Below are 69,377 nucleotides of genomic sequence, written 5' to 3' on the forward strand. Positions count from 1 at the left end.
GTGTTATGGTTAGGGTTAGGGCTAAGGTTAGAGTTAGCAAACAGGTATGGTTTACGGTACATGGCAGGGTACGGAAAAGTGTTAGTGTCAAAGTACATGTGAGGGCATGGGTTAATTTTTTTGTAAGGGTTAAGTTTAGTGTAGGGGTTAGGGTATGCTGTAGGGTTGATGTTAGCGTTATGTTCAGGGCTAGGGTTAGGGTTAGCGAACAGTAAGATTTAGGGTACAGGAGAGGATTCGGAAAAGTGTTAGGGTCAGGGTACGTGTTAGGGCATGGGTTAGTGTTAGTGTATGGGTTGGGATTAGCATAGTGTTTAGCGTAAGGTGTACGGTTGGGGTTAGTTCTAGGTTTAGGTCTAGGGTTAGGGTTAGCGAACGGTAAGATTTAGGGTACAGGAGAGGATTCGGAAAAGTGTTAGGGTCATGGTACGTGTTAGGGCATGGGTTAGTGTTAGTGTATGGGTTGGGATTAGCATAGTGTTTAGCGTAAGGTGTACGGTTGGGGTTAGTTCTAGGTTTAGGTCTAGGGTTAGGGTTAGCGAACGGTAAGGTTTAGGGTACATGTGAGGTTACGGAAAAGTGTTAGGGTCAGGGTACGTGTTAGGGCATGGGTTAGTGTTAGTGTATGGGTTGGGATTAGGGAACGGGTTAGGGTAAGGGGTAGGGTTGTGGTTAGGGTTAGCTTTAGGGCTAGGGTTAGGGTTAGCGAAATGTCAGGTTTAGGGTACAGGTGATGATTAAGAAAAGTGTTAGTGTTAGTGTATGTGCTAGGACATGTGTCAGTGTTAGTGCATGGCTTAGGATTAGCATAGTGTTTAGCGTAATGTGTACGGTTGGGGTTAGGTCTAGGTTTAGGGCTAGGGTTAGGGTTAGTGAACGGTAAGATTTAGGGTACATGTGAGGTTACGGAAAAGTGTTAGGGTCAGGGTACGTGTTAGGGCAGGGGTTAGTGTGGGTTTACAGGTTATGACTAGGGTACGGTTTAGGGTAATTGGTAGGGTTGGCGTTATGGTTAGTGTTAGGGGTAGGGTAAGGTTTAGCGAATGGGTAAGGTTTAGGTTACAGCTGAGCGTGCGGAAATGATTTATTGTCAGAGTACGTGTGTGGTATTGGGTTAGTGTTAGTGTACAGGTTAAGATTAGGGTACGTGTTAGGGTAAGGAGTAGAGATGTTGTTAGGTTTAGGTTCGGTGTTAGGGTTATGGTTAACAAATGGTAAAGTTTAGGGTTAGTGTAAGTGTTAGGGTTAGGGTTAGGGGTAGGGTTAGGGTAGGTGTTAGGGCACGAGTTTGTGTTAGTGTATTGGTTATGATTAGGTTATGTGTTAGGGTAAGGTGTAGGGTTGGGGTTAGGTTTAGGTTTAGGGCTAGTGTTAGGGTAAGCGAATAGGTAACATTAGAGTACAGGTGAGCGTATGGAAACGAGTTAGGGTCAGGGTTCTTGTTAGGGCACAGGTTAGTGTTAGTTTAAGGATTAGGATTAGGGTACATGTTAGGGTTAGGTGTAGGGTTGGGGTTGGGTTTAGGGTTAGGTTTAGACCTAGGGTTAGGGTAAGTGAATGATAAGCTTTAGGGTTTAGGTGTGGGTATGGAAAAGCGTTAGGGTCAGGGTAAGTGTTAACGCACGGATTAGTGTTAGTGTACGGGTTAGGATTAGGGTACGAGGTAGCCCAATGTGTAGGGTTGGCATTATGTGCAGTGTTATGGCTAGGTTTAGGGTTAGCGAATGAATAAGGCTTAGGTTACAGGTGAGTGTACGGAAATGTTTTAGTGTCAAAGTAAGTGTGCGGGAATGGGTTAGTGTTAGTGTACGCATTAAGATTAGTTTCCATGTTAGGGTAAGGTGTAGGGTTGTAGTTAGATTTAGCTTTAAGGGTAGGGTTAGGGTTAGCGAAAGGTAAGATTTTGGGTACAGGAGAGAGTAGGGTAAAGAGTTAGGGACAGGGTACGTGTCATGGCATGGATTAGTGTTTGTGTATGGGTAAGGATTAGGGTACGGGTTAGGGAAATGGGTAGGGTTGGTGTTATGGTTAGGGTTAGGGCTAGGGTTAGAGTTAGCCAACGGGTATGGTTTACGGTACACGGCAGGGTACGGAAACGTGTTAGTGTCAAAGTATATGTGAGGGCATGGGTTAATTTTTTTGTACGGGTTAAGTTTAGTGTAGGGGTTAGGGTATGCTGTAGGGATGGTGTTAGCGTTATGTTCAGGGCTAGGGTTAGGGTTAGCGAACGGTAAGATTTAGGGTACAGGAGGGGATTCGGAAAAGTGTCAGGGCCAGGGTACGTGTTAGGGCATGGGTTAGTGTTAGTGTATGGGTTGGGATTAGCATATTGTTTAGCGTAAGGTGTACGGTTGGGGTTAGGTCTAGGTTTAGGGCTAGGGTTAGGGTTAGCAAACGGTAAGATTTAGGGTAGAGGAGAGGATACGGAAAAGTGTTAGGGTCAGGGTACATGTTAGAGCATGGGTTAGTGTTAGTGTATGGGTTGAGAGTAGGGTAGGGGTTAGGGTAAGGGGTAGGGTTGGGGTTAGGGTTAGCTTTCTGGCTAGGGTTAGGGTTAGCGAAATGTCAGGTTTAGGGTACAGGTGATGATACAGAAAACTGTTAGTGTTAGTGTATGTGCTAGGACACGTGTCAGTCTTCGTGTATGTCTTAGGATTAGCATACTGGTTAGGGTAAGGTGTACGTTTGGGGTTTGGTCTAGGTTTAGGGCTAGGGTTAGGGTTAGCGAACGGTAAGGTTTAGGGTACATGTGAGGTTACGGAAAAGTGTTAGGGTCAGGGTCGTGTTAGGGCAGGGCTTAGTGTGGGTTTACAGGTTAGGATTAGGGTACGGGTTAGGGTAATTGGTAGGGTTGGCGTTATGTTTAGTGTTAGGGCTAGGGTTAAGTTTAGTGAACGGGTAAGGTTTAGGTTACAACTGAGCGTACGGAAATGTTTTATTGTCAACGTACGTGTGCGGTATTGGGTTAGTGTTACTGTACGGGTTAAGATTAGTGTACGTGTTAGGGTAAGGAGTAGGGTTGTAGTTAGGTTTAGGTTTGGGGCTAGGGTTATAGTTAACAACAGGTAAAGTTAGTGATAGTGTTAGTGTTAGGGTTCGGGTTAGACGGAGGGTTAGGGTAGGTGTTAGGGCACGAGTTAGTGTTAGTGTTTGGGTTATGATTAGGGAATGCTTTAGGGTAAGGTGTAGGTTTGTGGTTAGGTTTAGGTTTAGGGCTAGTGTTAGGGTAAGCGAATAGGTAACATTAGAGTTCAGGTGAGCGTATGGAAACGAGTTAGGTCAGGGTTGGTTTTAGGGCACAGGTTAGTGTTAGTTTAAGGATTAGGATTAGGGTACATGTTAGGGTTAGGTGTAGGGTTGGTGTTGGGTTTAGGGTTAGGTTTAGACCTAGGGTTAGCGTTAGTGAATGATAAGTTTTAGGGTTTAGGTGTGGGTATGGAAAAGTGTTACGCTGAGGGTAAGTGTTAAGGCATGGATTACTGTTAGTGTATGGGTTAGGATTAGGGTACGGTGTAGGCCAATGGGTAGGGTTGGCATTATGTGTAGTGTTAGGGTTAGGTTTAGGGTTAGCGAATGAGTAAGGTTTAGGTTACAGGTGAGTGTATGGAAATATTTTAGTGTCAAAGTAAGTGTGGGGGAATGGGTTAGTGTTAGTGTACGCATTAAGAATAGTGTACATGTTAGAGTAAGGTGTAGGGTTGTAGTCAGATTCAGCTTCAGGGCTAGGGTTAGGGTTAGCGAATGGTAACATTTAGCATAGAGGAGAGTGTATGGTAGAGAGTTAGGAGTAGGGTACGTGTCAGGGCATGGATTAGTGTTTGTGTATGTGTTAGGATTAGGGTACGGGTTAGGGAAATGGGTAAGGTTGGTGTTATGGTTAGGGTTAGGGCTAAGGTTAGAGTTAGCAAACAGGTATGGTTTACGGTACACGGCAGGGTACGGAAACGTGTTAGTGTCAAAGTACATGTGAGGGCATGGGTTAATTTTTTTGTATGGGTTAAGTTTAGTGTAGGGGTTAGGGTATGCTGTAGGGTTGAAGTTAGCGATATGTTCAGGGCTAGGGTTAGGGTTAGCGAATGGTAAGATTTAGGGTACAGGAGAGGATTCGGAAAAGTGTTAGGGTCAGGGTACGTGTTAGGGTATGGGTTAGTGTTAGTGTATGGGTTGGGATTAGCATATTGTTTAGCGTAAGGTGTACGGTTGGGGTTAGGTCTAGGTTTAGGGCTAGGGTTAGGGTTAGCAAACGGTAAGGTTTAGGGTACATGTGAGGTTACGGAAAAGTGTTAGGGTCAGGGTACGTGTTAGGGCATGGGTTAGTGTTAGTGTATGGGTTGGGATTAGGGTACGGGTTAGGGTAAGGGGTAGGGTTGTGGTTAGGGTTAGCTTTATGGCTAGGGTTAGCGTTAGGGAAATGTCAGGTTTAGGGTACAGGTGATGATTAAGAAAAGTGTTAGTGTTAGTGTATGTGCTAGGACACGTGTCAGTGTTAGTGTATGGTTTAGGATTAGCATAGTGTTTAGCGTAAGGTGTACGGTTGGGGTTAGGTCTAGGTTTAAGGCTAGGGTTAGGGTTAGCGAATGGTAAGGTTTAGGGTACATGTGAGGTTACGGAAAGGTGTTAGGGTCAGTTTACGTGTTAGGGCAGGGGTTAGTGTGGGTTTACAGGTTAGGATTAGGGTACGGGTTAGGATAATTGGTAGGGTTGGCGTTATGGTTAGTGTTAGGGGTAGGGTAAGGTTTAGTGAATGGGTAAGGTTTAGTCTACAGCTGAGCGTGCGGAAATGTTTTATTGTCAGAGTACGTGTGTGGTATTGGGTTAGTGTTAGTGTACAGGTTAAGATTAGGGTACGTGTTAGGGTAAGGAGTAGAGATGTAGTTAGGTTTAGGTTCAGTGTTAGGGTTATGGTTAACAAATGGTAAAGTTTAGGGTAAGTGTAAGTGTTAGGGTTAGGGTTATGGGTAGGGTTAGGGTAGGTGTTAGGGCACGAGTTTGTGTTAGTGTATGGGTTATGATTAGGTTATGTGTTAGGGTAAGGTGTAGGGTTGGGGTTAGGTTTAGGTTTTGGGCTAGTGTTAGGGTAAGCGAATAGGTAACATTAGAGTACAGGTGAGCGTATGGAAAGGAGTTAGGGTCAGGGTTCGTGTTAGGGCACAGGTTAGTGTTTGTTTAAGGATTAGGATTAGGGTACATGTTAGGGTTAGGTGTAGGGTTGGGGTTGGGTTTAGGGTTAGGTTTGACCTAGGGTTAGGGTTAGTGAATGGTAAGGTTTAGGGTTCAGGTGTGGGTATAGAAAAGTGTTAGGGTCAGGGTTAGTGTTAAGGCATGGATTAGTGTTAGTGTATGGGTTAGGATTAGGGTACGGGGTAGGCCAATGAGTAGGGTTGGCATTATGTGTAGTGTTAGGGTTAGGTTAAGGGTTAGCGAATGAGTAAGGTTTAGGTTACAGGTGAGTGTATGGAAATATTTTAGTGTGAAAGTAAGTGTGGGGGAATGGGTTAGTGTTAGTGTACGCATTAAGAATAGTGTACATGTTAGAGTAAGGTGTAGGGTTGTAGTCAGATTTAGCTTCAGGGCTAGGGTTAGGGTTAGCGAATGGTAACATTTAGCATACAGGAGAGAGTATGGTAGAGAGTTAGGAGTAGGGTACGTGTCAGGGCATGCACTAGTGTTTGTGTATGTGTTAGGATTAGGGTACGGGTTAGGGAAATGGGTAGGGTTGGTGTTATGGTTAGGGTTAGGGCTAAGGTTAGAGTTAGCAAACAGGTATGGTTTACGGTACATGGCAGGGTACGGAAAAGTGTTAGTGTCAAAGTACATGTGAGGGCATGGGTTAATTTTTTTGTAAGGGTTAAGTTTAGTGTAGGGGTTAGGGTATGCTGTAGGGTTGATGTTAGCGTTATGTTCAGGGCTAGGGTTAGGGTTAGCGAACAGTAAGATTTAGGGTACAGGAGAGGATTCGGAAAAGTGTTAGGGTCAGGGTACGTGTTAGGGCATGGGTTAGTGTTAGTGTATGGGTTGGGATTAGCATAGTGTTTAGCGTAAGGTGTACGGTTGGGGTTAGTTCTAGGTTTAGGTCTAGGGTTACGGTTAGCGAACGGTAAGATTTAGGGTACAGGAGAGGATTCGGAAAAGTGTTAGGGTCAGGGTACGTGTTAGGGCATGGGTTAGTGTTAGTGTATGGGTTGGGATTAGCATAGTGTTTAGCGTAAGGTGTACGGTTGGGGTTAGTTCTAGGTTTAGGTCTAGGGTTAGGGTTAGCGAACGGTAAGGTTTAGGGTACATGTGAGGTTACGGAAAAGTGTTAGGGTCAGGGTACGTGTTAGGGCATGGGTTAGTGTTAGTGTATGGGTTGGGATTAGGGAACGGGTTAGGGTAAGGGGTAGGGTTGTGGTTAGGGTTAGCTTTAGGGCTAGGGTTAGGGTTAGCGAAATGTCAGGTTTAGGGTACAGGTGATGATTAAGAAAAGTGTTAGTGTTAGTGTATGTGCTAGGACACATGTCAGTGTTAGTGCATGGCTTAGGATTAGCATAGTGTTTAGCGTAATGTGTACGGTTGGGGTTAGGTCTAGGTTTAGGGCTAGGGTTAGGGTTAGTGAACGGTAAGATTTAGGGTACATGTGAGGTTACGGAAAAGTGTTAGGGTCAGGGTCGTGTTAGGGCAGGGCTTAGTGTGGGTTTACAGGTTAGGATTAGGGTACGGGTTAGGGTAATTGGTAGGGTTGGCGTTATGTTTAGTGTTAGGGCTAGGGTTAAGTTTAGTGAACGGGTAAGGTTTAGGTTACAACTGAGCGTACGGAAATGTTTTATTGTCAACGTACATGTGCGGTATTGGGTTAGTGTTACTGTACGGGTTAAGATTAGTGTACGTGTTAGGGTAAGGAGTAGGGTTGTAGTTAGGTTTAGGTTTGGGGCTAGGGTTATAGTTAACAACAGGTAAAGTTTAGTGATAGTGTTAGTGTTAGGGTTCGGGTTAGACGGAGGGTTAGGGTAGGTGTTAGGGCACGAGTTAGTGTTAGTGTTTGGGTTATGATTAGGGAATGCTTTAGGGTAAGGTGTAGGTTTGTGGTTAGGTTTAGGTTTAGGGCTAGTGTTAGGGTAAGCGAATAGGTAACATTAGAGTTCAGGTGAGCGTATGGAAACGAGTTAGGTCAGGGTTGGTTTTAGGGCACAGGTTAGTGTTAGTTTAAGGATTAGGATTAGGGTACATGTTAGGGTTAGGTGTAGGGTTGGTGTTGGGTTTAGGGTTAGGTTTAGACCTAGGGTTAGCGTTAGTGAATGATAAGTTTTAGGGTTTAGGTGTGGGTATGGAAAAGTGTTACGCTGAGGGTAAGTGTTAAGGCATGGATTACTGTTAGTGTATGGGTTAGGATTAGGGTACGGTGTAGGCCAATGGGTAGGGTTGGCATTATGTGTAGTGTTAGGGTTAGGTTTAGGGTTAGCGAATGAGTAAGGTTTAGGTTACAGGTGAGTGTATGGAAATATTTTAGTGTCAAAGTAAGTGTGGGGGAATGGGTTAGTGTTAGTGTACGCATTAAGAATAGTGTACATGTTAGAGTAAGGTGTAGGGTTGTAGTCAGATTCAGCTTCAGGGCTAGGGTTAGGGTTAGCGAATGGTAACATTTAGCATAGAGGAGAGTGTATGGCAGAGAGTTAGGAGTAGGGTACGTGTCAGGGCATGGATTAGTGTTTGTGTATGTGTTAGGATTAGGGTACGGGTTAGGGAAATGGGTAAGGTTGGTGTTATGGTTAGGGTTAGGGCTAAGGTTAGAGTTAGCAAACAGGTATGGTTTACGGTACACGGCAGGGTACGGAAACGTGTTAGTGTCAAAGTACATGTGAGGGCATGGGTTAATTTTTTTGTATGGGTTAAGTTTAGTGTAGGGGTTAGGGTATGCTGTAGGGTTGAAGTTAGCGATATGTTCAGGGCTAGGGTTAGGGTTAGCGAATGGTAAGATTTAGGGTACAGGAGAGGATTCGGAAAAGTGTTAGGGTCAGGGTACGTGTTAGGGTATGGGTTAGTGTTAGTGTATGGGTTGGGATTAGCATATTGTTTAGCGTAAGGTGTACGGTTGGGGTTAGGTCTAGGTTTAGGGCTAGGGTTAGGGTTAGCAAACGGTAAGGTTTAGGGTACATGTGAGGTTACGGAAAAGTGTTAGGGTCAGGGTACGTGTTAGGGCATGGGTTAGTGTTAGTGTATGGGTTGGGATTAGGGTACGGGTTAGGGTAAGGGGTAGGGTTGTGGTTAGGGTTAGCTTTATGGCTAGGGTTAGCGTTAGGGAAATGTCAGGTTTAGGGTACAGGTGATGATTAAGAAAAGTGTTAGTGTTAGTGTATGTGCTAGGACACGTGTCAGTGTTAGTGTATGGTTTAGGATTAGCATAGTGTTTAGCGTAAGGTGTACGGTTGGGGTTAGGTCTAGGTTTAAGGCTAGGGTTAGGGTTAGCGAATGGTAAGGTTTAGGGTACATGTGAGGTTACGGAAAGGTGTTAGGGTCAGTTTACGTGTTAGGGCAGGGGTTAGTGTGGGTTTACAGGTTAGGATTAGGGTACGGGTTAGGATAATTGGTAGGGTTGGCGTTATGGTTAGTGTTAGGGGTAGGGTAAGGTTTAGTGAATGGGTAAGGTTTAGTCTACAGCTGAGCGTGCGGAAATGTTTTATTGTCAGAGTACGTGTGTGGTATTGGGTTAGTGTTAGTGTACAGGTTAAGATTAGGGTACGTGTTAGGGTAAGGAGTAGAGATGTAGTTAGGTTTAGGTTCAGTGTTAGGGTTATGGTTAACAAATGGTAAAGTTTAGGGTAAGTGTAAGTGTTAGGGTTAGGGTTATGGGTAGGGTTAGGGTAGGTGTTAGGGCACGAGTTTGTGTTAGTGTATGGGTTATGATTAGGTTATGTGTTAGGGTAAGGTGTAGGGTTGGGGTTAGGTTTAGGTTTTGGGCTAGTGTTAGGGTAAGCGAATAGGTAACATTAGAGTACAGGTGAGCGTATGGAAAGGAGTTAGGGTCAGGGTTCGTGTTAGGGCACAGGTTAGTGTTTGTTTAAGGATTAGGATTAGGGTACATGTTAGGGTTAGGTGTAGGGTTGGGGTTGGGTTTAGGGTTAGGTTTGACCTAGGGTTAGGGTTAGTGAATGGTAAGGTTTAGGGTTCAGGTGTGGGTATAGAAAAGTGTTAGGGTCAGGGTTAGTGTTAAGGCATGGATTAGTGTTAGTGTATGGGTTAGGATTAGGGTACGGGGTAGGCCAATGAGTAGGGTTGGCATTATGTGTAGTGTTAGGGTTAGGTTAAGGGTTAGCGAATGAGTAAGGTTTAGGTTACAGGTGAGTGTATGGAAATATTTTAGTGTGAAAGTAAGTGTGGGGGAATGGGTTAGTGTTAGTGTACGCATTAAGAATAGTGTACATGTTAGAGTAAGGTGTAGGGTTGTAGTCAGATTTAGCTTCAGGGCTAGGGTTAGGGTTAGCGAATGGTAACATTTAGCATACAGGAGAGAGTATGGTAGAGAGTTAGGAGTAGGGTACGTGTCAGGGCATGCACTAGTGTTTGTGTATGTGTTAGGATTAGGGTACGGGTTAGGGAAATGGGTAGGGTTGGTGTTATGGTTAGGGTTAGGGCTAAGGTTAGAGTTAGCAAACAGGTATGGTTTACGGTACATGGCAGGGTACGGAAAAGTGTTAGTGTCAAAGTACATGTGAGGGCATGGGTTAATTTTTTTGTAAGGGTTAAGTTTAGTGTAGGGGTTAGGGTATGCTGTAGGGTTGATGTTAGCGTTATGTTCAGGGCTAGGGTTAGGGTTAGCGAACAGTAAGATTTAGGGTACAGGAGAGGATTCGGAAAAGTGTTAGGGTCAGGGTACGTGTTAGGGCATGGGTTAGTGTTAGTGTATGGGTTGGGATTAGCATAGTGTTTAGCGTAAGGTGTACGGTTGGGGTTAGTTCTAGGTTTAGGTCTAGGGTTACGGTTAGCGAACGGTAAGATTTAGGGTACAGGAGAGGATTCGGAAAAGTGTTAGGGTCAGGGTACGTGTTAGGGCATGGGTTAGTGTTAGTGTATGGGTTGGGATTAGCATAGTGTTTAGCGTAAGGTGTACGGTTGGGGTTAGTTCTAGGTTTAGGTCTAGGGTTAGGGTTAGCGAACGGTAAGGTTTAGGGTACATGTGAGGTTACGGAAAAGTGTTAGGGTCAGGGTACGTGTTAGGGCATGGGTTAGTGTTAGTGTATGGGTTGGGATTAGGGAACGGGTTAGGGTAAGGGGTAGGGTTGTGGTTAGGGTTAGCTTTAGGGCTAGGGTTAGGGTTAGCGAAATGTCAGGTTTAGGGTACAGGTGATGATTAAGAAAAGTGTTAGTGTTAGTGTATGTGCTAGGACACATGTCAGTGTTAGTGCATGGCTTAGGATTAGCATAGTGTTTAGCGTAATGTGTACGGTTGGGGTTAGGTCTAGGTTTAGGGCTAGGGTTAGGGTTAGTGAACGCTAAGATTTAGGGTACATGTGAGGTTACGGAAAAGTGTTTGGGTCAGGGTACGTGTTAGGGCAGGGGTTAGTGTGGGTTTACAGGTTATGACTAGGGTACGGTTTAGGGTAATTGGTAGGGTTGGCGTTATGGTTAGTGTTAGGGGTAGGGTAAGGTTTAGCGAATGGGTAAGGTTTAGGTTACAGCTGAGCGTGCGGAAATGATTTATTGTCAGAGTACGTGTGTGGTATTGGGTTAGTGTTAGTGTACAGGTTAAGATTAGGGTACGTGTTAGGGTAAGGAGTAGAGATGTTGTTAGGTTTAGGTTCGGTGTTAGGGTTATGGTTAACAAATGGTAAAGTTTAGGGTTAGTGTAAGTGTTAGGGTTAGGGTTAGGGGTAGGGTTAGGGTAGGTGTTAGGGCACGAGTTTGTGTTAGTGTATTGGTTATGATTAGGTTATGTGTTAGGGTAAGGTGTAGGGTTGGGGTTAGGTTTAGGTTTAGGGCTAGTGTTAGGGTAAGCGAATAGGTAACATTAGAGTACAGGTGAGCGTATGGAAACGAGTTAGGGTCAGGGTTCTTGTTAGGGCACAGGTTAGTGTTAGTTTAAGGATTAGGATTAGGGTACATGTTAGGGTTAGGTGTAGGGTTGGGGTTGGGTTTAGGGTTAGGTTTAGACCTAGGGTTAGGGTAAGTGAATGATAAGCTTTAGGGTTTAGGTGTGGGTATGGAAAAGCGTTAGGGTCAGGGTAAGTGTTAACGCACGGATTAGTGTTAGTGTACGGGTTAGGATTAGGGTACGAGGTAGCCCAATGTGTAGGGTTGGCATTATGTGCAGTGTTATGGCTAGGTTTAGGGTTAGCGAATGAATAAGGCTTAGGTTACAGGTGAGTGTACGGAAATGTTTTAGTGTCAAAGTAAGTGTGCGGGAATGGGTTAGTGTTAGTGTACGCATTAAGATTAGTTTCCATGTTAGGGTAAGGTGTAGGGTTGTAGTTAGATTTAGCTTTAAGGGTAGGGTTAGGGTTAGCGAAAGGTAAGATTTTGGGTACAGGAGAGAGTAGGGTAAAGAGTTAGGGACAGGGTACGTGTCATGGCATGGATTAGTGTTTGTGTATGGGTAAGGATTAGGGTACGGGTTAGGGAAATGGGTAGGGTTGGTGTTATGGTTAGGGTTAGGGCTAGGGTTAGAGTTAGCGAACGGGTATGGTTTACGGTACACGGCAGGGTACGGAAACATGTTAGTGTCAAAGTACATGTGAGGGCATGGGTTAATTTTTTTGTACGGGTTAAGTTTAGTGTAGGGGTTAGGGTATGCTGTAGGGATGGTGTTAGCGTTATGTTCAGGGCTAGGGTTAGGGTTAGCGAACGGTAAGATTTAGGGTACAGGAGGGGATTCGGAAAAGTGTTAGGGCCAGGGTACGTGTTAGGGCATGGGTTAGTGTTAGTGTATGGGTTGGGATTAGCATATTGTTTAGCGTAAGGTGTACGGTTGGGGTTAGGTCTAGGTTTAGGGCTAGGGTTAGGGTTAGCAAACGGTAAGGTTTAGGGTACATGTGAGGTTACGGAAAAGTGTTAGGGTCAGGGTACGTGTTAGGGCATGGGTTAGTGTTAGTGTATGGGTTGGGATTAGGGTACGGGTTAGGGTAAGGGGTAGGGTTGTGGTTAGGGTTAGCTTTATGGCTAGGGTTAGGGTTAGCGAAATGTCAGGTTTAGGGTACAGGTGATGATTAAGAAAAGTGTTAGGGTTAGTGTATGTGCTAGGACACGTGTCAGTGTTAGTGTATGGCTTAGGATTAGCATAGTGTTTAGCGTAAGGTGTACGGTTGGGGTTAGGTCTAGGTTTAGGGCTAGGGTTAGGGTTAGCGAATGGTAAGGTTTAGGGTACATGTGAGGTTACGGAAAAGTGTTAGGGTCAGTTTACGTGTTAGGGCAGGGGTTAGTGTGGGTTTATAGGTTAGGATTAGGGTACGGGTTAGGATAATTGGTAGGGTTGGCGTTATGGTTAGTGTTAGGGGTAGGGTAAGGTTTAGTGAATGGGTAAGGTTTAGACTACAACTGAGCGTGCGGAAATGTTTTATTGTCAGAGTACGTGTGTGTTATTGGGTTAGTGTTAGTGTACAGGTTAAGATTAGGGAACGTGTTAGGGTAAGGAGTAGAGATGTTGTTAGGTTTAGGTTCGGTGTTAGGTTTATAGTTAACAAATTGTAAAGTTTAGGGTTAGTGTAAGTGTTAGGGTTAGGGTTAGGGGTAGGGTTAGGGTAGGTGTTAGGGCACGAGTTTGTGTTAGTGTATGGGTTATGATTCGGTTATGTGTTAGGGTAAGGTGTAGGGTTGGGGTTAGGTTTAGGTTTAGGGCTAGTGTTAGGGTAAGCGAATAGGTAACATTAGAGTACATGTGAGCGTATGGAAACGAGTTAGGGTCAGGGTTCGTGTTAGGGCACAGGTTAGTGTTAGTTTAAGGATTAGGATTAGGGTACATGTTAGGGTTAGGTGTAGGGTTGGGGTTGGGTTTAGGGTTAAGTTTAGACCTAGGGTTAGGGTTAGTGAATGGTAAGGTTTAGGGTTCAGGTGTGGGTATAGAAAAGTGTTAGGGTCAGGGTTAGTGTTAAGGCATGGATTAGTGTTAGTGTATGGGTTAGGATTAGGGTACGGGGTAGGCCAATGGGTAGGGTTGGCATTATGTGTTGTGTAAGGGTTAGGTTTAGGGTTAGCGAATGAGTAAGGTTTAGGTTACAGGTGAGTGTATGGAAATATTTTAGTGTGAAAGTAAATGTCGGGGAATGGGTTAGTGTTAGTGTACGCATTAAGAATAGTGTACATGTTAGAGTAAGGTGTAGGGTTGTAGTTAGATTTAGCTTCAGGGCTAGGGTTAGGGTTAGTGAATGGTAATATGTAGCGTACAGGAGAGAGTATGGTAGAGAGTTAGGAGTAGGGTACGTGTCAGGGCATGGATTAGTGTTTGTGTAAGTGTTAGGATTAGGGTACGGGTTAGGGAAATGGGTAGGGTTGGTGTTATGGTTAGGGTTAGGGCTAAGGTTAGAATTAGCAAACAGGTATGGTTTACGGTACACGGCAGGGTATGGAAACGTGTTAGTGTCAAAGTACATGTGAGGGCATGGGTTAATTTTTTTGTAAGGGTTAAGTTTAGTGTAGGGATTAGGGTATGCTGTAGGGTTGGTGTTAGCGTTATGTTCAGGGCTAGGGTTAGGGTTAGCAAACGGTAAGATTTAGGGTACAGGACAGGATTCGGAAAAGTGTTAGGGTCAGGGTACGTGTTAGGGCATGGGTTAGTGTTAGTGTATGGGTTGGGATTAGCATAGGGTTTAGCGTAAGGTGTACGGTTGGGGTTAGTTCTAGGTTTAAGTCTAGGGTTAGGGTTAGCGAACGGTAAGTTTTAGGGTACATGTGAGGTTACGGAAAAGTGTTAGGGACAGGGTACGTGTCATGGCATGGATTAGTGTTTGTGTATGGGTAAGGATTAGGGTACGGATTAGGGAAATGGGTAGGGTTGGCGTTATGGTTAGTGTTAGGGGTAGGGTAAGGTTTAGTGAATGGGTAAGGTTAGGTTACAGCTGAGCGTGCCGAAATGTTTTATTGTCAGAGTACGTGTGTGGTATTGGGTTAGTGTTAGTGTACAGGTTAAGATTAGGGTACGTGTTAGGGTAAGGAGTAGAGATGTAGTTAGGTTTAGGTTCGGTGTTAGGGTTATGGTTAATAAATGGTAAAGTTTAGGGTTAGTGTAAGTGTTAGGGTTAGGGTTATGGGTAGGGTTAGGGTAGGTGTTACGGCACGAGTTTGTTTTAGTGTATGGGTTATGATTAGGTTATGTGTTAGGGTAAGGTGTAGGGTTGGGGTTAGGTTTAGGTTTAGGGCTAGTGTTAGGGTAAGCAAATAGGTAACATTAGAGTACAGGTGAGCGTATGGAAACGAGTTAGAGTCAGGGTTCGTGTTAGGGCACAGGTTAGTGTTAGTTTAAGGATTAGGATTAGGGTACATGTTAGGGCTAGGTGTAGGGTTGGGGTTGGGTTTAGGGTTAGGTTTAGACCTAGGGTTAGGGTTAGTGAATGATAAGGTATAGGGTTTAGGAGTGGGTATGGAAAAGCGTTAGGGTCCGGGTAAGTGTTAACGCACGGATTAGTGTTAGAGTACGGGTTAGGATTAGGGTACGAGGTTGCCCAATGTGTAGGGTTGGCATTATGTGCAGTGTTATGGCTAGGTTTAGGGTTAGCGAATGAATAAGGTTTAGGTTACAGGTGAGTGTACGGAAATGTTTTAGTGTCAAAGTAAGTGTGCGGGAATGGGTTAGTGTTAGTGTACGCATTAAGATTAGTTTACATGTTAGGGTAAGGTGTAGGGTTGTACTTAGATTTAGCTTTAAGGGTAGGGTTAGGGTTAGCGAAAGGTAAGATTTTGGGTACAGGAGAGAGTAGGGTAAAGAGTTAGGGACAGGGTACGTGTCATGGCATGGATTAGTGTTTGTGTACGGGTAAGGATTAGGGTACGGGTTAGGGAAATGGGTAGGGTTGGTGTTATGGTTAGGGTTAGGGCTAGGGTTAGAGTTAGCCAACGGGTATGGTTTACGGTACACGGCAGGGTACGGAAACGTGTTAGTGTCAAAGTACATGTGAGGGCATGGGTTAATTTTTTTGTACGGGTTAAGTTTAGTGTAGGGGTTAGGGTATGCTGTAGGGTTGGTGTTAGCGTTATGTTCAGGGCTAGGGTTAGGGTTAGCGAACGGTAAGATTTAGGGTACAGGAGGGGATACGGAAAAATGATAGGGTCAGGGTACATGTTAGGGCATGGGTTAGTGTTAGTGTATGGGTTGGGATTAGGGTACGGGTTAGGGTAAGGGGTAGGGTTGGGGTTAGGGTTAGCTTTATGGCTAGGGTTAGGGTTAGCGAAATGTCAGGTTTAGGGTACAGGTGATGATACAGAAAAGTGTTAGTGTTAGTGTATGTGCTAGGACACGTGTCAGTCTTCGTGTATGTCTTAGGATTAGCATACTGGTTAGGGTAAGGTGTACGGTTGGGATTTGGTCTAGGTTTAGGGCTAGGGTTAGGGTTAGCGAACGTTAAGGTTTAGGGTACATGTGAGGTTACGGAAAAGTGTTAGGGTCAGGGTCGTGTTAGGGCAGGGCTTAGTGTGGGTTTACAGGTTAGGATTAGGGTACGGGTTAGGGTAATTGGTAGGGTTGGCGTTATGTTTAGTGTTAGGGGTAGGGTTAAGTTTAGTGAACGGGTAAGGTTTAGGTTACAGCTGAGCGTACGGAAATGTTTTATTGTCAAAGTACGTGTGCGGTATTGGGTTAGTGTTACTGTACAAGTTAAGATTAGTGTACGTGTTAGGGTAAGGAGTAGGGTTGTAATTAGGTTTAGGTTTGGGGCTAGAGTTATTGTTAACAAAAGGTAAAGTTTAGTGATAGTGTTAGTGTTAGGGTTCGGGTTAGACGGAGGGTTAGGGTAGGTGTTAGGGCACGAGTTAGTGTTAGTGTTTGGGTTATGATTAGGGTATGGGTAAGGGTAAGGTGTAGGTTTGGGGTTAGGTTTAGGTTTAGGGCTAGTGTTAGGGTAAGCGAATAGGTAACATTAGAGTTCAGGTGAGCATATGGAAACGAGTTAGGTCAGGGTTGGTTTTAGGGCACAGGTTAGTGTTAGTTTAAGGATTAGGTTTAGGGTACATGTTAGGGTTAGGTGTAGGGTTGGGGTTGGGTTTAGGGTTAGGTTTAGACCTAGGGTTAGGTTTAGTGAATGATAAGTTTTAGGGTTTAGGTGTGTGTATGGAAAAGTGTTACGGTGAGGGTAAGTGTTAAGGCATGGATTAGTGTTAGTGTATGGGTTAGGATTAGGGTACGGGGTAGGCCAATGGGTAGGGTTGGCATTATGTGTAGTGTTAGGGTTAGGTTTAGGGTTAGCGAATGATTAAGGTTTAGGTTACAGGTGAGTGTATGGAAATATTTTAGTGTCAAAGTAAGTGTGGGGGAATGGGTTAGTGTTAGTGTACGCATTAAGAATAGTGTACATGTTAGAGTAAGGTGTAGGGTTGTAGTCAGATTTAGCTTCAGGGCTAGGGTTAGGGTTAGCGAATGGTAACATTTAGCGTACAGGAGAGAGTATGGTAGAGAGTTAGCAGTAGGGTACGTGTCAGGGCATGGATTAGTGTTTGTGTATGTGTTAGGATTAGGGTACGGGTTAGGGAAATGGGTAGGGTTGGTGTTATGGTTAGGGTTAGGGCTAAGGTTAGAGTTAGCAAACAGGTATGGTTTACGGTACACGGCAGGGTACGGAAACGTGTTAGTGTCAAAGTACATGTGAGGGCATGGGTTAATTTTTATGTAAGGGTTAAGTTTAGTGTAGGGGTTAGGGTATGCTGTAGGGTTGATGTTAGCTTTATGTTCAGGGCTAGGGTTAGGGTTAGCGAACGGTAAGATTTAGGGTACAGGAGAGGATTCGGAAAAGTGTTAGGGTCAGGGTACGTGTTAGGGCATGGGTTAGTGTTAGTGTAAGGGTTGGGATTAGCATAGTGTTTAGCGTAAAGTGTACGGTTGGGGTTAGGTCTAGGTTTAGGGCTAGGGTTAGGGTTAGCGAACGGTAAGGTTTAGGGTACATGTGAGGTTACGGAAAAGTGTTAGGGTCAGGGTACGTGTTAGGGCATGGGTTAGTGTTACTGTATGCGTTGGGATTAGGGTACGGGTTAGGGTAAGAGGTAAGGTTGTGGTTAGGGCTAGCTTTATGGCCAGGATTAGTGTTAGCGAAATGTCATGTTTAGGGTACAGGTGATGATGAAGAAAAGTGTTAGTGTTAGTGTATGTGCTAGGACACGTGTCAGTGTTAGTGTATGGCTTAGGATTAGCATAGTGTTTAGCGTAAGGTGTACGGTTTGGGTTAGGTCTTGGTTTAGGGCTAGGGTTATGGTTAGCGAATGGTAAGGTTTAGGGTACATCTGAGGTTACGGAAAAGTGTTAGGGTCAGGGTACGTGTTAGGGCAGGGGTTAGTGTGGGTTTACAGGTTAGGATTAGGGTACGGGTTAGGGTAATTGGTAGGGTTGGCGTTATGTTTAGTGTTAGGTGTAGGGTAAGGTTTAGTGAATGGGTAAGGTTTAGGTTACAGCTGAGCGTGCGGAAATGTTTTATTGTCAGAGTACGTGTGTGGTATTGGGTTAGTGTTAGTGTACAGGTTAAGATTAGGGTACGTGTTAGGGTAAGGAGTAGAGATGTAGTTAGGTTTAGGTTCGGTGTTAGGGTTATGGTTAATAAATGGTAAAGTTTAGGGTTAGTGTAAGTGTTAGGGTTAGGGTTAGGGGTAGGGTTAGGGTAGGTGTTACGGCACGAGTTTGTGTTAGTGTATGGGTTATGATTAGGTTATGTGTTAGGGTAAGGTGTAGGGTTGGGGTTAGGTTTAGGTATAGGGCTAGTGTTAGGGTAAGCAAATAGGTAACATTAGAGTACAGGTGAGCGTATGGAAACGAGTTAGAGTCAGGGTTCGTGTTAGGGCACAGGTTAGTGTTAGTTTAAGGATTAGGATTAGGGTACATGTTAGGGCTAGGTGTAGGGTTGGGGTTGGGTTTAGGGTTAGGTTTAGACCTAGGGTTAGGTTTAGTTAATCATAAGGTTTAGGGTTTAGGTGTGGGTATGGAAAAGCGTTAGGGTCAGGGTAAGTTTTAACGCACGGATTAGTGTTAGTGTACGGGTTAGGATTAGGGTACGAGGTAGCCAAATGGGTAGGGTTGGCATTATGTGCAGTGTTATGGCTAGGTTTAGGGTTAGCGAATGAATAAGGTTTAGGTTACAGGTGAGTGTACGGAAATGTTTTAGTGTCAATGTAAGTGTGCGGGAATGGGTTAGTGTTAGTGTACGCATTAAGATTAGTTTACATGTTAGGGTAAGGTGTAGGGTTGTAGTTAGATTTAGCTTTAAGGGTAGGGTGAGGGTTAGCGAAAGGTAAGATTTTGGGTACAGGAGAGAGTAGGGTAAAGAGTTAGGGACAGGGTACGTGTCATGGCATGGATTAGTGTTTGTGTATGGGTAAGGATTAGGGTACGGGTTAGGGAAATGGGTAGGGTTGGTGTTATGGTTAGGGTTACGGCTAGGGTTAGAGTTAGCCAACGGGTATGGTTTACGGTACACGGCAGGGTACGGAAACGTGTTAGTGTCAAAGTACATGTGAGGGCATGGGTTAATTTTTTTGTACGGGTTAAGTTTAGTGTAGGGGTTAGGGTATGCTGTAGGGTTGGTGTTAGCGTTATGTTCAGGGCTAGGGTTAGGGTTAGCGAACGGTAAGATTTAGGGTACAGGAGGGGATACGGAAAAGTGATAGGGTCAGGGTACATGTTAGGGCATGGGTTAGTGTTAGTGTATGGGTTGGGATTAGGGTACGGGTTAGGGTAAGGGGTAGGGTTGGGGTTAGGGTTAGCTTTATGGCTAGGGTTAGGGTTAGCGAAATGTCAGGTTTAGGGTACAGGTGATGATACAGAAAAGTGTTAGTGTTAGTGTATGTGCTAGGTCACGTGTCAGTCTTCGTGTATGTCTTAGGATTAGCATACTGGTTAGGGTAAGGTGTATGGTTGGGATTTGGTCTAGGTTTAGGGCTAGGGTTAGGCTTAGCGAACGGTAAGGTTTAGGGTACATGTGAGGTTACGGAAAAGTGTTAGGGTCAGAGTCGTGTTAGGGCAGGGCTTAGTGTGGGTTTACAGGTTAGGATTAGGGTACGGGATAGGGTAATTGGTAGGGTTGGTGTTATGTTTAGTGTTAGGGGTAGGATTAAGTTTAGTGAACGGGTGAGGTTTAGGTTACAGCTGAGCGTACGGAAATGTTTTATTGTCAAAGTACGTGTGCGGTATTGGGTTAGTGTTACTGTACGGGTTAAGATTAGTGTACGTGTTAGGGTAAGGAGTAGGGTTGTAATTAGGTTTAGGTTTGGGGCTAGAGTTATTGTTAACAAAAGGTAAAGTTTAGTGATAGTGTTAGTGTTAGGGTTCGGGTTAGACGGAGGGTTAGGGTAGGTGTTAGGGCACGAGTTAGTGTTAGTGTTTGGGTTATGATTAGGGTATGGGTTAGGGTAAGGTGTAGGTTTGGGGTTAGGTTTAGGTTTAGGGCTAGTGTTAGTGTAAGCGAATAGGTAACATTAGAGATCAGGTGAGCGTATGGAAACGAGTTAGGTCAGGGTTGGTTTTAGGGCACAGGTTAGTGTTAGTTTAAGGATTAGGTTTAGGGTACATGTTAGGGTTAGGTGTAGGGTTGGGGTTGGGTTTAGGGTTACGTTTAGACCTAGGGTTAGGTTTAGTGAATGATAAGTTTTAGGGTTTAGGTGTGGGTATGGAAAAGTGTTACGGTGAGGGTAAGTGTTAAGGCATGGATTAGTGTTAGTGTATGGGTTAGGATTAGGGTACGGGGTAGGCCAATGGGTAGGGTTGGCATTATGTGTAGTGTTAGGGTTAGGTTTAGGGTTAGCGAATGATTAAGGTTTAGGTTACAGGTGAGTGTATGGAAATATTTTAGTGTCAAAGTAAGTGTGGGGGAATGGGTTAGTGTTAGTGTACGCATTAAGAATAGTGTACATGTTAGAGTAAGGTGTAGGGTTGTAGTCAGATTTAGCTTCAGGCCTAGGGTTAGGGTTAGCGAATGGTAACATTTAGCGTACAAGAGAGAGTATGGTAGAGAGTTAGGAGTAGGGTACGTGTCAGGGCATGGATTAGTGTTTGTGTATGTGTTAGGATTAGGGTACGGGTTAGGGAATTGGGTAGGGTTGGTGTTATGGTTAGGGTTAGGGCTAAGGTTAGAGTTAGCTAACAGGTATGGTTTACGGTACACGGCAGGGTACGGAAACGTGTTAGTGTCAAAGTACATGTGAGGGCATGGGTTAATTTTTTTGTAAGGGTTAAGTTTAGTGTAGGGGTTAGGGTATGCTGTAGGGTTGATGTTAGCGTTATGTTCAGGGCTAGGGTTAGGGTTAGCAAACGGTAAGATTTAGGGTATAGGAGAGGATTCGGAAAAGTGTTAGCGTCAGGGTACGTGTTAGGGCATGGGTTAGTGTTAGTGTATGGGTTGGGATTAGCATAGTGTTTAGCGTAAGGTGTACGGTTGGGGTTAGGTCTAGGTTTAGGGCTAGGGTTAGGGTTAGCGAACGGTAAGGTTTAGGGTACATGTGAGGTTACGGAAAAGTGTTAGGGTCAGGGTACGTGTTAGGGCATGGGTTAGTGTTAGTGTATGGGTTGGGATTAGGGTACGGGTTAGGGTAAGAGGTAGGGTTATGGTTAGTGCTAGCTTTATGGCTAGGATTAGGGTTAGCGAAATGTCATGTTTAGGGTACAGGTGATGATGAAGAAAAGTGTTAGTGTTAGTGTATGTGCTAGGACACGTGTCAGTGTTAGTGTATGGCTTAGGATTAGCATAGTGTTTAGCGTAAGGTGTACGGTTTGGGTTAGGTCTAGCTTTAGGGCTAGGGTTATGGTTAGCGAATGGTAAGGTTTAGGGTACATGTGAGGTTATGGAAAAGTGTTAGGGTCAGGGTACGTGTTAGTGCAGGGGTTAGTGTGGGTTTACAGGTTAGGATTAGGGTACGGGTTAGGGTAATTGGTAGGGTTGGCGTTATGGTTAGTGTTATGGGTAGGGTAAGGTTTAGTGAATGGGTAAGGTTTAGGTTACAGCTGAGCGTGCGGAAATGTTTTATTGTCAGAGTACGTGTGTGGTATTGGGTTAGTGTTAGTGTACAGGTTAAGATTAGGGTACGTGTTAGGGTAAGGAGTAGAGATGTAGTTAGGTTTAGGTTCGGTGTTAGGGTTATGGTTAATAAATGGTAAAGTTTAGGGTTAGTGTAAGTGTTAGGGTTAGGGTTAGGGGTAGGGTTAGGGTAGGTGTTACGGCACGAGTTTGTGTTAGTGTATGGGTTATGATTAGGTTATGTGTTAGGGTAAGGTGTAGGGTTGGGGTTAGGTTTAGGTTTAGGGCTAGTGTTAGGGTAAGCGAATAGGTAACATTAGAGTACAGGTGAGCGTATGGAAACGAGTTATGATCAGGGTTCGTGTTAGGGCACAGGTTAGTGTTAGTTTAAGGATTAGGATTAGGGTACATGTTAGGGTTAGGTGTAGGGTTGGGGTTGGGTTTAGGGTTAGGTTTAGACCTAGGGTTAGGGTTAGTGAATGATAAGCTTTAGGGTTTAGGTGTGGGTATGGAAAAGCGTTAGGGTCAGGGTAAGTGTTAACGCACGGATTAGTGTTAGTGTACGGGTTAGGATTAGGGTACGAGGTAGCCCAATGGGTAGGGTTGGCATTATGTGCAGTGTTATGGCTAGGTTTAGGGTTAGCGAATGAATAAGGTTTAGGTTACAGGTGAGTGTACGGAAATGTTTTAGTGTCAAAGTAAGTGTGCGGGAATGGGTTAGTGTTAGTGTACGCATTAAGATTAGTTTACATGTTAGGGTAAGGTGTAGGGTTGTAGTTAGATTTAGCTTTAAGGGTAGGGTTAGGTTTAGCGAAAGGTAAGATTTTGGGTACAGGAGAGAGTAGGGTAAAGAGTTAGGGACAGGGTACGTGTCATGGCATGGATTAGTGTTTGTGTATGGGTAAGGATTAGGGTACTGGTTAGGGAAATGGGTAGGGTTGGTGTTATGGTTAGGGTTAGGGCTAGGGTTAGAGTTAGCCAACGGGTATGGTTTACGGTACACGGCAGGGTACGGAAACGTGTTAGTGTCAAAGTACATGTGAGGGCATGGGTTAATTTTTTTGTACGGGTTAAGTTTAGTGTAGGGGTTAGGGTATGCTGTAGGGTTGGTGTTAGCGTTATGTTCAGGGCTAGGGTTAGGGTTAGCGAACGGTAAGATTTAGGGTACAGGAGGGGATACGGAAAAGTGATAGGGTCAGGGTACATGTTAGGGCATGGGTTAGTGTTAGTGTATGGGTTGGGATTAGGGTACGGGTTAGGGTAAGGGGTATGGTTGGGGTTAGGGTTAGCTTTATGGCTAGGGTTAGGGTTAGCGAAATGTCAGGTTTAGGGTACAGGTGATGATACAGAAAATTGTTAGTGTTAGTGTATGTGCTAGGACACGTGTCAGTCTTCGTGTATGTCTTAGGATTAGCATACTGGTTAGGGTAAGGTGTACGGTTGGGATTTGGTCTAGGTTTAGGGCTAGGGTTAGGGTTAGCGAATGGTAAGGTTTAGGGTACATGTGAGGTTACGGAAAAGTGTTAGGGTCAGGGTCGTGTTAGGGCAGGGCTTAGTGTGGGTTTACAGGTTAGGATTAGGGTACGGGTTAGGGTAATTGGTAGGGTTGGCGTTATGTTTAGTGTTAGGGGTAGGGTTAAGTTTAGTGAACGGGTAAGGTTTAGGTTACAGCTGAGCGTACGGAAATGTTTTATTGTCAAAGTACGTGTGCGGTATTGGGTTAGTGTTACTGTACGGGTTAAGTTTAGTGTACGTGTTAGGGTAAGGAGTAGAGTTGTAATTAGGTTTAGGTTTGGGGCTAGGGTTATGGTTAACAAAAGGTAAAGTTTAGTGATAGTGTTAGTGTTAGGGTTCGGGTTAGACGGAGGGTTAGGGTAGGTGTTAGGGCACGAGTTAGTGTTAGTGTTTGGGTTATGATTAGGGTATGGGTTAGGGTAAGGTGTAGGTTTGGGGTTAGGTTTAGGTTTAGGGCTAGTGTTAGGGTAAGCGAATAGGTAACATTAGAGTTCAGGTGAGCATATGGAAACGAGTTAGGTCAGGGTTGGTTTTAGGGCACAGGTTAGTGTTAGTTTAAGGATTAGGTTTAGGGTACATGTTAGGGTTAGGTGTAGGGTTGGGGTTGGGTTTAGGGTTAGGTTTAGACCTAGGGTTAGGTTTAGTGAATGATAAGTTTTAGGGTTTAGGTGTGTGTATGGAAAAGTGTTACGGTGAGGGTAAGTGTTAAGGCATGGATTAGTGATAGTGTATGGGTTAGGATTAGGGTACGGGGTAGGCCAATGGGTAGGGTTGGCATTATGTGTAGTGTTAGGGTTAGGTTTAGGGTTAGCGAATGATTAAGGTTTAGGTTACAGGTGAGTGTATGGAAATATTTTAGTGTCAAAGTAAGTGTGGGGGAATGGGTTAGTGTTAGTGTACGCATTAAGAATAGTGTACATGTTAGAGTAAGGTGTAGGGTTGTAGTCAGATTTAGCTTCAGGGCTAGGGTTAGGGTTAGCGAATGGTAACATTTAGCGTACAGGAGAGAGTATGGTAGAGAGTTAGCAGTAGGGTACGTGTCAGGGCATGGATTAGTGTTTGTGTATGTGTTAGGATTAGGGTACGGGTTAGGGAAATGGGTAGGGTTGGTGTTATGGTTAGGGTTAGGGCTAAGGTTAGAGTTAGCAAACAGGTATGGTTTACGGTACACGGCAGGGTACGGAAACGTGTTAGTGTCAAAGTACATGTGAGGGCATGGGTTAATTTTTATGTAAGGGTTAAGTTTAGTGTAGGGGTTAGGGTATGCTGTAGGGTTGATGTTAGCTTTATGTTCAGGGCTATGGTTAGGGTTAGCGAACGGTAAGATTTAGGGTACAGGAGAGGATTCGGAAAAGTGTTAGGGTCAGCGTACGTGTTAGGGCATGGGTTAGTGTTAGTGTAAGGGATGGGATTAGCATAGTGTTTAGCGTAAGGTGTACGGTTGGGGTTAGGTCTAGGTTTAGGGCTAGGGTTAGGGTTAGCGAACGGTAAGGTTTAGGGTACATGTGAGGTTACGGAAAAGTGTTAGGGTCAGGGTACGTGTTAGGGCATGGGTTAGTGTTACTGTATGCGTTGGGATTAGGGTACGGGTTAGGGTAAGAGGTAAGGTTGTGGTTAGGGCTAGCTTTATGGCCAGGATTAGTGTTAGCGAAATGTCCTGTTTAGGGTACAGGTGATGATGAAGAAAAGTGTTAGTGTTAGTGTATGTGCTAGGACACGTGTCAGTGTTAGTGTATGGCTTAGGATTAGCATAGTGTTTAGCGTAAGGTGTATGGTGTGGGTTAGGTCTAGGTTTAGGGCTAGGGTTATGGTTAGCGAATGGTAAGGTTTAGGGTACATCTGAGGTTACGGAAAAGTGTTAGGGTCAGGGTACGTGTTAGGGCAGGGTTTAGTGTGGGTTTACAGGTTAGGATTAGGGTACGGGTTAGGGTAATTGGTAGGGTTGGCGTTATGGTTAGTGTTAGGGGTAGGGTATGGTTTAGTGAATGGGTAAGGTTTAGGTTACAGCTGAGCGTGCGGAAATGTTTTATTGTCAGAGTACGTGTGTGGTATTGGGTTAGTGTTAGTGTACAGGTTAAGATTAGGGTACGTGTTAGGGTAAGGAGTAGAGATGTAGTTAGGTTTAGGTTCGGTGTTAGGGTTATGGTTAATAAATGGTAAAGTTTAGGGTTAGTGTAAGTGTTAGGGTTAGGGTTAGGGGTAGGGTTAGGGTAGGTGTTACGGCACGAGTTTGTGTTAGTGTATGGGTTATGATTAGGTTATGTGTTAGGGTAAGGTGTAGGGTTGGGGTTAGGTTTAGGTATAGGGCTAGTGTTAGGGTAAGCAAATAGGTAACATTAGAGTACAGGTGAGCGTATGGAAACGAGTTAGAGTCAGGGTTCGTGTTAGGGCACAGGTTAGTGTTAGTTTAAGGATTAGGATTAGGGTACATGTTAGGGCTAGGTGTAGGGTTGGGGTTGGGTTTAGGGTTAGGTTTAGACCTAGGGTTAGGTTTAGTTAATCATAAGGTTTAGGGTTTAGGTGTGGGCATGGAAAAGCGTTAGGGTCAGGGTAAGTTTTAACGCACGGATTAGTGTTAGTGTACGGGTTAGGATTAGGGTACGAGGTAGCCAAATGGGTAGGGTTGGCATTATGTGCAGTGTTATGGCTAGGTTTAGGGTTAGCGAATGAATAAGGTTTAGGTTACAGGTGAGTGTACGGAAATGTTTTAGTGTCAAAGTAAGTGTGCGGGAATGGGTTAGTGTTAGTGTACGCATTAAGATTAGTTTACATGTTAGGGTAAGGTGTAGGGTTGTAGTTAGATTTAGCTTTAAGGGTAGGGTGAGGGTTAGCGAAAGGTAAGATTTTGGGTACAGGATAGAGTAGGGTAAAGAGTTAGGGACAGGGTACGTGTCATGGCATGGATTAGTGTTTGTGTATGGGTAAGGATTAGGGTACGGGTTAGGGAAATGGGTAGGGTTGGCGTTATGGTTAGGGTTAGGGCTAGGGTTAGAGTTACCCAACGGGTATGGTTTACGGTACACGGCAGGGTACGGAAACGTGTTAGTGTCAAAGTACATGTGAGGGCATGGGTTAATTTTTTTGTACGGGTTAAGTTTAGTGTAGGGGTTAGGGTATGCTGTAGGGTTGGTGTTAGCGTTATGTTCAGGGCTAGGGTTAGGGTTAGCGAACGGTAAGATTTAGGGTACAGGAGGGGATACGGAAAAGTGATAGGGTCAGGGTACATGTTAGGGCATGGGTTAGTGTTAGTGTATGGGTTGGGATTAGGGTACGGGTTAGGGTAAGGGGTAGGGTTGGGGTTAGGGTTAGCTTTATGGCTAGGGTTAGGGTTAGCGAAATGTCAGGTTTAGGGTACAGGTGATGATACAGAAAAGTGTTAGTGTTAGTGTATGTGCTAGGACACGTGTCAGTCTTCGTGTATGTCTTAGGATTAGCATACTGGTTAGGGTAAGGTGTACGGTTGGGATTTGGTCTAGGTTTAGGGCTAGGGTTAGGCTTAGCGAACGGTAAGGTTTAGGGTACATGTGAGGTTACGGAAAAGTGTTAGGGTCAGGGTCGTGTTAGGGCAGGGCTTAGTGTGGGTTTACAGGTTAGGATTAGGGTACGGGTTAGGGTAATTGGTAGGGTTGGCGTTATGTTTAGTGTTAGGGGTAGGGTTAAGTTTAGTGAACTGGTAAGGTTTAGGTTACAGCTGAGCGTACGGAAATGTTTTATTGTCAAAGTACGTGTGCGGTATTGGGTTAGTGTTACTGTACGGGTTAAGATTAGTGTACGTGTTAGGGTAAGGAGTAGGGTTGTAATTAGGTTTAGGTTTGGGGCTAGGGTTATGGTTAACAAAAGGTAAAGTTTAGTGATAGTGTTAGTGTTAGGGTTCGGGTTAGACGGAGGGTTAGGGTAGGTGTTAGGGCACGAGTTAGTGTTAGTGTTTGGGTTATGATTAGGGTATGGGTTAGGGTAAGGTGTAGGTTTGGGGTTAGGTTTAGGTTTAGGGCTAGTGTTAGGGTAAGCGAATAGGTAACATTAGAGTTCAGGTGAGCATATGGAAACGAGTTAGGTCAGGGTTGGTTTTAGGGCACAGGTTAGTGTTAGTTTAAGGATTAGGTTTAGGGTACATGTTAGGGTTAGGTGTAGGGTTGGGGTTGGGTTTAGGGTTAGGTTTAGACCTAGGGTTAGGTTTAGTGAATGATAAGTTTTAGGGTTTAGGTGTGTGTATTGAAAAGTGTTACGGTGAGGGTAAGTGTTAAGGCATGGATTAGTGTTAGTGTATGGGTTAGGATTAGGGTACGGGGTAGGCCAATGGTTAGGGTTGGCTTTATGTGTAGTGTTAGGGTTAGGTTTAGGGTTAGCGAATGATTAAGGTTTAGGTTACAGGTGAGTGTATGGAAATATTTTAGTGTCAAAGTAAGTGTGGGGGAATGGGTTAGTGTTAGTGTACGCATTAAGAATAGTGTACATGTTAGAGTAAGGTGTAGGGTTGTAGTCAGATTTAGCTTCAGGGCTAGGGTTAGGGTTAGCGAATGGTAACATTTAGCGCACAGGGGAGAGTATGGTAGAGAGTTAGGAGTAGGGTACGTGTCAGGGCATGGATTAGTGTTTGTGTATGTGTTAGGATTAGGGTAAGGGTTAGGGAAATGGGTAGGGTTGGTGTTATGATTAGGGTTAGGGCTAAGGTTAGAGTTAGCTAACAGGTATGGTTTACGGTACACGGCAGGGTACGGAAACGTGTTAGTGTCAAAGTACATGTGAGGGCATGGGTTAATTTTTTTGTAAGGGTTAAGTTTAGTGTAGGGGTTAGGGTATGCTGTAGGGTTGATGTTAGCGTTATGTTCAGGGCTAGGGTTAGGGTTAGCAAACGGTAAGATTTAGGGTACAGGAGAGGATTCGGAAAAGTGTTAGGGTTAGGGTACGTGTTAGGGCATGGGTTAGTGTTAGTGTATGGGTTGGGATTAGCATAGTGTTTAGCGTAAGGTGTACGGTTGGGGTTAGGTCTAGGTTTAGGGCTAGGGTTAGGGTTAGCGAACGGTAAGGTTTAGGGTACATGTGAGGTTACGGAAAAGTGTTAGTGTCAGGGTACGTGTCAGGGCATGGGTTAGTGTTAGTGTATGGGTTGGGATTAGGGTACGGGTTAGGGTAAGGGGTAGGGTTGTGGTTAGGGTTAGCTTTATGGCTAGGGTTAGGGTTAGCGAAATGTCATGTTTAGGGTACAGGTGATGATGAAGAAAAGTGTTAGTGTTAGTGTATGTGCTAGGACACGTGTCAGTGTTAGTGTATGGCTTAGGATTAGCATAGTGTTTAGCGTAAGGTGTTCGGTTTGGGTTAGGTCTAGCTTTAGGGCTAGGGTTATGGTTAGCGAATGGTAAGGTTTAGGGTACATGTGAGGTTATGGAAAAGTGTTAGGGTCAGGGTAAGTGTTAGGGCAGGGGTTAGTGTGGGTTTACAGGTTAGGATTAGGGTACGGGTTAGGGTAATTGGTAGGGTTGGCGTTATGGTTAGTGTTAGGGGTAGGGTAAGGTTTAGTGAATGGGTAAGGTTTAGGTTACAGCTGAGCGTGCGGAAATGTTTTAATGTCAGAGTACTTGTGTGGTATTGGGTTAGTGTTAGTGTACACGTTAAGATTAGGGTACGTGTTAGGGTAAGGAGTAGAGATGTAGTTAGGTTTAGGTTCGGTGTTAGGGTTATGGTTAATAAATGGTAAAATTTAGGGTTAGTGTAAGTGTTAGGGTTAGGGTTAGGGGTAGGGTTAGGGTAGGTGTTACGGCACGAGTTTGTGTTAGTGTATGGGTTATGATTAGGTTATGTGTTAGGGTAAGGTGTAGGGTTGGGGTTAGGTTTAGGTTTAGGGCTAGTGTTAGGGAAAGCAAATAGGTAATATTAGAGTACAGGTGAGCGTATGGAAACGAGTTAGAGTCAGGGTTCGTGTTAGGGCACAGGTTAGTGTTAGTTTAAGGATTAGGATTAGGGTACATGTTAGGGCTAGGTGTAGGGTTGGGGTTGGGTGTAGGGTTAGGTTTAGACATAGGTTTGGGTTAGGTAATCATAAGGTTTAGGGTTTAGGTGTGGGTATGGAAAAGCGTTAGGGTCAGGGTAAGTTTTAACGCACGGATTAGTGTTAGTGTACGGGTTAGGATTAGGGTACGAGGTAGCCCAATGGGTAGGGTTGGCATTATGTGCAGTGTTATGGCTAGGTTTAGGGTTAGCGAATGAATAAGATTTAGGTTACAGGTGAGTGTACCGAAAAGTTTTAGTGTCAAAGTAAGTGTGCGGGAATGGGTTAGTGTTAGTGTACGCATTAAGATTAGTTTACATGTTAGGGTAAGGTGTAGGGTTGTAGTTAGATTTAGCTTTAAGGGTAGGGTTAGGGTTAGCGAAAGGTAAGATTTTGGGTACAGGAGAGAGTAGGGTAAAGAGTTAGGGACAGGGTACGTGTCATGGCATGGATTAGTGTTTGTGTATGGGTAAGGATTAGGGTACGGGTTAGGGAAATGGGTAGGGTTGGTGTTATGGTTAGGGTTAGGGCTAGGGTTAGAGTTAGCCAACGGGTACGGTTTACGGTACACGGCAGGGTACGGAAACTTGTTAGTGTCAAAGTATATGTGAGGGCATGGGTTAATTTTTTTGTACGGTTTAAGTTTAGTGTAGTGGTTAGTGTATGCTGTAGGGTTGGTGTTAGCGTTATGTTCAGGGCTAGGGTTAGGGTTAGCGAACGGTAAGATTTAGGGTACAGGAGAGGATACGGAAAAGTGTTAGGGTCAGGTTACATGTTAGGGAATACGTTAGTGTTAGTGTATGGGTTGGGATTAGGGTACGGGTTAGGGTAAGGTGTAGGGTTGGGGTTAGGGTTAGCTATATGGCTAGGGTTAGGGTTAGCGAAATGTCAGGTTTAGGGTACAGGTGATGATACAGAAAAGTGTTAGTGTTCGTGTATGTGCTAGGACACGTGTCAGTCTTCGTGTATGTCTTAGGATTAGCATACTGGTTAGGGTAAGGTGTACGTTTGGGTTTTGGTCTAGGTTTAGGGCTAGGGTTAGGGTTAGCGAACGGTAAGGTTTAGGGTACATGTGAGGTTACGGAAAAGTGTTAGGGTCAGGGTCGTGTTAGGGCAGGGGTTAGTGTGGGTATACAGGTTAGGATTAGGGTACGGGTTAGGGTAATTGGTAGGGTTGGCATTATGTTTAGTGTTAGGGGTAGGGTTAAGTTTAGTGAACGGGTAAGGTTTAGGTTACAGCTGAGCGTACGGAAATGTTTTATTGTCAAAGTACGTGTGCGGTATTGGGTTAGTGTTACTGTACGGGTTAAGATTAGTTTACGTGTTAGGGTAAGGAGTAGGGTTGTAATTAGGTTTAGGTTTGGGGCTAGGGTTATGGTTAACAAAAGTTAAAGTTTAGTGATAGTGTTAGTGTTAGGGTTCGGGTTAGACGGAGGGTTAGGGTAGGTGTTAGGGCTCGAGTTAGTGTTAGTGTTTGGGTTATGATTAGGGTATGGGTTAGGGTAAGGTGTAGGTTTGGGGTTAGGTTTAGGTTTAGGGCTAGTGTTAGGGTAAGCGAATAGGTAACATTAGAGTTCAGGTTAGCGTATGGAAACGAGTTAGGTCAGGGTTGGTTTTAGGGCACAGGTTAGTGTTAGTTTAAGGATTAGGATTAGGGTACATGTTAGGGTTAGGTGTAGGGTTGGGGTTGGGTTTAGGGTTAGGTTTAGACCTAGGGTTAGGGTTAGTGAATGATAAGTTTTAGGGTTTAGGTGTGGGTATGGAAAAGTGTTACGGTGAGGGTAAGTGTTAAGGCATGGGTTAGTGTTACTCTATGGGTTAGGATTAGGGTACGGGGTAGGCCAATGGGTAGGGTTGGCATTATGTGTAGTGTTAGGGATAGGTTTAGGGTTAGCGAATGAGTAAGGTTTAGGTTCCAGGTGAGTGTATGGAAATATTTTAGTGTCAAAGTAAGTGTGGGGGAATGGGTTAGTATTAGTGTACGCATTAAGAATAGTGTACATGTTAGAGTAAGGTGTAGGGTTGTAGTTAGATTTAGCTTCAGGGCTAGGGTTAGGGTTAGCGAATAGTAACATTTAGCGTACAGGAGAGAGTATGGTCGAGAGTTAGGAGTAGGGTACGTGTTAGGGCATGGATTAGTGTTTGTGTATGTGTTAGGATTAGGGTACGGGTTAGGGAAAAGGATAGGATTGGTGTTATGGTTAGGGTTATGGCTAAGGTTAGAGTTAGCAAACAGGTATGGTTTACGGTACACGGCAGGGTACGGAAACGTGTTAGTGTCAAAGAACAAGTGAGGGCATGGGTTAATTTGTTTGTAAGGGTTAAGTTTAGTGTAGGGGTTAGGGTATGCTGTAGGGTTCGTGTTAGCGTTATGTTCAGGGCTAGGGTTAGGGTTAGCGAACGGTAAGATTTAGGGTACGGGAGAGGATTCGGAAAAGTGTTAGGGTCAGGGTACGTGTTAGGGCATAGTTTAGTGTTAGTGTATGGGTTGGGATTAGCATAGTGTTTAGCGTAAGGTGTACGGTTGGGGTTAGGTCTAGGTTTAGGGCTAGGGTTAGGGTTAGCGAACGGTAAGGTTTAGGGTACATGTGAGGTAATGGAAAAGTGTTAGGGTCAGGGTACGTGTTAGGGCATGGGTTAGTGTTAGTGTATGGGTTGGGATTAGGGTACGGGTTAGGGTAAGGGGTAGGGTTGTGGTTAGGGTTAGCTTTATGGCTAAGGTTAGGGTTAGCGAAATGTCAGGTTTAGGGTACAGGTGATGATTAAGAAAAGTGTTAGTGTTAGTGTATGTGCTAGGACACGTGTTAGTGTTAGTGTATGGCTTAGGATTAGCAAAGTGTTTAGCGTACGGTGTACGGTTGGGGCTAGGTCTAGGTTTAGGGCTAGGGTTAGGGTTAGCGAACGGTAAGGTTTAGGGTACATGCGAGGTTACGGAAAAGTGTTAGGGTCAGGGTACGTGTTACGGCAGGGGTTAGTGTGTGTTTACAGGTTAGGATTAGGGTACGGGTTAGGGTAATTTGTAACGTTGGCGTTATGTTTAGTGTGAGGGGTAGGGTAAGGTTTAGTGAATGGGTAAGGTTTAGGTTACAGCTGAGCGTGCGGAAATGTTTTATTGTCAGAGTACGTGTGTGGTATTGGGTTAGAGTTAGTGTACACGTTAAGATTAGGGTACGTGTTAGCGTAAGGAGTAGAGATGTAGTTAGGTTTATGTTCTGTGTTAGGGTTATGGTTAACAAATGGTAAAGTTTAGGGTTAGTGTAAGTGTTAGGGTTAGGGTTAGGGGTAGGGTTAGGGTAGGAGTTACGGCACGAGTTTGTGTTAGTGTATGGGTTATGATTAGGTTATGTGTTAGGGTAAGGTGTAGGGTTGGGGTTAGGTTTAGGTTTAGGGCTAGTGTTAGGGTAAGCGAATATGTAACATTAGAGTACAGGTGAGCGTATGGAAACGAGTTAGGATCAGGGTTCGTGTTAGGGCACAGGTTAGTGTTAGTTTAAGGATTAGGATTAGGGTACATGTTAGGGTTAGGTGTAGGGTTGGGGTTGGGTTTAAGGTTAGCTTTAGACCTAGGGTTAGGGTTAGTGAATGATAAGCTTTAGGGTTTAGGTGTGGGTATGGAAAAGCGTTAGGGTCAGGGTAAGTGTTAACGCACGGATTAGTGTTAGTGTACGGGTTAGGATTAGGGTACGAGGTAGACCAATGGGTAGGGTTGGCATTATGTGCAGTGTTATAGCTAGGTTTAGGGTTAGCGAATGAATAAGGTTTAGGTTACAGGTGAGTGTACGGAAATGTTTTAGTGTCAAAGTAAGTGTGCGGGAATGGGTTAGTGTTAGTGTACGCATTAAGATTAGTTTCCATGTTAGGGTAAGGTGTAGGGTTGTAGTTAGATTTAGCTTTAAGGGTAGGGTTAGGGTTAGCGAAAGGTAAGATTTTGGGTACAGGAGAGAGTAGGGTAAAGAGTTAGGGACAGGGTACGTGTCATTGCATGGATTAGTGTTTGTGTATGGGTAAGGATTAGGGTACGGGTTAGGGAAATGGGTAGGGTTGGTGTTATGGTTAGGGTTAGGGCTAGGGTTAGAGTTAGCCAACGGGTATGGTTTTCGGTACACGGCAGGGTACGGAAACGTGATAGTGTCAAAGTACATGTGAGGGCATGGGTTAATTTTTTTGTAAGGGTTAAGTTTAGTGTAGGGGTTATGGTATGCTGTAGGGTTGGTGTTAGCGCTATGTTCAGGGCTAGGGTTAGGGTTAGCGAACGGTAAGGTTTAGGGTACATGTGAGGTAATGGAAAAGTGTTAGGGTCAGGGTACGTGTTAGGGCATGGGTTAGTGTTAGTGTATGGGTTGGGATTAGGGTACGGGTTAGGGTAAGGGGTAGGGTTGTGGTTAGGTTTAGCTTTATGGCTAGGGTTAGGTTTAGCGAAATGTCAGGTTTAGGGTACAGCTGAGGATTAAGAAAAGTTTTAGTGTTAGTGTATGTGCTAGGACACGTGTCAGTGTTAGTGTATGGCTTAGGATTAGCATAGTGTTTAGCGTAAGGTGTACGGTTGGGGCTAGGTCTAGGTTTAGGGCTAGGGTTAGGGTTAGCGAACGGTAAGGTTTAGGGTACATGTGAGGTTACGGAAAAGTGTTAGGGTCAGGGTACGTGTTATGGCAGGGTTTAGTGTGGGTTTACAGGTTAGGATTAGGGTACGGGTTAGGGTAATTGGTAAGGTTGGCGTTATGGTTAGTGCTAGGGGTAGGGTAAGGTTTAGTGAATGGGTAAGGTTTAGGTTACAGCTGAGCGTGAGGAAATGTTTCATTGTCAGAGTACGTGTGTGGTATTGGGTTAGTGTTAGTGTACACGTTAAGAATAGTGTACGTGTTAGGGTAAGGAATAGGTTTGTAATTAGGTTTAGGTTTGGGGCTAGGGTTATGGTTAACAAAAGGTAAAGTTTAGTGATAGTGTTAGTGTTAAGGTTCGGGTTAGACGGAGGGTTAGGGTAGGTGTTAGGGCACGAGATAGTGTTAGTGTTTGGGTTATGATTAGGGTATGGGTTAGGGTAAGGTGTAGGTTTGGGGTTAGGTTTAGGTTTAGGGCTAGTGTTAGGGTAAGCGAATAGGTAACATTAGAATTCAGGTGAGCGTATGGAAACGAGTTAGGTCAGGGTTGGTTTTAGGGCACAGGTTAGTGTTAGTTTAAGGATTAGGATTAGGGTACATGTTAGGGTTAGGTGTAGGGTTGGGGTTGGGTTTAGGGATAGGTTTAGACCTAGGGTTAGGGTTAGTGAATGATAAGTTTTAGGGTTTAAGTGTGGGTATGGAAAAGTGTTACGGTGAGGGTAAGTGTTAGGCATGGATTAGTGTTAGTGCATGGGTTAGGATTAGGGTACGGGTTACGCCAATTGGTAGGGTTGGCATTATGTGTAGTGTTAGGGTTAGGTTTAGTGTTAGCGAATGAGTAAGGTTTAGGTTACAGGTGAGTGTATGGAAATATTTTAGTCTCAAAGTAAATGTGGGGGAATGGGTTAGTGTTAGTGTACGCATTAAGAATAGTGTACATGTTAGAGTAAGGTGTAGGGTTGTAGTTAGATTTAGCTTCAGGGCTAGGGTTAGGGTTAGCGAATGGTAACATTTAGCGTACAGGAGAGAGTATGGTAGAGAGTTAGGAGTAGGGTACGTGTCAGGGCATGGATTAGTGTTTGTGTATGTGTTAGGATTAGGGTACGGGTTAGGGAAATGGGTAGGGTTGGTGTTATGGTTAGGGTTAGGACTAAGTTAGAGTTAGCAAACAGGTATGGTTTACGGTACACGGCAGGGTACGGAAACGTGTTAGTCTCAAAGTACATGTGAGGGCATGGGTTAATTTTTTTGTACGGGTTAAGTTTAGTGTAGGGGTTAGGGTATGCTGTGGGGTTGGTGTTAGCGTTATGTTCAGGGCTAGTGTTAGGGTTAGCGATCGGTAAGATTTAGGGTACAGGAGAGGATTCGGAAATGTGTTAGGGTCAGGGTACGTGTTAGGGCATGGGTTAGTGTTAGTGTATGGGTTGTGATTAGGGTACGTGTTAGGGTAAGGGGTAGGGTTGTGGTTAGGGTTAGCTTTATGGCTAGGGTTAGGGTTAGCAAAATGTCAGGTTTAGGGTACAGGTGATGATTTAGAAAAGTGTTAGTGTTAGTGTATGTGCTAGGACAGGTGTCAGTGTTAGTGTATGGCTTAGGAGTAGCATAGTGTTTAGAGAAAGGTGTACGGTTGGGGTTAGGTCTAGGTTTAGGGCTAGGGTTAGGGTTAGCGAACGGTAACGTTTAGGGTACATGTGAGGTTACAGAAAAGTGTTATGGTCAGGGTACGTGTTAGGGCAGGGGTTAGTGTGGGTTTACAGGTTAGGATTAGGGTACTGGTTAGGGTAATTGGTAGGTTTGGCGTTATGGTTAGTGTTAGGGTTAGGTTTAAGTTCAGTGAATGGGCAAGGTTTAGGTTACAGTTGAGCGTACGGAAATGTTTTATTGTCAAAGTACGTGTGCGTTATTGGGTTAGTGTTAACGTACGGGTTAAGATTAGTGTACGTGTTAGGGTAAGGAGTAGTGTTGTAATTAGGTTTAGGTTTGGGGCTAGGTTTATGGTTAACAAATGGTAAAGTTTAGGGTTAGTCTTAGTGTTAGGGTTCGTTTTAGAGGTAGGGTTAGGGTAGGTGTTAGGGCACGAGTTAGTGTTAGTGTTTGGGTTATGATTAGGATATGGGTTAGGGTAAGGTGTAGGTTTGGGGTTAGGTTTAGGTTTAGGTCTAGCGTTAAGGTAAGCAACTAGGTAACATTAGAGTACCGGTGAGCGTATGGAAACGAGTTATGGTCAGGGTTCCTGTTAGGGCAAAAGTTAGTGTTAGTTTAAGGATTAGGATTAGAGTACATGTTAGGGTTAGGTGTAGGGTAGGGGTTGGGTTTAGGGTTAGGTTTAGACCTAGGGTTAGGTTTAGTGAATGATAAGGTTTAGGGTTTAGGTGTGGGTATGGAAAAGCGTTAGGATCAGGGTAAGTGTTAACGCACGGATTAGTGTTAGTGTACGGTTTAGGATTAGGGTACGAGGTAGCCCAATGGGTAGGGTTGGCATTATGTGCAGTGTTATGGCTAGGTTTAGGGTTAGCGAATGAATAAGATTTAGGTTACAGGTTAGTGTACGGAAATGTTTTAGTATCAAATTAAGTGTGCGGGAATGGGTTAGTGTTAGTGTACGCATTAAGATTAGTTTACATGTTACGGTAAGGTGTAGGGTTGTAGTTAGATATAGCTTTATGGGTAGGATTAGGGTTAGCGAAAGGTAAGATTTTGGGTACATTAGAGAGTAGGGTAAAGAGTTAGGGACAGGGTACGTGTCATGGCATGGATTAGTGTTTGTGTATGGTTAAGGAGTAGGGTACGGGTTAGGGAAATGGGTAGGTTTGGTGTTACGATTAGGGTTAGGGCTAGGGTTAGAGGTAGCGAATGGGTATGGTTTATGGTACACGGCAGGGTACGGAAACGTGTTAGTGTCAAAGTACATGTGAGGGCATGGGTTAATTTTTTTGTACGGGTTAAGTTTAGTGTAGTGGTTAGGGTATGCTGTAGGGTTGGTGTTAGCGTTATGTTCAGGGCTAGGGTTAGGGTTAGCGAACGGTAAGATTTAGGGTACAGGAGAGGATTCGGAAAAGTGTTAGGGTCAGGGTACGTGTTAGGGCATGGGTTAGTGTTAGTGTATGGGTTGGGATTAGGGTACGGGTTAGGGTAAGGGGTAGGGTTGGGGTTAGGGTTAGCTTTATGGCTAGGGTTAGGGTTAGCGAAATGTCAGGTTTAGGGTACAGGTGATGATACAGAAAAGTGTTAGTGTTAGTGTATGTGCTAGGACACGTGTCAGTCTTCGTGTATGTCTTAGGATTAGCATACTGGTTAGGGTAAGGTGTACGGTTGGGGTTTGGTCTAGGTTTAGGGCTAGGGTTAGTGTTAGTGAACGGTAAGGTTTAGGGTACATGTGAGGTTACGGAAAAGTGTTAGGGTCAGGGTCGTGTTATGGCAGGGCTTAGTGTGGGTTTACAGGTTAGGATTAGGGTACGGGGTAGGGTAATTGGTAGGGATGGCGTTATGTTTAGTGTTAGGGGTAGGGTTAAGTTTAGTGAACGGGTAAGGTTTAGGTTACAGCTGAGCGTACGGAAATGTTTTATTGTCAAAGTACGTGTGCGGTACTGGGTTAGTGTTACTGTACGGGTTAAGATTAGTGTACGTGTTAGGGTAAGGAGTAGGGTTGTAATTAGGTTTAGGTTTGGGGCTAGGGTTATGGTTAACAAAAGGTAAAGTTTAGTGACAGTGTTAGTGTTAGGGTTCGGGTTAGACGGAGGGTTAGGGTAGGTGTTAGGGCACGAGTTAGTGTTAGTGTTTGGGTTATGATTAGGGTATGGGTTAGGGTAAGGTGTAGGTTTGGGGTTAGGTTTAGGTTTAGGTCTAGCGTTAAGGTAAGCAACTAGGTAACATTAGAGTACAGGTGAGCGTATGGAAACGAGTTAGGGTCAGGGTTCCTGTTAGGGCAAAAGTTAGTGGTAGTTTAAGGATTAGGATTAGGGTACATGTTAGGGTTAGGTGTAGGGTTGGGGTTGGGTTTAGGGTTAGGTTTAGACCTAGGGTTAGGGTTAGTGGATGATAAGTTTTAGGGTTTAGGTGTGGGTATGAAAAAGTGTTACGGTGAGGGTAAGTGTTAAGGCATGGATTAGTGTTAGTGTATGGGTTAGGATTAGGGTACGGGGTAGGCCAATGGGTAGGGTTGGCATTATGTGTAGTGTTAGGGTTAGGTTTAGGGTTAGCGAATGAGTAAGGTTTAGGTTACAGGTGAGTGTATGGAAATATTTTAGTGTCAAAGTGAGTGTGGGGGAATGGGTTAGTGTTAGTGTACGCATTAAGAATAGTGTACATGTTAGATTAAGGTGTAGGGTTGTAGTTAGATTTAGCTTCAGGGCTAGGGTTAGGGTTAGCGAATGGTAACATTTAGCGTACAGGAGAGAGTATGGTAGAGAGTTAGCAGTAGGGTACGTGTCAGGGCATGGATTAGTGTTTGTGTATGTGTTAGGATTAGGGTACGGGTTAGGGAAAAGTGTAGGATTGGTGTTATGGTTAGGGTTAGGGCTAAGGTTAGAGTTAGCACACAGGTATGGTTTACGGTACACGGCAGGGTACGGAAACGTGTTAGTGTCAAAGTACATGTGAGGGCATGGGTTAATTTTTTTGTAAGGGTTAAGTTTAGTGTAGGGGTTAGGGTATGCTTTAGGGTTGGTGTTAGCGTTATGTTCAGGGCTAGGGTTAGGGTTAGCGAACGGTAAGATTTAGGGTACAGGAGAGGATTCGGAAAAGTGTTAGGGTCAGGGTACCTGTTAGGGCATGGGTTAGTGTTAGTGTATGGGTTGGGATTAGCCTAGTGTTTAGCGTAAGGTGTACGGTTGGGGTTAGGTCTAGATTTAGGGCTAGGGTTAGGGTTAGCGAACGGTAAGGTTTAGGGTACATGTGAGGTTACGGAAAAGTGTTAGGGTCAGGGTACGTGTTAGGGCAGGGGTTAGTGTGGATTTACAGGTTAGGATTAGGGTACGGGTTAGGGTAATTGGTAGGGTTGGCGTTATGGTTAGTGTTAGGGGTAGGGTAAGGTTTAGTGAATGGGTAAGGTTTAGGTTACAGCTGAGCATGCGGAAATGTTTTCTTGTCAGAGTACGTGTGTGGTATTGGGTTAGTGTTAGTGTACAGGTTAAGATTAGGGTACGTGTTAGGGTAAGGACTAGAGATGTAGTTAGTTTTAGGTTCGGTGTTAGGGTTATGGTTAACAAATGGTAAAGTTTAGGGTTAGTGTAAGTGTTAGGGTTAGGGTTAGGGGTAGGGTTAGGGTAGGTGTTAGGGCACGAGTTTGTGTTAGTGTATGGGTTATGATTAGGTTATGTGTTAGGGTAAGGTGTAGGGTTGGGGTTAGGTTTAGGTTTAGGGCTAGTGTTAGGGTAAGCGAATAGGTAACATTAGAGTACAGGTGAGCGTATGGAAACGAGTTAGGGTCAGGGTTCCTGTTAGGGCAAAAGTTAGTGTTAGTTTAAGGATTAGGATTAGGGTACATGTTAGGGTTAGGTGTAGGGTTGGGGTTGGATTTAGGGTTAGGTTTAGACCTAGGGTTAGGGTTAGCGTATGGTAAGGTTTAGGGTTCATGTGTGGGTATAGAAAAGTGTTTGGGTCAGGGTTAGTGTTAAGGCATGGATTAGTGTTAGTGTATGGGTTAGGATTATGGTACGGGGTAGGCCAATGTGTAGGGTTGGCATTATGTGTAGTGTAAGGGTTAGGTTTAGGGTTAGCGAATGAGTAAGGTTTAGGTTACAGGTGAGTGTATGGAAATATTTTAGTGTGAAAGTAAGTGTGGGGGAATGGCTTAGTGTTAGTGTACGCATTAAGAATAGTGTACATGTTAGAGTAAGGTGTAGGGTTGTAGTTAGATTTAGCTTCAGGGCTAGGGTTAGGGTTAGTGAATGGTAATATTTAGCGTACAGGAGAGAGTATGGTAGAGAGTTAGGAGTAGGGTACGTGTCAGGGCATGGATTAGTGTTTGTGTATGTTTTAGGATTAGGGTACGGGTTAGGGAAATGGGTAGGGTTGGTGTTATGGTTAGGGTTAGGGCTAGGGTTAGAGTTAGCGAACGGGTATGGTTTACGGTACACGGCAGGGTACGGAAACGTGTTAGTGTCAAAGTACATGTGAGGGCATGGGTTAATTTTTTTGTAAGGGTTAAGTTTAGTGTAGGGGTTAGGGTATGCTGTAGGGTTGGTGTTAGCGTTATGTTCAGGGCTAGGTTTAGGGTTAGCAAATGGTAAGATTTAGGGTACAGGAGAGGATTCGGAAAAGTGTTAGGGTCCGGGTACGTGTTAGGGCATGGGTTAGTGTTAGTGTATGGGTTGGGATTAGGGTACGTGTTAGGGTAAGGTGTAGGGTTGTGGTTAGGTTTAGCTTTATGGCTAGGGTTAGGGTTAGCGAAATGTCAGGTTTAGGGTACAGGTGATGATTTAGAAAAGTGTTAGTGTTAGTGTATGTGCTAGGACACGTGTCAGTGTTAGTGTATGGCTTAGGATTAGCATAGTGTTTAGAGTAAGGTGTACGGTTGGGGTTAGGTCTAGGTTTAGGGCTAGGGTTAGGGTTAGCGAAGGGTAACGTTTAGGGTACATGTGAGGTTACAGAAAAGTGTTATGGTCAGGGTACGTGTTAGGGCAGGGTTTAGTGTGGGTTTACAGGTTAGGATTAGGGTACTGGTTAGGGTAATTGGTAGGGTTGGCGTTATGTTTAGTGTTAGGGTTAGGGTTAAGTTTAGTGAACGGGTAAGGTTTAGGTTACAGCTGAGCGTACGGAAATGTTTTATTGTCAAAGTACGTGTGCGGTATTGGGTTAGTGTTACTGTACGGGTTAAGATTAGTGTACGTGTTAGGGTAAGGAGTAGGGTTGTAATTAGGTTTAGGTTTGGGGCTAGGGTTATGGTTAACAAAAGGTAAAGTTTAGTGATAGTGTTAGTGTTAGGGTTCGGCTTAGACGGAGGGTTAGGGTAGGTGTTAGGGCACGAGTTAGTGTTAGTGTTTGGGTTATGATTAGGGTACGTGTTAGGGTAAGGAGTAGAGATGTAGTTAGTTTTAGGTTCGGTGTTCGGGTTATGGTTAACAAATGGTAAAGTTTAGGGTTAGTGTAAGTGTTAGGGTTAGGGTTAGGGATAGGTTTAGGGTAGGTGTTACGGCACGAGTTTGTGTTAGTGTATGGGTTATGATTAGGTTATGTGTTAGGGTAAGGTGTAGGCTTGGGGTTAGGTATAGGTTTAGGGCTAGTGTTAGGGTAAGCGAATAGGTAACATTAGAGTACAGGTGAGCGTAAGGAAACGAGTTAGGGTCAGGGTTCGTGTTCGGGCACAGTTTAGTGTTAGTTTAAGGATTAGGATTAGGGTACATGTTAGGGTTAGGTGTAGGGTTGGGGTTGGGTTTAGGGTTAGGTTTAGACCTAGTGTTAGGGTTAGTGAATGATAAGGTTTAGGGTTTAGTTGTGGTTATGGAAAAGCGTTAGGGTCAGGGTAAGTGTTAACGCACGGATTAGTGTTAGTGTACGGGTTAGGATTAGGGTACGAGGTAGCCCAATGTGTAGGTTTGGCATTACGTGCAGTGTTATGGCTAGGTTTAGGGTTAGCGAATGAATAAGGTTTAGGTTACAGGTGAGTGTACGGAAATGTTTTAGTGTCAAAGTAAGTGTGCGGGAATGGGTTAGTGTTAGTGTACGCATTAAGATTAGTTTACATGTTAGGGTAAGGTGTAGGGTTGTAGTTAGATTTAGCTTTAAGGGTAGGGTTAGGGATAGCGAAAGGTAAGATTTTGGGTACAGGAGAGAGTAGGGTAAAGAGTTAGGGACAGGGTACGTGTCATGGCATGGATTATTGTTTGTGTATGGGTAAGAATTAGGGTACGGGTTAGGTAAATGGGTAGGGTTGGTGTTATGGTTAGGGTTAGGGCTAGGGTTAGAGTTAGCGAACGGGTATGGTTTACGGTACACGGCAGGGTACGGAAACGTGTTAGTGTCAAAGTACATGTGAGGGCATGGGTTAATTTCTTTGTACGGGTTAAGTTTAGTGTAGGGGTTAGGGTATGCTCTAGGGTTGGTGTTAGCGTTATGTTCAGGGCTAGGGTTAGGGTTAGCGAACGGTAAGATTTAGGGTACAGGTGAGGATTCGGCAAAGTGTTAGGGTCAGGGTACGTGTTAGGGCATGGGTTAGTGTTAGTGTATGGGTTGGGATTAGCATAGTGTTTAGCGTAAGGTGTACGGTTGGGGATATGTCTAGGTTTAGGGCTAGTGTTAGGTTTAGCGAACGGTAAGATTTAGGGTACAGGAGAGGATACGTGAAAGTGTTAGGGTCAGGGTACATGTTAGGGCATGGGTTAGTGTTAGTGTATGGGTTGGGATTAGGGTACGGGTTAGGGTAAGGTGTAGGGTTGGGGTTAGGGTTAGCTTTATGGCTAGGTTTAGGGTTAGCGAAATGTCAGGTTTAGGGTACAGGTGATGATACAGAAAAGTGTTAGTGTTAGTGTATGTGCTAGGACACGTGTCAGTCTTCGTGTATGTCTTACGATTAGCATACTGGTTAGGGTAAGGTGTATGGTTGGGGTTTGGTCTAGGTTTAGGGCTAGGGTTAGGGTTAGCGAACGGTAAGGTTTAGGGTACATGTGAGGTTAAGGAAAAGTGTTAGGGTCAGGGTACGTGTTAGGGCATGGGTTAGTGTTAGTGTATGGGTTGGGATTAGGGTACGGGTTAGGGTAAGGTGTAGGGTTGTGGTTTGGTTTAGCTTTATGGCTAGGGTTAGGGTTAGCGAAATGTCAGGTTTAGGGTACAGGTGATGATTTAGAAAAGTGTTAGTGTTAGTGTATGTGCTAGGACACGTGTCAGTGTTAGTGTAAGTCTTAGGATTAGCATAGTGTTTAGCATAAGGTGTACGGTTGGGGTTAGGTCTAGGTTTAGGGCTAGGGTTAGGGTTAGCGAACGGTAAGGTTTAGGGTACATGTGAGGTTACGTAAAAGTGTTAGGGTCAGGGTACGTGTTAGGGCAGGGGTTAGTGTGGGTTTACAGGTTAGGATTAGGGTACGGGTTAGGGTAATTGGTAGGGTTGGCGTTATGGTTAGTGTTAGGGGTAGGGTAAGGTTTAGTGAATGGGTAAGGTTTAGGTTACAGCTGAGCGTGCGGAAATGTTTTCTTGTCAGAGTACGTGTGTGGTATTGGGTTAGTGTTAGTGTACAGGTTAAGATTAGGGTACGTGTTAGGGTAAGGAGTAGAGATGTAGTTACTTTTAGGTTCGGTGAAGGGGTATGGTTAACAAATGGTAAAGTTTACGGTTAGTGTAAGTGTTAGGGTTAGGGTTAGCGGTAGGGATAGGGTAGGTGTTAGGGCACAAGTTTGTGTTAGTGTATGGGTTATGATTAGGTTATGTGTTAGGGTAAGGTGTAGGCTTGGGGTTAGGTATAGGTTTAGGGCTAGTGTTAGTGTAAGCGAATAGGTAACATTAGAGTACAGGTGAGCGTAAGGAAACGAGTTAGGGTCAGGGTTCGTGTTCGGGCACAGGTTAGTGTTAGTTTAAGGATTAGGATTAGGGTACATGTTAGGGTTAGGTGTAGGGTTGGGGTTGGGTTTAGGGTTAGGTTTAGACCTAGGGTTAGGGTTAGTGAATGATAAGGTTTAGGGTTTAGGTGTGGGTATGGAAAAGCGTTAGGGTCAGGGTAAGTGTTAACGCACGGATTAGTGTTAGTGTACGGGTTAGGATTAGGGTACGAGGTAGCCCAATGGGTCGGGTTGGCATTATGTGCAGTGTTATGGCTAGGTTTAGGGTTAGCGAATGAATAAGGTTTAGGTTACAGGTGAGTGTACGGAAATGTTTTAGTGTCAAAGTAAGTGTGCGGGAATGGGTTAGTGTTAGTGTACACATTAAGATTAGTTTACATGTTAGGGTAAGGTGTAGGGTTGTAGTTAGATTTAGCTTTAAGGGTAGGGTTAGGGTTAGCGAAAGGTAAGATTTTGGGTACAGGAGAGAGTAGGGTAAAGAGTTAGGGACAGGGTACGTGTCATGGCATGGATTATTGTTTGTGTATGGGTAAGAATTAGGGTACGGGTTAGGGAAATGGGTAGGGTTGGTGTTATGGTTAGGGTTAGGGCTAGGGTTAGAGTTAGCGAACGGGTATGGTTTACGGTACACGGCAGGGTACGGAAACGTGTTAGTGTCAAAGTACATGTGAGGGCATGGGTTAATTTTTTTGTACGGGTTAAGTTTAGTGTAGGGGTTATGGTATGCTGTAAGGTTGGTGTTAACGCTATGTTCAGGGATAGGGTTAGGGTTAGCGAATGGTAAGATTTAGGGTACAGGAGAAGATACGGAAAAGTGTTAGGGTCAGGGTACATGTTAGGGTATTGGTTAGTGTTAGTGTATGGGTTGGGATAAGGGTACGGGTTAGGGTAAGGGGTAGGGTTGGGGTTAGGGTTAGCTTTATGGCTAGGGTTAGGGTTAGCGAAATGTCAGGTTTAGGGTACAGGTGATGATACAGAAAAGTGTTAGTGTTAGTGTATGTGCTAGGACACGTGTCAGTCTTCGTGTATGTCTTAGGATTAGCATACTGGTTAGGGTAAGGTGTACGGTCGGGGTTTGGTCTAGGTTTAGGGCTAGTGTTAGGGTTAGCGAACGGTAAGGTTTAGGGTACATGTGAGGTTACGGAAAAGTGTTAGGGTCAGGGTCGTGTTAGGGCAGGGCTTAGTGTGGGTTTACAGGTTAGGATTAGGGTACGTGTTAGGGTAATTGGTAGGGTTGGCGTTATGTTTAGTGTTAGGGGTAGGGTTAAGTTTAGTGAACGGGTTAGGTTTTGGTTACAGCTGAGCGTACGGAAATGTTTTATAGTCAAAGTACATGTTCGGTATTGGGTTAGTGTTACTGTACGGGTTAAGATTAGTGTACGTGTTAGGGTAAGGTGTAGGGTTGTAATTAGGTTTAGGTTTGGGGCTAGGGTTATGGTTAACAAAAGGTAAAGTTTAGTGATAGTGTTAGTGTTAGGGTTCGGGTTAGACGGAGGGTTAGGGTAGGTGTTAGGGCACGAGTTAGTGTTAGTGTTTGGGTTATGATTAGGGTATGGGTTAGGGTAAGGTGTAGGTTTGGGGTTAGGTTTAGGTTTAGGGCTAGTGTTAGGGTAAGTGAATAGGTAACATTAGAGTTCAGGTGAGCGTATGGAAACGAGTTAGGTCAGGGTTGGTTTTAGGGCACAGGTTAGTGTTAGTTTAAGGATTAGGATTAGGGTACATGTTCGGGTTAGGTGTAAGGTTGGGGTTGGGTTTAGGGTTAGGTTTAGACCTAGGGTTAGGGTTAGTGAATGATAAGTTTTAGGGTTTAGGTGTGGGTATGGAAAAGTGTTACGGTGAGGGTAAGTGTTAAGGCATGGATTAGTGTTAGTGTATGGGTTAGGATTAGGGTACGGGGTAAGCCAATGGGTAGGGTTGGCATTATGTGTAGTGTTAGGGTTAGGTTTAGGGTTAGCGAATGAGTAAGGTTTAGGTTACAGGTGAGAGTATGGAAATATTTTAGTGTCAAAGTAAGTGTGGGGGAATGGGTTAGTGTTAGTGTACGCATTAAGAATAGTGTACATGTTAGAGTAAGGTGTAGGGTTGTAGTTAGATTTAGCTTCAGGGCTAGGGTTAGGGTTAGCGAATAGTAACATTTAGCGTACAGGAGAGACTACGGTAGGGAGTTAGGAGTAGGGTACGTGTCAGGGCATGGATTAGTGTTTGTGTATGTGTTAGGATTAGGGTACGGGTTAGGGAAATGGGTAGGGTTGGTGTTATGGTTAGGGTTAGGACTAAGGTTAGAGTTAGCAAACAGGTATGGTTTACGGTACACAGCAGGGTACGAAAACGTGTTAGTGTCAAAGTACATTTGAGGGCATGGGTTAATTTTTTTTACGGGTTAAGTTTAGTGTAGGGGTTAGGGTATGCTGTAGGGTTGATATTAGCGTTATGTTCAGGGCTAGGGTTAGGGTTAGCGAACGGTAAGATTTAGGGTACAGGAGAGGATTCGGAAAAGTGTTAGGGTCAGGGTACGTGTTAGGGCATGGGTTAGTGTTAGTGTGTGGGTTGGGATTAGGGTACGGGTTAGGGTAAGGGGTAGGGTTGGGGTTAGGTTTAGCTTTATGGCTAGGGTTAGTGTTAGCGAAATGTCAGGTTTAGGGTACAGGTGATGATAGAGAAAAGTGTTAGTGTTAGTGTATGTGCTAGGACACGTGTCAGTGTTAGTGTATGGCTTAGGATTAGCATAGTGTTTAGAGTAAGGTGTACGGTTGGGGATAGGTCTAGGTTTAGGGCTAGGGTTAGGGTTAGCGAACGGTAACGTTTAGGGTACATGTGAGGTTACAGAAAAGTGTTACGGTCAGGGTACGTTTTATTGCAGGGGTTAGTGTGGGTTTACAGGTTAGGATTAGGGTACTGGTTAGGGTAATTGGTAGGGTTGGCGTTATGGTTAGTGTTAGGGTTAGGTTTAAGTTTAGTGAATGGGCAAGGTTTAGGTTACAGTTGAGCGTACGGAAATGTTTTATTGTCAAAGTACGTGTGCGGTATTGGGTTAGTGTTAACGTACGGGTTAAGATTAGTGTACGTGTTAGGGTAAGGAGTAGTGTTGTAATTAGGTTTAGGTTTGGGACTAGGTTTATCGTTAACAAATGGTAAAGTTTAGGGTTAGTCTTAGTGTTAGGGTTCGTGTTAGAGGTAGGGTTAGGGTAGGTGTTAGGGCACGAGTTAGTGTTAGTGTTTGGGTTATGATTAGGGTATGGGTTAGGGTAAGGTGTAGGTTTGGGGTTAGGTTTAGGTTTAGGTCTAGCGTTAAGGTAAGCAACTAGGTAATATTAGAGTACAGGTGAGCGTATGGAAACGAGTTAGGGTCAGGGTTCCTGTTAGGGCAAAAGTTAGTGTTAGTTTAAGGATTACGATTAGGGTACATGTTAGGTTTAGGTGTAGGGTTGGGGTTGGGTTTAGGGTTAGGTTTAGACCTAGGGTTAGGGTTAGCGAATGGTAAGGTTTAGGGTTCATGTGTGGGTATAGAAAAGTGTTAGGGTCAGGGTTAGTGTTAAGGCATGGATTAGTGTTAGTGTATGGGTTAGGATTAGGGTACGGGGTAGGCCAATGGGAAGGGTTGGCATTATGTGTAGTGTAAGGGTTAGGTTTAGGGTTAGCGAATGAGTAAGGTTTAGGTTACTGGTGAGTGTATGGAAATATTTTAGTGTGAAAGTAAGTGTGGGGGAATGGCTTAGTGTTAGTGTACGCATTAAGAATAGTGTACATGTTAGAGTAAGGTGTAGGGTTGTAGTTAGATTTAGCTTCAGGGCTAGCGTTAGGGTTAGTGAATGGTAATATTTAGCGTACAGGAGAGAGTAAGGTAGAGAGTTAGGAGTAGGGTACGTGTCAGGGCATGGATTAGTGTTTGTGTATGTGTTAGGATTAGGGTACGGGTTAGGGAAATGGGTAGGGTTGGTGTTATGGTTAGGGTTAGGGCTAGGGTTAGAGTTAGCGAACGGGTATGGTTTACGGTACACGGCAGGGTACGGAAACGTGTTACTGTCAAAGTACATGTGAGGGCATGGTTTAATTTTTTTGTAAGGGTTAAGTTTAGTGTAGGGGTTAGGGTATGCTGTGGGGTTGGTGTTAGCGTTATGTTCAGGGCTAGGGTTAGTGTTAGCAAATGGTAAGATTTAGGGTACAGGAGAGGATTCGGAAAAGTGTTAGGGTCAGGGTACGTGTTAGGGCATGGGTTAGTGTTAGTGTATGGGTTGGGATTAGCATAGTGTTTAGCGTAAGGTGTACGGTTGGGGTTATGTCTAGGTTTAGGGCTAGGGTTAGGGTTAGCGAACGGTAAGATTTAGGGTACAGGAGAGGATACGTGAAAGTTTTAGGGTCAGTGTACATGTTAGGGCATGGGGTAGTGTTAGTGTATGGGTTGGGATTAGGGTACGGGTTAGGGTAAGGGGTAGGGTTGGGATTAGGGTTAGCTTTATGGCTAGGGTTAGGGTTAGCGAAATGTCAGGTTTAGGGTACAGGTGATGATACAGAAAAGTGTTAGTGTTAGTGTATGTGCTAGGACACGTGTCAGTCTTCGTGTATGTCTTAGGATTAGCATACTGGTTAAGGTAAGGTGTACGGTTGGGGTTTGGTCTAGGATTAGGGCTAGGGTTAGGGTTAGCGAACGGTAAGGTTTAGGGTACATGTGAGGTTACGGAAAAGTGTTAGGGTCAGGGTCGTGTTAGGGCAGGGCTTAGTGTGGGTTTACAGGTTAGGATTAGGGTACGGGTTAGGGTAATTGGTAGGGTTGGCGTTATGTTTAGTGTTAGGGGTAGGTTTAAGTTTAGTGAACGGGTAAGGTTTAGGTTACAGCTGAGCGTACGGAAATGTTTTATTGTCAAAGTACGTGTGCGGTATTGGGTTAGTGTTACTGTACGGGTTAAGATTAGTGTACGTGTTAGGGTAAGGAGTAGGGTTGTAATTAGGTTTACGTTTGGGGCTAGGGTTATGGTTAACAAAATGTAAAGTTTAGTGATAGTGTTAGTGTAAGGGTTCGGGTTAGACGGAGGGTTAGGGTAGGTGTTAGGGCACGAGTTAGTGTTAGTGTTTGGGTTATGATTAGGGTATGGGTAAGGGTAAGGTGTAGGTTTGGGGTTAGGTTTAGGTTTAGGGCTAGTGTTAGGGTAAGCGAATAGGTAACATTAGAGTTCAGGTGAGCGTATGGAAACGAGTTAGGTCAGGGTTGGTTTTAGGGCACAGGTTAGTGTTAGTTTAAGGATTAGGATTAGGGTACATGTTAGGGTTAGGTGTAGGGTTGGGGTTGGGTTTAGGGTTAGGTTTAGACCTAGGGTTAGGGTTAGTGAATGATAAGTTTTAGGGTTTAGGTGTGGGTATGGAAAAGTGTTACGGTGAGGGTAAGTGTTAAGGCATGGATTAGTGTTAGTGTATGGGTTAGGATTAGGGTACGGGGTAGGCCAATGGGTAGGGTTGGCATTATGTGTAGTGTTAGGGTTAGGTTTAGGGTTAGCGAATGAGTAAGGTTTAGGTTACAGGTGAGTGTATGGAAATATTTTAGTGTCAAAGTAAGTGTGGGGGAATGGGTTAGTGTTAGTGTACGCATTAAGAATAGTGTACATGTTAGAGTAAGGTGTAGAGTTGTAGTTAGATTTAGCTTCAGGGCTAGGGTTAGGGTTAGCGAATAGAAACATTTAGCGTACAGGAGAGAGTATGGTAGAGAGTTAGGAGTAGGGTACGTGTCAGGGCATGGATTAGTGTTTGTGTATGTGATAGGATTAGGGTACGGGTTAGGGAAAAGTGTAGGATTGGTGTTATGGTTAGGGTTAGGGCTAAGGTTAGAGTTAGCACACAGGTATGGTTTACGGTACACGGCAGGGTACGGAAACGTGTTAGTGTCAAAGTACATGTGAGGGCATGGGTTAATTTTTTTGTAAGGGTTAAGTTTAGTGTACGGGTTAGCGTATGCTGTAGGGTTGGTGTTAGGATTATGTTCAGGGCTAGGGTTAGGGTTAGCGAACGGTAAGATTTAGGGTACAGGAGAGGATTCGGAAAAGTGTTAGGGTCAGGTTACGTGTTAGGGCATGGGTTAGTGTTAGTGTATGGGTTGGGATTAGCCTAGTGTTTAGCGTAAGGTGTACGGTTGGGGTTAGGTCTAGGTTTAGGGCTAGGGTTAGGGTTAGCGAACGGTAAGGTTTAGTGTACATGTGAGGTTACGGAAAAGTGTTAGGGTCAGGGTACGTGTTAGGGCATGGTTTAGTGTTAGTGTATGGGTTGGGATTAGGGTACGGGTTAGGGTATGGGGTAGGGTTGTGATTAGGTTTAGCTTTATGGCTAGGGTTAGGATAGCGAAATGTCAGGTTTAGGGTACAGGTGATGATTAAGAAAAGTGTTAGTGTTAGTGTATGTGCTAGGACACGTGTCATTGTTAGTGTATGTCTTAGGATTAGCATAGTGTTTAGCGTAAGGTGTACGGTTGGGTTAGGTCCAGGTTTAGGGCTAGGGTTAGGGTTAGCGAACGGTAAGGTTTAGGGTACATGTGAGGTTACGGAAAAGTGTTAGGGTCAGGGTACGTGTTAGGGCAGGGGTTAGTGTGGGTTTACAGGTTAGGATTAGGGTACGGGTTAGGGTAATTGGTAGGGTTGGCGTTATGGTTAGTGTTAGGGGTAGGGTAAGGTTTAGTGAATGGGTAAGGTTTAGGTTAAAGCTGAGCGTGCGGAAATGTTTTCTTATCAGAGTACGTGTGTGGTATTGGGTTAGTGTTAGTGTACACGTTAAGATTAGGGTACGTGTTAGGGTAAGGAGTAGAGATGTAGTTAGTTTTAGGTTCGGTGTTAGGGTTATGGTTAACAAATGGTAAAGTTTAGGGTTAGTGTAAGTGTTAGGGTTAGGGTTAGGGGTAGGGTTAGGGTAGGTGTTAGGGCACGAGTTTTTATAAGTGTATGGGTTATGATTAGGTTATGTGTTAGGGTAAGGTGTAGGCTTTGGGTTAGGTATAGGTTTAGGGCTAGTGTTAGGGTAAGCGAATAGGTAACATTAGAGTACAGGTGAGCGTAAGGAAACGAGTTAGGGTCAGGGTTCGTGTTCGGGCACAGGTTAGTGTTAGATTAAGGATTAGGATTAGGGTACATGTTAGGGTTAGGTGTAGGGTTGGGGTTGGGTTTATGGTTAGGTTTAGACCTATGGTTAGTGTTAGTGAATGATAAGGTTTAGGGTTTAGGTGTGGGTATGGAAAAGCTTTAGGGTCAGGGTAAGTGTTAACGCACGGATTAGTGTTAGTGTACGGGTTAGGATTAGGGTACGAGGTAGCCCAATGGGTAGGGTTGGCATTATGTGCAGTGTTATGGCTAGGTTTAGGATTAGCGAATGAATAAGGTTTAGGTTACAGGTGAGTGTACGGAAATGTTTTAGTGTCAAAGTAAGTGTGCGGGAATGGGTTAGTGTTAGTGTACGCATTAAGATTAGTTTCCATGTTAGGGTAAGGTGTAGGGTTGTAGTTAGATTTAGCTTTAAGGGTAGGGTTAGGGTTAGCGAAAGGTAAGATTTTGGGTACAGGAGAGAGTAGGATAAAGAGTTAGGGACTGGGTACGTGTCATGGCATGGATAGGTGTTTGTGTATGGGTAAGAATTAGGGTACGGGTTAGGGAAATGGGTAGGGTTGGTGTTATGGTTAGGGTTAGGGCTAGGGTTAGAGTTAGCCAACGGGTATGGTTTACGGTGCACGGCAGGGTATGGAAACGTGTTAGTGTCAAAGTACATGCGAGGGGATGGGTTAATTTTTTTGTACGGGTTAAGTTTAGTGTAGGGGTTATGGTATGCTGTAGGGTTGGTGTTAAAGCTATGTTCAGGGATAGGGTTAGGGTTAGCGAATGGTAAGATTTAGGGTACAGGAGAGGATACGGAAAAGGGTTAGGGTCAGGGTACATGTTAGGGCATTGGTTAGTGTTAGTGTATGGGTTGGGATTAGGGTACGGTTTAGGGTAAGGGGTAGGGTTGGGGTTAGGGTTAGCTTTATGGCTAGGGTTAGGGTTAGCGAAATGTCAGGTTTAGGGTACAGGTGATGATACAGAAAAGTGTTAGTGTTAGTGTATGTGCTAGGACACGTGTCAGTCTTCGTGTATGTCTTAGGATTAGCATACTGGTTAGGGTAAGGTGTACGGTTGGGGTTTGGTCTAGGTTTAGGGCTAGGGTTAGTGTTAGCGAACGGTAAGGTTTAGGGTACATGTGAGGTTACGGAAAAGTGTTAAGGTCAGGGTCGTGTTAGGGCAGGGCTTAATGTGGGTTTACAGGTTAGGATTAGGGTACGGGTTAGGGTAATTGGTAAGGTTGGCGTTATGTTTAGTGTTAGGCGTAGGGTTAAGTTTAGTGAACGGGTTAGGTTTTGGTTACAGCTGAGCGTACGGAAATGTTTTATTGTCAAAGTAGGTGTGCGGTATTGGGTTAGTGTTACTGTACGGGTTAAGATTAGTGTACGTGTTAGGGTAAGGAGTAGGGTTGTAATTAGGTTTAGGTTTGGGGCTAGGGTTATGGTTAACAAAAGGTAAAGTTTAGTGATAGTGTTAGTGTTAGGGTTCGGGTTAGACGGAGGGTTAGGTTAGGTGTTAGGGCACGAGTTAGTGTTAGTGTTTGGGTTATGATTAGGGTATGGGTTAGGGTAAGGTGTAGGTTTGGGGTTAGGTTTAGGTTTAGGGCTAGTGTTAGGGTAAGCGAATAGGTAACATTAGAGTTCAGGTGAGCGTATGGAAACGAGTTAGGTCAGGGTTGGTTTTAGGGCACAAGTTAGTGTTAGTTTAAAGATTAGGATTAGGGTACATGTTAGGGTTAGGTGTAGGGTTGGGGTTGGGTTTAGGTTTAGGTTTAGACGTAGGGTTAGGGTTAGTGAATGATAAGTTTTAGGGTTTAGGTGTGAGTATGGAAAAGTGTTACGGTGAGGGTAAGTGTTAAGGCATGGATTAGTGTTAGTGTATGGTTTAGGATTAGGGTACGGGGTAGGCCAATGGGTAGGGTTGGCATTATGTGTAGTGTTAGGGTTAGGTTTAGGGTTAGCGAATGAGTAAGGTTTAGGTTACAGGTGAGTGTATGGAAATATTTTAGTGTCAAAGTAAGTGTGGGGGAATGGGTTAGTGTTAGTGTACGCATTAAGAATAGTGTACATGTTAGAGTAAGGTGTAGGGTTGTAGTTAGATTTAGCTTCAGGGCTAGGGTTAGGGATAGCGAATGGTAACATTTAGCGTACAGGAGAGAGTATGGTAGAGAGTTAGGAGTAGGGTACGTGTCAGGGCATGGATTAGTGTTTGTGTATGTGTTAGGATTAGGGTACGGGTTAGGGAAATGGGTAGGCTTGGTGTTATGTTTAGGGTTAGGGCTAAGGTTAGAGTTAGCAAACAGGTATGGTTTACGGTACACGGCAGGGTACGGAAACGTGTTAGTGTCAAAGTACATGTGAGGGCATGGGTTAATTTTTTTGTAAGGGTTAAGTTTAGTGTAGGGCTTAGGGTATGCTGTAGGATTGATATTAGCCTTATGTTCAGGGCTAGGGTGAGGGTTAGCGAACGGTAAGATTTAGGGTACAGGAGAGGATTCGGAAAAGTGTTAGGGTCAGGGTACGTGTTAGGGCATGTGTTAGTGTTAGTGTATGGGTTGGGATTAGCATAGTTTTTAGCGTAAGGTGTATGGTTGGGGTTAGGTCTAGGTATAGGGCTAGGGTTAGGGTTAGCGAACGGTAAGGTTTAGGGTACATGTGAGGTTACGGAAAAGTGTTAGGGTCAGGGTACGTGTTAGGGCATGGGTTAGTGTTAGTGTATGGGTTGGGATTAGGGTACGGGTTAGGGTAAGGGGTACAGTTGTGGTTAGGGTTAGCTTTATGGCTAGGGTTAGAGTTAGCGAAATGTCAGGTTTAGGGTACAGGTGATGATGAAGAAAAGTGTTAGTGTTAGTGTATGTGCTAGGACACGTGTCAGTGTTAGTGTATGGCTTAGGATTAGCATAGGGTTTCACGTAAGGTGTACGGTTGGGGTTAGGTCTAGGTTTAGGGCTAGGGTTAGGGTTAGCGAATGGTAAGGTTTAGGGTACATGTGAGGTTACGGAAAAGTGTTAGGGTCAGGGTACGTGTTAGGGCAGGGGTTAGTGTGGGTTTACAGGTTAGGATTAGGGTATGGGTTAGGGTAATTGGTAGGGTTGGCGTTAAGGTTAGTGTTAGGGGTAGGGTAAGGTTTAGTGAATGGGTAAGGTTAAGGTTACAGCTGAGCGTGCGGAAATGTTTTATTGTCAGAGTACGTGTGTGGTATTGGGTTAGTGTTAGTGTACAGGTTAAGATTAGGGTACGTGTTAGGGTAAGGAGTAGAGATGTAGTTAGGTTTAGGTTCAGTGTTAGTGTTATGGTTAACAAATGGTAAAGTTTAGGGTTAGTGTAAGTGTTAGGGTTAAGGTTAGGGGTAGGGTTAGGGTAGGTGTTACGGCACGAGTTTGTGTTAGTGTATGGGTTATGATTAGGTTATGTGTTAGGGTAAGGTGTTGGGTTGGGGTTAGGTTTAGGTTTAGGGCTATTGTTAGGGTAAGCGAATAGGTAATATTAGAGTATAGGTGAGCGTATGGAAACGAGTTAGTGTCAGGGTTCGTGTTAGGGCACAGGTTAGTGGTAGTTTAAGGATTAGGATAAGGGTACATGTTAGGGCTAGTTGTAGGTTTGTGGTTGGGTTTAGGTTTAGGTTTAGACCTAGGGTTAGGTGTAGTGAATGATAAGGTATAGGTTTTAGGTGTGGGTGTGGAAAGCGTTAGGGTCAGGGAAAGTGTTAATGCACGGATTAGTGTTAGTGTACGGGTTAGGATTAGGGTACGAGGTAGCCCAATGGGTAGGGTTGGCATTATGTGCAGTGTTATGGCTAGGTTTAGGGTTAGCGAATGAATAAGGTTTAGGTTACAGGTGAGTGTACGGAAATGTTTTAGTGTCAAAGTAAGTGTGCGGGAATGGGTTAGTGTTAGTGTACGCATTAAGATTAGTTTACATGTTAGGGTAAGGTGTAGGGTTGTAGTTGGATATAGCTTTAAGGGTAGGGTTAGGGTTAGCGAAATGTAAGATTTTGGGTACAGGAGAGAGTAGGGTAAAGAGTTAGGGACAGGGTACCTGTCATGGCATGGATTAGTGTTTGTGTATGGGTAAGGATTAGGGTACGGGTTAGGGAAATGGGTAGGGTTGGTGTTATGGTTAGGGTTAGGGCTAGGTTTAGAGTTAGCGAACGGGTATGGTTTACGGTACACGGCAGGGTACGGAAACGTATTAGTGTCAAAGTTCATGTGAGGGCATGTGTTAATTTTTTTGTACGGGTTAAGTTTAGTGTAGGGGTTATGGTATGCTGTAGGGATGGTGTTAGCGCTATGTTCAGGGATAGGGTTAGGGTTAGAGAATGGTAAGATTTAGGGTACAGGAGAGGATACGGAAAAGTGTTAGGGTCAGGGTACATGTTAGGGCATGCGTTAGTGTTAGTGTATGGGTTGGGATTAGGGTACGGGTTAGGGTAAGGTGTAGGGTTGGGGATAGGATTAGCTTTATGGCTAGGGTTAGGGTTAGCGAAATGTCAGGTTTAGGGTACAGGTGATGATACAGAAAAGTGTTAGTGTTAGTGTATGTGCTAGGACACGTGTCAGTCTTCGTGTATGTCTTAGGATTAGCATACTGGTTAGGGTAAGGTGTACGGTTGGGGTTTGGTCTACGTTTAGGGCTACGGTTAGGGTTAGCGAACGGTAATGTTTAGGGTACATGTGAGGTTACGGAAAAGTGTTAGGGTCAGTGTCGTGTTAGGGCAGGGCTTAGTGTGGGTTTACAGTTTAGGATTAGGGTACGGGTTAGGGTAATTGGTAGGGTTGGCGTTATGTTTAGTGTTAGGGTTAGGGTTAAGTTTAGTGAGTGGGTAAGGTTTTGGTTACAGCTGAGCGTACGGAAATGTTTTATTGTCAAAGTACGTGTGCGGTATTGGGTTAGTGTTACTGTACGGGTTAAGATTAGTGTACGTGTTAGGGTACGGAGTAGGGTTGTAATTAGGTTTAGGTTTGGGTCTAGCGTTATGGTTAACAATAGGTAAAGTTTAGTGATAGTGTTAGTGTTAGGGTTCGGGTTAGACGGAGGGTTAGGGTAGGTGTTAGGGCACGAGTTAGTGTTAGTGTTTGGGTTATGATTAGGGTATGGGTTAGGGTAAGGTGTAGGTTTGGGGTTAGGTTTAGGTTTAGGGCTAGTGTTAGGGTAAGCGAATAGGTAACATTAGAGTGCAGGTGAGCGTATAGAAACGAGTTAGGTCAGGGTTGGTTTTAGGGCACAAGTTAGTGTTAGTTTAAGGATTAGGATTAGGGTACATGTTAGGGTTAGGTGTAGGGTTGGGGGTGGGTTTAGGGTTAGGTTTAGACCTAGGGGTAGGGTTAGTGAATGATAAGTTTTAGGGTTTAGGTGTGGGTATGGAAAAGTGTTACGGTGAGAGTAAGTGTTAAGGCATGGATTAGTGTTACTGTATGGGTTAGGATTAGGGTACGAGGTAGGCCAATAGGTAGGGTTGGCATTATGTGTAGTGTTAGGGTTAGGTTTAGGGTTAGCGAATGAGTAAGGTTTAGGTTACAGGTGAGTGTATGGAAATATTTTAGTGTCAAAGTAAGTGTGGGGGAATGGGTTAGTGTTAGTGTACGCATTAAGAATAGTCTACATGTTAGAGTAAGGTGTAGGGTTATAGTTAGATTTAGCTTCAGGCCTAGGGTTAGCGTTAGCGAATGGTAACATTTAGCGTACAGGAGAGAGTATGGTAGAGAGTTAGGAGTAGGGTACGTGTCAGGGCATGGATTAGTGTTTGTGTATGTGTTAGGATTAGGGTACGGGTTAGGGAAATGGGTAGGGTTGGTGTTATGGTTAGGGTAAGGGCTAAGGTTAGAGTTAGCAAACAGGTATGGTTTACGGTACACGGCAGGGTACGGAAACGTGTTAGTGTCAAAGTACATGTGAGGGCATGGGTTAATTTTTTTGTAAGGGTTAAGTTTAGTGTAGGGCTTAGGGTATGCTGTAGGATTGATATTAGCGTTATGTTCAGGGCTAGGGTTAGGGTTAGCGAACGGTAAGATTTAGGGTACAGGAGAGGATTCGGAAAAGTGTTAGGGTCAGGGTACGTGTTAGGGCATGGGTTAGTGTTAGTGTATAGGTTGGGATTAGCATAGTGTTTAGCGTAAGGTGTACGGTTGTGGTTAGGTCTAGGTATAGGGCTAGGGTTAGGGTTAGCGAACGGTAAGGTTTAGGGTACATGTGAGGTTACAGAAAAGTGTTAGGGTCAGGGTACGTGTTAGGGCATGTGTTTGTGTTAGTGTATGGGTTGGGATTAGGGTACGGGTTAGGGTAAGGGGTACGGTTGTGGTTAGGGTTAGCTTTATGGCTAGGGTTAGGTTTAGCGAAATGTCAGGTTTAGGGTACAGGTGATTATGAAGAAAAGTGTTAGTGTTAGTGTATGTGCTAGGACACGTGTCAGTGTTAGTGTATGGCTTAGGATTAGCTTAGTGTTTCGCGTAAGGTGTACGGTTGGGGTTAGGTCTAGGTTTAGGGCTAGGGTTAGGGTTAGCGAATGGTAATGTTTAGGGTACATGTGAGGTTACAGAAAAGTGTTAGGGTCAGAGTACGTGTTAGGGCAGGGGTTAGTGTGGGTTTACAGGTTAGGATTAGGGTACGGGTTAGGGTAATTGGTAGGGTTGGCGTTACGGTTAGTGTTAGGGGTACGGTAACGTTTAGTGAATGGGTAAGGTTTAGGTTACAGCTGAGCGTGCGGAAATGTTTTATTGTCAGAGTACGTGTGTGGTATTGGGTTAATGTTAGTGTACAGGATGAGATTAGGGTACGTGTTAGGGTAAGGATTAGAGATGTAGTTAGGTTTAGGTTCGGTGTTAGGGTTATGGTTAACAAATTGTAAAGTTTAGGGTTAGTGTAAGTGTTAGGGTTAGGGTTAGGGGTAGGGTTAGGGTAGGTGTTACGGCACGAGTTTGTGTTAGTGTATGGGTTATGATTAGGTTATGTGTTAGGGTAAGGTGTAGGGTTGGGGTTAGGTTTAGGTTTAGGGCTATTGTTAGGGTAAGCGAATAGGTAACATTAGAGTATAGGTGAGCGTATGGAAACGAGTTAGTGTCAGGGTTCGTGTTAGGGCACAGGTTAGTGTTAGTTTAAGGATTAGGATTAGGGTACATGTTAGGGCTAGTTGTAGGCTTGTGGTTGGGTTTAGGGTTAGGTTTAGACCTAGGGTTAGGTTTAGTGAATGATAAGGTATAGGGTTTAGGTGTGGGTATGGAAAAGCGTTAGGGTCAGGGTAAGTGTTAACGCACGGATTAGTGTTAGTGTACGGGGTAGGATTAGGGTACGAGGTAGCCCAATGGGTAGGTTTGGCATTATGTGCAGTGTTATGGCTAGGTTTAGGGTTAGCGAATGAATAAGGTTTAGGTTACAGGTGAGTGTACGGAAATGTTTTAGTGTCAAAGTAAGTGTGCGGGAATGGGTTAGTGTTAGTGTACGCATTAAGATTAGTTTACATGTTAGGGTAAGGTGTAGGGTTGTAGTTAGATTTAGCTTTAAGGGTACGGTTAGGGTTAGCGAAAGGTAAGATTTTGGGTACAGGAGAGAGTAGGGTAAAGAGTTAGGGACAGGGTACGTGTCATGGCATGGATTAGTGTTTGTGTATGGGTAAGGATTAGGGTACGGGTTAGAGAAATGGGTAGGGTTGGTGTTATGGTTAGGGTTAGGGCTAGGGTTAGATTTAGCGAACGGGTATGGTTTACGGTACACGGCAGGGTACGGAAACGTATTAGTGTCAAAGTACATGTGAGGGCATGGGTTAATTTTTTTCTACGGGTTAAGTTTAGTGTAGGGGTTAGGGTATGCTGTAGGGTTGGTGTTAGCGCTATGTTCAGGGATAGGGTTACGGTTAGCGAATGGTAAGATTTAGGGTACAGGAGAGGATACGGAAAAGTGTTAGGGTCAGGGTACATGTTAGTGCATGGGTTAGTGTTATTGTATGGGTTGGGATTAGGGTACGGGTTAGGGTAAGGTGTAGGGTTGGGGTTAGGGTTAACTTTATGGCTAGGGTTAGGGTTAGCGAAATGTCAGGTTTAGGGTACAGGTGATGATACAGAAAAGTGTTAGTGTTCGTGTATGTGCTAGGACACGTGTCAGTCTTCGTGTATGTTTTAGGATTAGCATACTGGTTAGGGTAAGGTGTACGGTTGGGGTTTGGTCTAGGTTTAGGGCTAGGGTTAGGGTTAGCGAACGGTAAGGTTTAGGGTACATGTGAGGTTACGGAAAAGTGTTAGGGTCAGGGTCGTTTTAGGGCTCGGCTTAGTGTGGGTTTACAGGTTAGGATTAGGGTACGGGTTAGGGTAATTGGTAGGGTTGGCGTTATGTTTAGTGTTAGGGGTAGGGTTAAATTTAGTGAACGGGTAAGGTTTTGGTTACAGCTGAGCGTACGGAAATGTTTTATTGTCAAAGTACGTGTGCGGTATTGGGTTAGTGTTACTGTACGGGTTAAGATTAGTGTACGTGTTAGGGTAAGGAGTAGGGTTGTAATTAGGTTTAGGTTTGGGGCTAGGGTTATGGTTAACAAAAGGTAAAGTTTAGTGATAGTGTTAGTGTTAGGGTTCGGGTTAGTCGGAGGGTTAGGGTAGGTGTTAGGGCACGAGTTAGTGTTAGTGTTTGGGTTATGATTAGGGTATGGGTTAGGGTAAGGTGTAGGTTTGGGGTTAGGTTTAGGTTTAGGGCTAGTGTTAGGGTAAGCGAATAGGTAACATTAGAGTTCAGGTGAGCGTATGGAAATGAGTTAGGTCAGGGTTGGTTTTAGGGCACAAGTTAGTGTTAGTTTAAAGATTAGGATTAGAGTACATGTTAGGGTTAGGTGTAGGGTTGGGGTTGGGTTTAGGGTTAGGTTTAGACCTAGGGTTAGGGTTAGTGAATGATAAGTTTTAGGGTTTAGGTGTGGGTATGGAAAAGTGTTACAGTGAGGGTAAGTGTTAAGGCATGGATTAGTGTTACTCTATGGGTTAGGATTAGGGTACGAGGTAGGCCAATGTGTAGGGTTGGCATTATGTGTAGTGTTAGGGTTAGGTTTAGGGTTAGCGAATGAGTAAGGTTTAGGTTACAGGTGAGTGTATGGAAATATTTTAGTGTCAAAGTAAGTGTGGGGGAATGGGTTAGTGTTAGTGTACGCATTAAGAATAGTGTATATGTTAGAGTAAGGTGTAGGGTTGTAGTTAGATTTAGCTTCAGGGCTAGGGTTAGGGTTAGCGAATGGTAACATTTAGCGTACAGGAGAGAGTATGGTAGAGAGTTAGGAGTAGGGTACGTGTCAGGGCATGGATTAATGTTTGTGTATGTGTTAGGATTAGGGTACGGGTTAGGGAAATGGGTAGGGTTGGTGTTATGGTTAGGGTTAGGGCTAAGGTTAGGGTTAGCAAACAGGTATGGTTTACGGTACACGGCAGGGTACGGAAACGTGTTAGTGTCAAAGTACATGTGAGGGCATGGGTTAATTTTTTTGTAAGGGTTAAGTTTAGTGTAGGGCTTAGGGTATGCTGTAGGATTGATATTAGCGTTATGTTCAGGGCTAGGGTTAGGGTTAGCGAACGGTAAGATTTTGGGTACAGGAGAGGATTCGGAAAAGTGTTAGGGTCAGGGTACGTGTTAGGGCATGGGTTAGTGTTAGTGTATGGGTTGGGATTAGCATAGTGTTTAGCGTAAGGTGTACGGTTGGGGTTATGTCTATGTTTAGGGCTAGGGTTAGGGTTAGCGAACGGTAAGGTTTAGGGTATATGTGAGGTTACGGAAAAGTGTTAGGGTCAGGGTACGTGTTAGGGCATGGGTTAGTGTTAGTTTATGGGTTGGGATTAGGGTACGGGTTAGGGTAAGGGGTAGGGTTGTGGTTAGGTTTAGCTTTATGGCTAGGGTTAGGGTTAGCGAAATGTCAGGTTTAGGGTACAGGTGATGATGAAGAAAAGACTTAGTGTTAGTGTATATGCTAGGATACGTGTCAGTGTTAGTGTATGGCTTAGGATTAGCAAACTGTTTCGTGTAAGGTGTACGGTTGGGGTTAGGTCTAGGTTTAGGGCTAGGGTTAGGGTTAGCGAACGGTAAGGTTTAGGGTACATGTGAGGTTACGGAAAAGTGTTAGGGTCAGGGTACGTGTTAGGGCATGGGTTAGTGTTAGTTTATGGGTTGGGATTAGGGTACGGGTTATGGTAAGGGGTAGGGTTGTGGTTAGGTTTAGCTTTATGGCTAGGGTTAGGGTTAGCGAAATGTCAGGTTTAGGGTACAGGTGATGATGAAGAAAAGACTTAGTGTTAGTGTATATGATAGGATACGTGTCAGTGTTAGTGTATGGCTTAGGATTAGCATACTGTTTCGTGTAAGGTGTACGGTTGGGGTTAGGTCTAGGTTTAGGGCTAGGGTTAGGGTTAGCGAATGGTAAGGTTTAGGGTACATGTGAGGTTACGGAAAAGTGTTAGGGTCAGGGTACGTGTTAGGGCAGGGGTTAGTGTGGGTTTACAGGTTAGGATTAGGGTACGGGTTAGGGAAATTGGTAGGGTTGGCGTTATGGTTAGTGTTAGGGGGAGGGTAAGGTTTAGTGAATGGGTAAGGTTTAGGTTACAGCTGAGCGTGCGGAAATGTTTTATTGTCAGAGTACGTGTGTGGTATTGGGTTAGTGTTAGTGTACAGGTTAAGATTAGGGTACGTGTTAGGGTAAGGAGTAGAGATGTAGTTAGGTTTAGGTTCGGTGTTAGGGTTATGGTTAACAAATGGTAAAGTTTAGGATTAGTGTAAGTGTTAGGGTTAGGGTTAGGGGTAGGGTTAGGGTAGGTGTTACGGCACGAGTTTGTGTTAGTGTATGGCTTATGATTAGGTTATGTGTTAGGGTAAGGTGTACGGTTGGGGTTAGGTTTAGGTTTAGGGCTAGTGTTAGGGTAAGCGAATAGGTAACATTAGAGTACAGGTGAGCGTATGGAAACGAGTTAGGGTCAGGGTTCGTGCTAGGGCACAGGTTAGTGTTAGTTTAAGGATTAGGATTAGGGTACATGTTAGGGTTAGGTGTAGTGTTGGGGTTGGGTTTAGGTTTAGGTTTAGACCTAGGTTTAGGGTTAGTGAATGATAATGTATAAGGTTTAGGTGTGGGTATGGAAAAGCGTTAGGGTCATGGTAAGTGTTAACGCACGGATTAGTGTTCGTGTACGGGTTAGGATTAGGGTACGAGGTAGCCCAATGGGTAGGGTTGGCATTATGTGCAGTGTTATGGCTAGGTTTAGGGTTAGCGAATGAATAAGTTTTAGGTTACAGGTGAGTGTACGGGAAAGTTTTAGTGTCAAAGTAAGTGTGCGGGAATGGGTTAGTGTTAGTGTACGCATTAAGATTAGTTTACATGTTAGGGTAAGGTGTAGGGTTGTAGTTAGATTTAGCTTTAAGGGTAGGGTTAGGGTTAGCGAAAGGTAAGATTTTGGGTACAGGAGAGAGTAGGGTAAAGAGTTAGGGACAGGGTACGTGTCATGGCATGGATTAGTGTTTGTGTATGGGTAAGGATTAGGGTACGGGTTAGGGAAATGGGTAGGTTTGGTGTTATGGTTAGGGTTAGGGCTAGGGTTAGAGTTAGCGAACGGGTATGGTTTACGGTACATGGCAGGGTACGGAAACGTGTTAGTGTCAAAGTACATGTGAGGGCATGGGTTAATTTTTTTGTACGGGTTAAGTTTAGTGTAGGGTTTAGGGTATGCTGTAGGGTTGGTGTTAGCGTTATGTTCAGGTCTAGGGTTAGGGTTAGCGAACGGTAAGATTTAGGGTACAGGAGAGGATACGGAAAAGTGTTAGGGTCAGGGTACATGTTAGGGCATGGGTTAGTGTTAGTGTATGGGTTGGGATTAGGGTACGGGTTAGGGTAAGGTGTAGGGTTGGGGTTAGGGTTAGCTTTATGGCTAGGGTTAGGGTTAGCGAAATGTCAGGTTTAGGGTACAGGTGATGATACAGAAAAGTGTTAGTGTTAGTGTATGTGCTAGGACACCTGTCAGTCTTCGTGTATGTCTTAGGATTAGCATACTGGTTAGGGTAAGGTGTACGGTTGGGGTTTGGTCTAGGTTTAGGGCTAGGGTTAGTGTTAGCGAACGGTAAGGTTTAGGGTACATGTGAGGTTACAGAAAAGTGTTAGGGTCAGGGTCGTGTTATGGCAGGGCTTAGTGTGGGTTTACAGGTTAGGATTAGGGTACGGGGTAGGGTAATTGGTAGGGTTGGCGTTATGTTTAGTGTTAGGGGTAGGGTTAAGTTTAGTGAACGGGTAAGGTTTAGGTTACAGCTGAGCGTACGGAAATGTTTTATTGTCAAAGTACGTGTGCGGTATTGGGTTAGTGTTACTGTACGGGTTAAGATTAGTGTACGTGTTAGGGTAAGGAGTAGGGTTGTAATTAGGTTTAGGTTTGGGGCTAGGGTTATGGTTAACAAAAGGTAAAGTTTAGTGATAGTGTTAGTGTTAGGGTTCGGGTTAGACGGAGGGTTAGGGTAGGTGTTAGGGCACGAGTTAGTGTTAGTGTTTGGGTTATGATTAGGGTATGGGTTAGGGTAAGGTGTAGGTTTGGGGTTAGGTTTAGGTTTAGGGCTAGTGTTAGGGTAAGCGAATAGGTAACATTAGAGTTCAGGTGAGCGTATGGAAACGAGTTAGGTCAGGGTTGGTTTTAGGGCACAGGTTAGTGTTAGTTTAAGGATTAGGATTAGGGTACATGTTAGGGTTAGGTGTAGGGTTGGGGTTGGGTTTAGGGTTAGGTTTAGACCTAGGGTTAGGGTTAGTGAATGATAAGTTTTAGGGTTTAGGTGTGGTTATGGAAAAGTGTTACGGTGAGGGTAAGTGTTAAGGCATGGATTAGTGTTAGTGTATGGGTTAGGATTAGGGTACGGGGTAGGCCAATGGGTAGGGTTGGCATTATGTGTAGTGTTAGGGTTAGGTTTAGGGTTAGCGAATGAGTAAGGTTTAGGTTACAGGTGAGTGTATGGAAATATTTTAGTGTCAAAGTAAGTGTGGGGGAATGGGTTAGTGTTAGTGTACGCATTAAAAATAGTGTACATGTTAGAGTAAGGTGTAGGGTTGTAGTTAGATTTAGCTTCAGGGCTAGTGTTAGGGTTAGCGAATAGTAACATTTAGCGTACAGGAGAGAGTATGGTAGAGAGTTAGGAGTAGGGTACGTGTCAGGGCATGGATTAGTGTTTGTGTATGTGTTAGGATTAGGGTACGGGTTAGGGAAAAGTGTAGGATTGGTGTTATGGTTAGGGTTAGGACTAAGGTTAGAGTTAGCACACAGGTATGGTTTACGGTACACGGCAGGGTACGGAAACGTGTTAGTGTCAAAGTACATAAGAGGGCATGGGTTAATTTTTTTTACGGGTTAAGTTTAGTGTAGGGGTTAGGGTATGCTGTAGGGTTGATATTAGCGTTATGTTCAGGGCTAGGGTTAGGGTTAGCGAACGGTAAGATTTAGGGTACAGGAGAGGATTCGGAAAAGTGTTAGGGTCAGGGTACGTGTTAGGGCATGGGTTAGTGTTAGTGTGTGGGTTGGGATTAGGGTACGGGTTAGGGTAAGGGGTAGGGTTGGGGTTAGGTTTAGCTTTATGGCTAGGGTTAGTGTTAGCGAAATGTCAGGTTTAGGGTACAGGTGATGATTTAGAAAAGTGTTAGTGTTAGTGTATGTGCTAGGACACGTGTCAGTGTTAGTGTATGGCTTAGGATTAGCATAGTGTTTAGAGTAAGGTGTACGGTTGGGGATAGGTCTAGGTTTAGGGCTAGGGTTAGGGTTAGCGAACGGTAACGTTTAGGGTACATGTGAGGTTACAGAAAAGTGTTACGGTCAGGGTACGTTTTATTGCAGGGGTTAGTGTGGGTTTACAGGTTAGGATTAGGGTACTGGTTAGGGTAATTGGTAGGGTTGGCGTTATGGTTAGTGTTAGGGTTAGGTTTAAGTTTAGTGAATGGGCAAGGTTTAGGTTACAGTTGAGCGTACGGAAATGTTTTATTGTCAAAGTACGTGTGCCGTATTGGGTTAGTGTTAACGTACGGGTTAAGATTAGTGTACGTGTTAGGGTAAGGAGTAGTGTTGTAATTAGGTTTAGGTTTGGGACTAGGTTTATCGTTAACAAATGGTAAAGTTTAGGGTTAGTCTTAGTGTTAGGGTTCGTGTTAGAGGTAGGGTTAGGGTAGGTGTTAGGGCACGAGTTAGTGTTAGTGTTTGGGTTATGATTAGGGTATGGGTTAGGGTAAGGTGTAGGTTTGGGGTTAGGTTTAGGTTTAGGTCTAGCGTTAAGGTAAGCAACTAGGTAATATTAGAGTACAGGTGAGCGTATGGAAACGAGTTAGGGTCAGGGTTCCTGTTAGGGCAAAAGTTAGTGTTAGTTTAAGGATTACGATTAGGGTACATGTTAGGTTTAGGTGTAGGGTTGGGGTTGGGTTTAGGGTTAGGTTTAGACCTAGGGTTAGGGTTAGCGAATGGTAAGGTTTAGGGTTCATGTGTGGGTATAGAAAAGTGTTAGGGTCAGGGTTAGTGTTAAGGCATGGATTAGTGTTAGTGTATGGGTTAGGATTAGGGTACGGGGTAGGCCAATGGGAAGGGTTGGCATTATGTGTAGTGTAAGGGTTAGGTTTAGGGTTAGCGAATGAGTAAGGTTTAGGTTACTGGTGAGTGTATGGAAATATTTTAGTGTGAAAGTAAGTGTGGGGGAATGGCTTAGTGTTAGTGTACGCATTAAGAATAGTGTACATGTTAGAGTAAGGTGTAGGGTTGTAGTTAGATTTAGCTTCAGGGCTAGCGTTAGGGTTAGTGAATGGTAATATTTAGCGTACAGGAGAGAGTAAGGTAGAGAGTTAGGAGTAGGGTACGTGTCAGGGCATGGATTAGTGTTTGTGTATGTGTTAGGATTAGGGTACGGGTTAGGGAAATGGGTAGGGTTGGTGTTATGGTTAGGGTTAGGGCTAGGGTTAGAGTTAGCGAACGGGTATGGTTTACGGTACACGGCAGGGTACGGAAACGTGTTACTGTCAAAGTACATGTGAGGGCATGGTTTAATTTTTTTGTAAGGGTTAAGTTTAGTGTAGGGGTTAGGGTATGCTGTGGGGTTGGTGTTAGCGTTATGTTCAGGGCTAGGGTTAGTGTTAGCAAATGGTAAGATTTAGGGTACAGGAGAGGATTCGGAAAAGTGTTAGGGTCAGGGTACGTGTTAGGGCATGGGTTAGTGTTAGTGTATGGGTTGGGATTAGCATAGTGTTTAGCGTAAGGTGTACGGTTGGGGTTATGTCTAGGTTTAGGGCTAGGGTTAGGGTTAGCGAACGGTAAGATTTAGGGTACAGGAGAGGATACGTGAAAGTTTTAGGGTCAGTGTACATGTTAGGGCATGGGGTAGTGTTAGTGTATGGGTTGGGATTAGGGTACGGGTTAGGGTAAGGGGTAGGGTTGGGATTAGGGTTAGCTTTATGGCTAGGGTTAGGGTTAGCGAAATGTCAGGTTTAGGGTACAGGTGATGATACAGAAAAGTGTTAGTGTTAGTGTATGTGCTAGGACACGTGTCAGTCTTCGTGTATGTCTTAGGATTAGCATACTGGTTAAGGTAAGGTGTACGGTTGGGGTTTGGTCTAGGATTAGGGCTAGGGTTAGGGTTAGCGAACGGTAAGGTTTAGGGTACATGTGAGGTTACGGAAAAGTGTTAGGGTCAGGGTCGTGTTAGGGCAGGGCTTAGTGTGGGTTTACAGGTTAGGATTAGGGTACGGGTTAGGGTAATTGGTAGGGTTGGCGTTATGTTTAGTGTTAGGGGTAGGTTTAAGTTTAGTGAACGGGTAAGGTTTAGGTTACAGCTGAGCGTACGGAAATGTTTTATTGTCAAAGTACGTGTGCGGTATTGGGTTAGTGTTACTGTACGGGTTAAGATTAGTGTACGTGTTAGGGTAAGGAGTAGGGTTGTAATTAGGTTTACGTTTGGGGCTAGGGTTATGGTTAACAAAATGTAAAGTTTAGTGATAGTGTTAGTGTAAGGGTTCGGGTTAGACGGAGGGTTAGGGTAGGTGTTAGGGCACGAGTTAGTGTTAGTGTTTGGGTTATGATTAGGGTATGGGTAAGGGTAAGGTGTAGGTTTGGGGTTAGGTTTAGGTTTAGGGCTAGTGTTAGGGTAAGCGAATAGGTAACATTAGAGTTCAGGTGAGCGTATGGAAACGAGTTAGGTCAGGGTTGGTTTTAGGGCACAGGTTAGTGTTAGTTTAAGGATTAGGATTAGGGTACATGTTAGGGTTAGGTGTAGGGTTGGGGTTGGGTTTAGGGTTAGGTTTAGACCTAGGGTTAGGGTTAGTGAATGATAAGTTTTAGGGTTTAGGTGTGGGTATGGAAAAGTGTTACGGTGAGGGTAAGTGTTAAGGCATGGATTAGTGTTAGTGTATGGGTTAGGATTAGGGTACGGGGTAGGCCAATGGGTAGGGTTGGCATTATGTGTAGTGTTAGGGTTAGGTTTAGGGTTAGCGAATGAGTAAGGTTTAGGTTACAGGTGAGTGTATGGAAATATTTTAGTGTCAAAGTAAGTGTGGGGGAATGGGTTAGTGTTAGTGTACGCATTAAAAATAGTGTACATGTTAGAGTAAGGTGTAGGGTTGTAGTTAGATTTAGCTTCAGGGCTAGTGTTAGGGTTAGCGAATAGTAACATTTAGCGTACAGGAGAGAGTATGGTAGAGAGTTTGGAGTAGGGTACGTGTCAGGGCATGGATTAGTGTTTGTGTATGTGTTAGGATTAGGGTACGGGTTAGGGAAAAGTGTAGGATTGGTGTTATGGTTAGGGTTAGGACTAAGGTTAGAGTTAGCACACAGGTATGGTTTACGGTACACGGCAGGGTACGGAAACGTGTTAGTGTCAAAGTACATGTGAGGGCATGGGTTAATTTTTTTTACGGGTTAAGTTTAGTGTAGGGGTTAGGGTATGCTGTAGGGTTGATATTAGCGTTATGTTCAGGGCTAGGGTTAGGGTTAGCGAACGGTAAGATTTAGGGTACAGGAGAGGATTCGGAAAAGTGTTAGGGTCAGGGTACGTGTTAGGGCATGGGTTAGTGTTAGTGTGTGGGTTGGGATTAGGGTACGGGTTAGGGTAAGGGGTAGGGTTGGGGTTAGGTTTAGCTTTATGGCTAGGGTTAGTGTTAGCGAAATGTCAGGTTTAGGGTACAGGTGATGATTTAGAAAAGTGTTAGTGTTAGTGTATGTGCTAGGACACGTGTCAGTGTTAGTGTATGGCTTAGGATTAGCATAGTGTTTAGAGTAAGGTGTACGGTTGGGGATAGGTCTAGGTTTAGGGCTAGGGTTAGGGTTAGCGAACGGTAACGTTTAGGGTACATGTGAGGTTACAGAAAAGTGTTACGGTCAGGGTACGTTTTATTGCAGGGGTTAGTGTGGGTTTACAGGTTAGGATTAGGGTACTGGTTAGGGTAATTGGTAGGGTTGGCGTTATGGTTAGTGTTAGGGTTAGGTTTAAGTTTAGTGAATGGGCAAGGTTTAGGTTACAGTTGAGCGTACGGAAATGTTTTATTGTCAAAGTACGTGTGCGGTATTGGGTTAGTGTTAACGTACGGGTTAAGATTAGTGTACGTGTTAGGGTAAGGAGTAGTGTTGTAATTAGGTTTAGGTTTGGGACTAGGTTTATCGTTAACAAATGGTAAAGTTTAGGGTTAGTCTTAGTGTTAGGGTTCGTGTTAGAGGTAGGGTTAGGGTAGGTGTTAGGGCACGAGTTAGTGTTAGTGTTTGGGTTATGATTAGGGTATGGGTTAGGGTAAGGTGTAGGTTTGGGGTTAGGTTTAGGTTTAGGTCTAGCGTTAAGGTAAGCAACTAGGTAATATTAGAGTACAGGTGAGCGTATGGAAACGAGTTAGGGTCAGGGTTCCTGTTAGGGCAAAAGTTAGTGTTAGTTTAAGGATTACGATTAGGGTACATGTTAGGTTTAGGTGTAGGGTTGGGGTTGGGTTTAGGGTTAGGTTTAGACCTAGGGTTAGGGTTAGCGAATGGTAAGGTTTAGGGTTCATGTGTGGGTATAGAAAAGTGTTAGGGTCAGGGTTAGTGTTAAGGCATGGATTAGTGTTAGTGTATGGGTTAGGATTAGGGTACGGGGTAGGCCAATGGGAAGGGTTGGCATTATGTGTAGTGTAAGGGTTAGGTTTAGGGTTAGCGAATGAGTAAGGTTTAGGTTACTGGTGAGTGTATGGAAATATTTTAGTGTGAAAGTAAGTGTGGGGGAATGGCTTAGTGTTAGTGTACGCATTAAGAATAGTGTACATGTTAGAGTAAGGTGTAGGGTTGTAGTTAGATTTAGCTTCAGGGCTAGCGTTAGGGTTAGTGAATGGTAATATTTAGCGTACAGGAGAGAGTAAGGTAGAGAGTTAGGAGTAGGGTACGTGTCAGGGCATGGATTAGTGTTTGTGTATGTGTTAGGATTAGGGTACGGGTTAGGGAAATGGGTAGGGTTGGTGTTATGGTTAGGGTTAGGGCTAGGGTTAGAGTTAGCGAACGGGTATGGTTTACGGTACACGGCAGGGTACGGAAACGTGTTACTGTCAAAGTACATGTGAGGGCATGGTTTAATTTTTTTGTAAGGGTTAAGTTTAGTGTAGGGGTTAGGGTATGCTGTGGGGTTGGTGTTAGCGTTATGTTCAGGGCTAGGGTTAGTGTTAGCAAATGGTAAGATTTAGGGTACAGGAGAGGATTCGGAAAAGTGTTAGGGTCAGGGTACGTGTTAGGGCATGGGTTAGTGTTAGTGTATGGGTTGGGATTAGCATAGTGTTTAGCGTAAGGTGTACGGTTGGGGTTATGTCTAGGTTTAGGGCTAGGGTTAGGGTTAGCGAACGGTAAGATTTAGGGTACAGGAGAGGATACGTGAAAGTTTTAGGGTCAGTGTACATGTTAGGGCATGGGGTAGTGTTAGTGTATGGGTTGGGATTAGGGTACGGGTTAGGGTAAGGGTTAGGGTTGGGATTAGGGTTAGCTTTATGGCTAGGGTTAGGGTTAGCGAAATGTCAGGTTTAGGGTACAGGTGATGATACAGAAAAGTGTTAGTGTTAGTGTATGTGCTAGGACACGTGTCAGTCTTCGTGTATGTCTTAGGATTAGCATACTGGTTAAGGTAAGGTGTACGGTTGGGGTTTGGTCTAGGATTAGGGCTAGGGTTAGGGTTAGCGAACGGTAAGGTTTAGGGTACATGTGAGGTTACGGAAAAGTGTTAGGGTCAGGGTCGTGTTAGGGCAGGGCTTAGTGTGGGTTTACAGGTTAGGATTAGGGTACGGGTTAGGGTAATTGGTAGGGTTGGCGTTATGTTTAGTGTTAGGGGTAGGTTTAAGTTTAGTGAACGGGTAAGGTTTAGGTTACAGCTGAGCGTACGGAAATGTTTTATTGTCAAAGTACGTGTGCGGTATTGGGTTAGTGTTACTGTACGGGTTAAGATTAGTGTACGTGTTAGGGTAAGGAGTAGGGTTGTAATTAGGTTTACGTTTGGGGCTAGGGTTATGGTTAACAAAATGTAAAGTTTAGTGATAGTGTTAGTGTAAGGGTTCGGGTTAGACGGAGGGTTAGGGTAGGTGTTAGGGCACGAGTTAGTGTTAGTGTTTGGGTTATGATTAGGGTATGGGTAAGGGTAAGGTGTAGGTTTGGGGTTAGGTTTAGGTTTAGGGCTAGTGTTAGGGT

Source organism: Mesoplodon bidens (genome assembly GCF_964165515.1).
Source record: "Mesoplodon bidens genome assembly, chromosome: 20".
In the NCBI taxonomy this organism is placed as follows: Eukaryota; Metazoa; Chordata; class Mammalia; order Artiodactyla; family Ziphiidae; genus Mesoplodon; species Mesoplodon bidens.